This window comes from Lactuca saligna, chromosome 8 (assembly GCF_052625555.1).
Source record: "Lactuca saligna cultivar CGN05327 chromosome 8, ASM5262555v1, whole genome shotgun sequence".
NCBI lineage: Eukaryota > Viridiplantae > Streptophyta > Magnoliopsida > Asterales > Asteraceae > Lactuca > Lactuca saligna.
Window position 1 is genome coordinate 7,498,308 of NC_136424.1, and position 68,603 is coordinate 7,566,910.

Here is a 68,603-nt window from a genome sequence, read left to right on the forward strand (position 1 = left end):
TTAATGGTGTTATGTTGGAATTCGTTCTTCGTCAGGTCATGAATTTCTTGCTAAGAATGGTGTTAGCATAAGTGTCGGATGTTTTTCGACTTCTTAAGAGATTTTAGATTATAGGCGATTCAGATTTTTTGTAGTCTCTCTCGGATTAGCTTAGGAGCCTGGTTTTGGAACCATTTGCATCTATGATTGTAGATGTTGGCATTCAAATGATCTCAACTTGTATGAAAGGAGTCATGTTTGGAGAACCCAATAGGGGTTCGAAGGGTGTTACGAGAGAAAAATATGAGAACAGATTTCGAGGATAAAATCTAATTCAAATGGGGGAGAATTGTAACAGGCATTTTACAAAATAGATTGGTTGAGGTTTTAGAAGGACCAAAGTAAATTGTTAAGGAAAAACCTTGTGTCACGACATGATGAATGGAGCACCACGACATGACATGCCAATTGGATGAACGCGTATCCAGGATGGTTGTCACGACGTGACGTAATGAAGGTCACGACGTGACTGCATCTGCAACCCAAAACCATGATCTTTTAGGTTTTGTTCCATATTGAAGCCTCTAAAATAAATTTTAGGTCATCATCTTCAGCCTCCAACCCTTTTTAACGAAACGCTAGCATCCATTGTTGAGTTCTTGAGCTTTTGGTGGTGTTTTTGTGTCTTAAAGGAGAATGGAGCATCCTTGGTGGATAGATCTAGCTTGTAACTCTCATCATCATCTTCTAGCACTTACCTTGGAAATTTGTGAGTATTTAAGCTCCAAGCTTTATGATTCCTTGTTGCTAGATCTAGAATTTTATGTATCATTCTCCATGTTTAGACTAGTTGGAGTGTTGGGATTCCATAAAGTTGTCAACTTTATGGGTCATTAGAGTCCCTTTGTGGTTAGATGTGCTAGATCTGAAGTTTGGTGGAGTTTTGAAGTCATGCATGGGGTTTTGACCTCTTTTTTCATCATTTGTGATCCAATTTGAGCTCAAGACTTGCATAGGGCATGCATAAATATAAAGTAGCGATTTTTATTGCTATTGTGGTGTAAGGAAGCCTTCTGGAGGAGATGAATGTGTGGCTTAATGGATTAAGGGATTAAGCCATTAAGTTGTCCAGAACCAGTTCCCACAACGTGATGATATGCTTGTCACATCGTAGCGCTTGAGGTCCTCATGACTATTTTGTCCGGATGTTCCCACAATGTGACCAAGAGTCCTCCACGTCATGGTGAGGGTTGACCATTGACGTTTTGACCAGATTAACCTTGTGAAACTTAAAGGAATTTGGGTATTGATTAAGGTTCCACCTTGTCTTGGTGCTAGTTGATTTGCGAGAGTGATCAGTGTAGGGAGTGAGCGTGCTTCTGTGTTTCCTTGGTTATTTGATTCAGGTGAGTTTTCTCACTATATTACCTATGTAATAATAGGGTGCATGCTAGACTAGGTGGCTATTATGAGTATTTACCGAGTTGTTGATAACTCCAGGACTGCAGATAGTCCCCAGAGCTGCTGATAGCCCCAGGGTTGCTGATAACCCATGTATGTTTATATTGACAAAGGGGTAGTGGTACATTGGTTAGACTACCAGGATGTTAGTGACCGTCTAGTTGAATGCCTTAGGGTTTGTATGTAGTCATGTAGGATACTCTGAGAACTCTTGATCTAGGATTTCCTACTCAATCCTTGTTTGGTTGTGGCTCTAGATTGGGATCACCTGTTCGAATGTCTATCTCACCTCTGATTACATATAACTATGCATTCAATAGTGGTGTGCCGATGGTGATGTAGAGTATGGTGTGAGACCCGACATGTGGTAGGGAGCTGTTATTCCAGTAGACTAGTGCATTGTTGCATGTGTTTATGTTCTTATTTACTGATTGTTGTTATGTGTTATCGAGTTGCTAATAGCTCCAGGGTGTGTTGTTAGCTCATTGGGACTGGTGATAATCCTAAGGGTTACTGATAACCAACAGGGCGTGCTGTTAGCCTATTGGGACTGTTGATAGTCCTCAGGGTTGCTGATAACCCACATGACATATTGTTAGCCTATTGGGATTGCTGATGGTCCCCAGATTTATTGATAACCCACAGGGCATGCTGTTAGCCCATTGGGGCTGCTGATAGTCCCTAGGGTTGCTGATAACCCTTAATTGTTTATTATGTTATGATGTATGTGATATTTTGAGGGAACTCACTAAGATGTGGCTTATAATTGTGAATTAAATGTTTTTCATGTACCATTGGTGATCGTAGGAAGGCGAAGGGCGTGACTGTACACATACATCAGCATCATTAGAGACTTAATAATATTTATCTTTCTTTGATCTTCAAATAAGTGTATTTTGGAACAAACGGGTTTTATAACTTGAATTTTATGTAAATGATGATTTTACCTTATTTAAAAATTAAAATTTTGCTTGCGAAAATGGGACGTTACAAAGAAGAAAAAGAGAAAAATGATGCTCCTTAAAATTGATTTTGAAACAACATATGAATCGGTGAGTTGGTCCTGCCTTGATACTATGATGCATTTTATGAACTTTGGACATAAATGGTGTGTGTGGATAAGTGCGTATTTAATTTCAACTAAATCTTCTATTCTTGTTAATAGAATCCCTACTGATGAGTTTCAACTGTATAGAGGTCTTTGACAAAGAGATTTGTTATCTCCTTTTCTTTTCATTATTGTAATGGAAGGCCTTCATATAGCCATGGAAGATACTAAAGAGGTTGGTATTTTTTCTAGTGTGCAGGTTGGAGGTGATAATTTTTGCATATCACATATTTTCTATGCTGATGATGTTATCTTTCTTGGTGATTGGGCCAAAAGTAACATATACAATATTGTTAGAATTTTACATTTCTTTTATCTAAGCTTAGGGTTGAATATTATTATGCATAAATCAAATATTGATGGGGTCTCTGTTCCTTTTGAAGAAGTTAAACATTTTGATTTTATGGTTGGATGTAAAGTTGATAAAGTTCCTTTCACGTATTTTGAGGCTTCCTGTAGGGCAAAACATGTCTAGAGTTATTGGGTGGAAATTGTTAAATGAGAAGTTCTAGAAAAAACTCTTTAAGTGGAAAGTGTCTACCCTTTCCATTGGGGGTAGGTAGTTACTCTTGGAATCAATGTTGGGTTCTCTTGGTACTTGTTTAATGTCCTTGTTGTTTATTGCCAATGAAAGTTATGAAGGAATTGGAAGCGATTAGAAGTCAACTTTTTTGGGGTGGCACCAAGGACAATCGAAAATTACATTGGATCAATTGGGATCAAGTGTTAGCTGATAAGATTCATGGTGGCTGGATATTGGTAGCTTGATCTCGCTTAATTTTCTGTTCTTGAGAAATGGCGTTGACGTTTTCATATAGAAGCGAATGTGATTTGGGTTCAAGTGATCAAGAAAGTATATGGTGAGAATGGAGGTTTTGATCAAACTAGATATAATCGTTTTGGGGGTAGTCAGTGGGCTAGAATTGTTGCTTCTATTTCTCAGTTAAATGAAAAAGGAGTTGTGTTAAACTCGATTCTTCATAGGAGTGTTGGGAATGACATGAAAACTTTATTTTAGAAGCAAAATTGGGGGTGAAAGTAATCTACCTAATCATTTTCCTAGATTATTTTAGCTGGAAGTTGATAGAGGTTGTACCATTGCCAATCGCAGATGTGATGGTGCATAGATTTGGAACCGGAGGCGTCCCATTAGAAATGGTATTGAAATGACCTAATATTTGGAATTGATTAATTCTTATCGGAGGTTCATCTTAATGATCAAAGGGATAGACAGATATGAGGGATCGAAGAGGATGGTAGCTTCACAGTGAGTGCCACAAGACGATGGAATGACAAGATTATCCTTCTTAATTCAGGTATGGAAACTAGATGGAATGTTTTTGTCCTTAGGAAGGTTAATATTCTGATTTGGCGCGTATTGAGAGATAGAGTCTCGAATTCTTTTAATCCTTCGAGATTGGAGGTAAAAGTTACATCGATCGTGTGCCCTTCATGTGACTTGGAGGTCGAACAACTAGGGGGTGTATAGGAGTGCTTTTTGAACTCAAAAAGTACTTCTAGATAAAAGTGCTTATTGGCTTATAGTAGTGGTAAAATGAGTTTTTTAAAAAGTGTTTGGATTAACTTTTATGGTGAAAAGCCAATAAGTCAATAAGTTAAAATGTGTTTGACTTAAAAAGTGTTTTTTGAAGATATTTTGGTTAAAAAGCCAAAAGAGTTTCGCAAAGCGAAGTTTTATATGCTTTTTAAAAAGTGTTTTTTGAAGCTAATGGAAAAGATATTCTGAAAAGAGCTTTTGAGTTTGCCAAACACTTTTTTTTTTGACTTATTAGCTTTTCAAAAAGGCAATAAGTTGTTTTGAAAAGCAATCCCAAACACCGCTAGATAATTTATTTCTTACATGTGAAGTAGTTGCCAGAACATGGAATGCAATGTTTAAATGGTTGGATATTTCTCCCTTTCTAGTTGGTACGATCACCGAATTGTTTTTGGGTATTGATCAAATGTCTATCTCTACGAAGAAAAAAAGTTTGGTGGCAGTTTTTTGCACAGGCATCTGGTATATTTGGAGATTCAAGAATGATACTTTTTTTGGGTGGCACTTGGTATATATATATATTTGGAGATTCAAGAATGATAGTTTTTTTTGGGTGGCACTCTCAAACAAAGCAACATTGTTGATTGTATCCGTCAATTCTCTTTTATTTGGTATGCCAATAAAAATACAAAATGTAATATAAATATGCTTAATTGGTTTAAAAACCTTTTGAACCCTTTCTAATCTCCTTCTTGCTTCTTGCTAGTTCATTTTCTTTTTCTCTTTAATTTTATGGCCAATTGTTTCTAAAAAACATTTGTGGGAAAAATCTAATGTTTTCATTAGATTATAAGTAACCTAACAATTTGGTGTGATTCGATTGTTCGAATATTGGTTTTGCTTAATATATTATGTTTGTTTGATCAAAGTCTTTGTGTTAAAATTTTGATTTTTATTACTAATTAATGAGTTAGTAGAATTTAAACGATTAATCTAGGTTTTATTAGTTTGAACCATGATTATATTATGATCATTAAATAATTATGACAAGTATTTTGATCAAAACCTAATGTTAGATGATAAAATTGTAAACTTTAATGTGTAAGAAAGCGTTTGTGAACAACTTACACTAATAATTGACTTTCATGACCATTGAAATTAATTCCTAGATCAAATCTCTCATAATACGAACTTAATTATAATGTCAAGGATAATTAATTGCATGATCCTTGTGTTAATCATCTTTATAATTATACAATTTAGTTAATCGACCTAGATAACTAATACATTAGAAATTAGAAATCGGTAAATGTTAACTAATATTCATTGCACTTAATTTGAATTCACCATATTTGAAGCCCCTCCCCCCCCCCCCCCCCCCCCCTCTCTTACTTTTCTTGTTTATAGTTTAATTAGCATTTGAATATATCTAAATTGAATTTCCATTCTCCATGTGTTCAACACTTGGTCTTATCAATACCATATTGCAAGATGATTAACTCCATTGCTTGTAATGTGTGTTAGTTAGCTGTGATACATTATAATTTATAAATTTAAAACATGATTTTATATATATATATATATATATATATATATATATATATATATATATATATATATATATCTTATATGGTAGCAAAACCGACATCACATCCCCTCGTGGCTCAAAAGATCCATGTCTATCATCATCAAGCCTCCAACTATAAGGAGAAATATTAGTATATCCGACATCAGTTTGATATGATCCATTACATATATTGTAGTTTTTATTCTCTCCACGTATGTTCTTCCATAGAGTTATAGAGTTAATACGAGACTTCACGTTATATTTTACAAACCCCTATCCCACTGTTCGATTGATTTGGCAAGTTCGGTAGGTTTGAAAAGGCAAATATAAAGCATAAGAGAAGGTGAACTGAAGTACCTCATGAAATCACTTTATAGGAACCCATTTCATTTTCACCAAATGCAACCCATAAATGTAAAACTAAATCATACCTTCATTTGTTTAGTTTGTAACCTAAATGGTTTTAATATTTTACATAATCAAATAACCCGATTTACATGATTCCCTCTTCATTGAACACCCCTTTATCGCCACCAGCCTACCACCACCACATCATCGAAAAAAGCAAGCAACAATGTATCAAACCCATTTCATCTCAACCAAATCATATTATTCAAAACCAATGCCCAATAGTAGTACGAAAAATCTATTCAAAAATATCAGTCAATACTAAGATTTGATACAGAACCCAACTGATTAAAGATAAAATACTTAAGAAAAACGTATTTATTTTTATTATTATTTTTTTTTTCCGGATTAAGTCGAAGCTAATCATCACTTAATTGACTAAGAATGAAAAAAAAAAAAAAACAGAAATAATTCATGTACTACATATATTGTATTTAAATATACATGTTAAATTAAAAAATCAATTTTAGCTGAAGGCATTACGCATATTTACGCATATACGGTGATGAAGCCGCATCAACGAAAAAATCACGCCACGTGTCCAAGATGTGATACGTGTCGGCTCATTACTCATCTCGCGCTTAGCCGAGTTGGCTTAACAACGTATCCTTAATCCTTATCGTTTCTTTTTTCTTCTTAAATAAAAACCCCTCACTTTTCCCTCTACTCTCGTCACAAAAATATTATACAAAACACCCCCTCCAGCCTCTACAATCTACATTTTCGGCCATCATGGAATCACAGTTGCACCGCACTGACTATGGCCGTCACTACGGCGACCCCCTCCATCCCGCCGGTAACAATATCTATATCCACCTTCGTAAATACTTCATAGAAATACGAACGATGAATGTTTTTTCTTTTTAATTAATATGTTTGAAGTGCACGATTAAAGGTACTGATGTTCATGTTCATGATGAACACGAACATGACGGAGAGACGAAATCTGCGATGAAGAAGGTGAAGGAAAAGATGGATAGGTTGAAGGATACAATCAAGCATGGCCATGGCCATCATGAGGGGGAAGGCCACCACGATGAAGCAAAATCCGGTGAGGTTCTTTCTATTTGAATTGATATTCTTTAAAAGTCGAAAACCCATCGAACTAACTGGTTTCACGTATGATGAGTAGTAAATGATTCGCCGCCGGTTAGAAGTGGGTTGATGGAACCCACTGTTATGGGAACACCGGTGTTAGCAGAGGATCTGTATGCTACTCATTCCGATATTGTAGACCCTCCGGTGAGGTCGTTTGCGCAGTGGGAGGAGGAGGAGAGACATGGTGCACCACCGCCACTTTCCACCGGAATGTATGGAACTCATCTGACTGATTTCTCTCAGGTTGGCCATGATCATGTCTATGGTCCAGATGTGAATACAGAGCAAATTGAGCAATTAACGGGTGGTATTGGAGAATCAACCGGCATGGAGGAAGATCCAAGTTCCCTTAACCTAACAACCGCAGTTCCCCCGGCGAACTACCAGACCGAAGTGACTGATACGACGAATACCGGTAGGTATCCTATCCACAACGCACAAGGTACATACTGTTCAGTAAAATTGCCCAAGATTAATTTTTTTTATGGCGATCCGACAGGTGGAAGGGAAGCAGTAGGGATCACAGATGTCTTGAAATCGTTTAACAAAATGGGTGTCTACGACGAACCCTACTCCAAATCCTCAAAATCCGATCAAGATGAACCGGAAGTTTACACAGGATCCCATGATCAATTTGCTCCGGAAACGGTTGAAAATCCACCACTGGACACCATCGCCGCAGACGCGTCTAACCCGAGAAGCAGCTACGCTCAAAAAGTAACTTCAGCCACTGCGGCTATCGCCGATAAGGCGGCTGCAGCAAAAGAAACGATCGTTTCTAAACTGGGTTTCTCCGGTGAAGACAAAAGCGAGACGAGTACCACTGGATCAAATAAAACGAACAAGAATTCATCATTCTCAACGGATTTCGCTCATAAAGTTGCAGATACAATGACGGGGACGTTGGTTCCGGTTTATGACAAAGTGGTGAGCGTCAAAAGCACGGTAATGTCCAAAATTCAAGGGTCTGGAGAAGATGACGACAGCGGAATTCCGGCGACGAGTTCACCGGAGAGCAAGAAAGTCACGGTAAGGGAATACTTGGTTGATACATTTAGGCCTGGGGATGAAGATAAAGTCTTGTCGGAGGTGATAACAAATGCTTTCCACCGGGGACAAGGGAATGCACCCCAAGAGACCTCTTCTGATGGTAAATTAATATGGTTCATTTTTATATTTTTGTCGCTGCAAATGATGATAGTTTCTTTGGTATGAGTTGATGATATAGTGTTTCTTTAATTGTGTTGTGTGTTTCAGTGAGAGATGAAGGGGAAAGAAGACTTCAAGATTCAAGCAACTGAAATGGATATATATAGTTTCTGCGTTTAATTTCGTGTGTAATGGGTTTTTAAGATGGGGTAATGAAGTGGGGCGTGTTGATGTTTTTGGGTTTCGGTATATATGCAACCTTAGAAAAAAGAAAGTGTTGGTTGATTATACGAGGCTAGTGTTGGTATTAATGGTCAATGGTGTGTCTATGCATAATCGCAAGACTTTTCTGTATTTGTATGTGTGTTTAATAATATGCATAATATATGCCGTATAGATGTCTTATGTGTAAGAAGAGTGGCTGATTTGTAGTTATGAGGACCTATACGGGTATATACAGGTAGCGGTAACCGCACCGTAATTAAAATTAACCGTAAAATTCCCAACCGATAAACGTAACCGCAATAAAAATCGGTGAGATTTTCTGTTTTCAAAAACCGTAAATTTGCGGTGCGGTGTGGTTATTAGTTTTCAAAAGTCGTAAAAAAACCGCACCGTATATATTATATATAATTTTTTTTATTAATTATTAATATATTAAATATTAAAAATGAGATAAGAATGAAAGATCAATAAAATACTATAAGTATGGTTTTTTGTTATTTTTAATTTTAAAAAATGATAAAATTAAACAATTTTAAGAAATTTATTGTTAAATTATTATTGATGTTTTTAAGATATTAATTGTTTGTAATTTAAGTTAATTGTCTTATATATTATGGTTTTTTATCATTATTAGTAGGAATATCTTTGAACTCATAAAACCGTTTGAACTCTAAATTGTGGTTAAAAACCACATAAAATAAGCGCATAAAATCCATGCGGTTAATAACCGCAACACAGTAAAAACAAAACCGCATTGCAAAATAAACCGCCTAACCGCAAAAATAACCCCACAAAGCGGTTTTGAAAATGGATTAACCGTATTTGCGGTTAGTGGTGAGGTTTTGACTAATAACCGCATCACACTCATTCCTATATACGTAGTTCCCCTACTTAAAGAGAATTTGATATATTTTTCAACTTAACTTCTAATTTAATATATTTTTATTAAACATTAAGATATTATATTTATTTAACTTAATTTTTAAATATTAAATTTATTTTTTTATAAAATTTTAAAATATCATATATAAATATCATATATTATCTTTTTATATATCAAAATATATTCATATTTTTAAATATTAAAATATCATATATTATCTTTTTATATATCAAAATATATTCATATATAGTATATGTTTTTAAATATCAGAATAAAAATATCATATATATTTTTAAGAATCAAAATATTAATAGTAATATTTAAAATAATTTCTATCTATACATGAAAAATATTCAATAATAATAAAAACTAAGCAAGTATACATTTTATGATCTTTTTATATATCAAAATATATTCTTATATAGTATATGTTTTTAAATATCAGAATAAAAATGTCATATATATTTTTAAGAATCAAAATATTAATAGTAATATTTAAAATAACTTTTATCTGTAACATGAAAACTATTCAATAATAATAAAAAACTAAGCCAATATATATTTTATGGAGAGGTTGAAGATGAAATGTTTTGCTTGTTAAGTGAATATTATAACAATTTAGAAGTAAATATTTTATTATTATAAATATAGTGATAAATATGGTTAAATTTTTAATTATTATAATTTTTTAAGATATAAAAAAACATTATGAACTATTAAAAATATTGTAAAAAAGATTTGGATAAATATGATACTTGAAGTTTTATAAAAAGTAATATAATATTAAGAAATTAAGTTAGATAAATATGATATTTTTAAGTATAAGAAAGATATATATAAAATTCTCATTTAAATTTAACTATAAAAAACAAATGTGATTTATTCTTAAGAATATAATGAGGATGTTATAAATATGTTCATGAAATGAAGATGTTTATGGTGTAGTGTATATATATATATATATATATATATATATATATATATATATATATATATATATATATATATATATATATATATATATATATATATATATATATATATATATATATATATATATATAATAAAGAGGGTGACAATCTCCTTTAAAATTTTATTAATAGAATTAATAATTAAGTTGAGGATGTTCATTTGTGGAAAGAAAAAAAAAATACTTTTGACAAATGCTTCAAAATTCCTAACAACCTATAGAGGAACAAGCTCTAAACCCTAATATATAGACTTGGAAAAGAAAATAAAACAAACAAAACCAACCGTGGAGACAATGAAAGAAGCAAATCTATGGAACAAAAGTCGGTTAACGCAGTTTCTTTTAGTGATGATATCTTAGCTTTAAATGGATTTAGCCTTAGCAACATTTGGGGATAGGGCTTGAGAGTCTCGAACGAATGTCATCGATAATAAACACCTCTATTGCATCAAAAGAATTATAAAAAATGTCAAACAATTCGTGTCAAAAATTGTTTTCATTCCATAGAATAAAACATGTTTCCGAATAAAATTACGAAACAAATTGATACTTTGTTCAAATAAGAGTCTATCTGAAAAGTGAAAATATAGAGGGATATTAAAGAAGTAAAACTTCAACCTAAATGTTGTGCGGCTTAAAATTTGTCTTATGCTGTCAAATGGGCCAAATTACCTTTTGGTATCAACTGTTTGAACTAGTCGAATGGTCTTTAAAAATGGTTTTATGGTGTCAAATGGGCCAAATCCCCAATATTTCTTTTGGTTATAAAATAGGAGCAAAAAAAAAAGACAAAATTAATTGGATCGGTAATGTTGTCTTCAACAACCGGTTAATGTCATTTCTTCTATGTAATTACTTGGTAGCCTAGCACCTTGCTAGCATTTTTAATATAATGTATCATTCCCCTAAAAAATACAATTAACATTTAACAAGAAAATAAGACATGACCCCAAACTCCAAAAGAGTTCATTCTACAATAAAATTTCATAGATTGTGGATGATTCCAATTCTCCAACTCTCTAGAATAGTGAACAAGTCTGTAGCTTCCAAATGAATATAGTGCATCATCATAATCTTTGTAAGCCAATAAAACTCTTATCTTTTCTTGCTATAGGGAAAAACATGGAGTAGCGATCTAAAAGTATAATATCATACTTTATGGAATCCATGAGATATCAATTATTACATTGAAAAAAGTTTAGGAGAAAATTGATTACAGGAACATGTTTGTATGTAGAAATTAGTTATAGGACTTACATAGTCCAAATCGATTATAAGGAAGATTATACTCTCATACTGTATAAGAAGAGAGTATAGTAAAATTCAGTCAGGAAGACCTTTTGTAGGATTTGTAAAAGTCGATTAGGGTTTCAGTAGAAAATAGATCAAGTGGTCGGGATGTCAAGCCTACCAAGCAAATTACACCCTTTGTGTAACATCCGGATTTTTACCAGGTATAATGTAAGTTTAATTGTGTTGTTTTGTAAGAGGGACTCGGCGAGTCAGGGCTCAGACTCGCCGAGTAGGGACGCGGGTTTGAGCGAAGGTGCGCGCTTGGACTCGGCGAGTCCAGGGCATGGACTCGGCGAGTCTGCGCTGTGTTAAGAAACCCTAAATCCCCGGGTTTGTGGCCTATTTAAGGGGCCTTATGGCCGTCATTTGCGCTCATTCAACCCCCAGAGTGTGTCCCTAGAGTTCTTGAGCGTTTGGTGAAGGATTGAGAGCGAATCTTGACCTTGTGAGTGTTGTTTAGCAAGAAGAAGGAGGCTCTAGGCAAAAGGAGGCAAAGGAGGTTGCCATTTCGTGGATTTGGAGCTTGGATCATCACTTTAGAGGTAATATTTCGGACCATTTCCTGTTTGGTGAACTTGATGCAAGATAGGGTTAAATATGATCATTTATGGGGTGATTTGGTGCCCTTTTTGTTCCCTCTTTGAGTTGAGACCATGGATCTGGATCCATAGAGGTCCAGGGGGCCTCACTCATCAAGCTTTATGGGTAAAAAATGGAGTCCTTGGCCTTGTGTTGAAGTAATAGAGTCAAAATCATCATTTGTGATCATGTAGAGGTTATTCATGCATCAAGACTGGGACTTTACGTGCTAAGTAAGCATGGGGGGACTGGATCTATGGATTAGTGGACTGGATCTGGCCTTTAGAGCAAGATTGAGTTAGTGCATGGCATGGACTCGCCGAGTCCGAAGAACAGACTCGGCGAGTAGCTTGAATGTTACACGACCACTCAGCGAGTGGCCTCGCCGAGTTGGGATGAGTGAACCCAGTGGGTCAAGGGGGAGTCAGGAGGGACAGGTGGACCGAGTCAAACCGGACTCGCCGAGTCGTTCTGGAGACTCGGCGAGTTGAGTCGTGGTGGCCCCACAACTCGTGCCAGGTGGAGCTCGTCGAGTTGGGAAGGGATGCTCGACGTGTCAAGAAAGAGTTTCAGGGAAATTGGTGATTTCGCTCAGACTCGCCGAGTCGCTATAGTGCACTCGCCGAGTCCGGTCAAGTTGACCGTTGACCAGCGTTGACCTAGATTGTCCTGTTATGATATGGTTAACCCTAGTTGGGAAAGTGTTAATTAGAGATATATTGTGCTATAGGGGGGACTTCAGCTCGGCAGATCGAGTGTTTAGCAATTTCAGGGTTACGGTTTACCGAGACACACGAGGTGAGTCTTCTCACTATACTTTACCTTGAGTAGGTAACCAGAGTTATGTGATAGAATATTTGTATGCGATGTATGTTATGTGTTGTACTGCATTACTTTTATGTGTTTGATGCTGTGCATGTTTACAGAGCTAGAACCGGAAGGTTCACAGAGTTAGAACCTGAGGGTTCACAGAGTTGGGTGCACGGACCCACAGAGTTATAGCCTCGAGTGGCTAATATGTGTTACATGTAGTATTTTGGGAAACTCACTAAGCCTTGTGCTTACAGTGTTGATGTTATTGTTTCAGGTACTAGTGACGACCGTGGGAAGGCGCCGGCTTGATCCGTACACACACGTTTGGAGCTTGACATTTTGATCTTGGGATTTTGCAATGTATTGTTGAACAATTTAAAAGGGGTTGTTTTTTTATGAATATGGATGGAACTATGTTTTTATAAAATCAAAAATTTTGTTTGAAAAATTGAGTGTTACACTTTGATTGCTAAATAAACGTAATATAATGGTAAAAAGGGGTATCGATCCTCGGGGAAATGGTTGTATTCAATCACCAATGCAATTCAATAGAACTAGTGAAATTAAACTAACTAACTACAATTAAAATAAAGGGGGGGGGGTGTTTGATTACTTGATAACTAAAATACTTGAATAACTAAAAACCTTGCAATTAAGCAAGTTGATGAGATGCTCAAAGGTTGGGAATAATTGGTTAACTAAGGCAATTCAACACAATGAACATTTGTGTGTTTATCATTAGGATCTAATACAAAGCTTATCCTTCATCCCAAATTGGTTATAGCAATCATGAAGCATGATATGCCAAGATTCCTCATAGGTAGTATGGAGGTTGGGGAAGCCCACAACACACCTTCTTAATTAAGATCAAGGGTCAATTGAAGCAATTAATCCCAAGAAATCAATTAGCTTTAAGAATGAAGGAATCCCCAATTCCTAGAGGATGTCAAATGCTTACACATCCATAAAGGAGATATGATTCATAAGCTAGAGATGATTTCTACCATCATAAAGCCTTTGTTCTAGATAAATTTAATGATCCAATGCAAAATCAATGAAATAAATCAACTATTGCTCAATCAAATACTAAGCTCATGATCAAAGTATCAAATAAGCATAAGAATTGCAAACTAGAATCATAAACATGGAATAAATTGATAATCAACATAAATCCTTCAAAACCCACAAACATTCATTGGTTTTCAGCCAAAGTCAACCAAATAAGAGTATTAGCCACTCATGGCAACAAAGTAACAAGAACAATAATCTAATTGCATAAAGAAACTACCTAAGATTTGGAAAGATGAAAGGAAATGATTTCTAGCTCCCAAAATCACCTCTTGCAGGTCTCCAATGGTGGAAAAACGTGAATGAGCCTCCAGATCTGATCCCCTAGGGTTATGGCAAGCCAAATGACCAAAATGCCCAAATTGGGCAGTTGCGCGGGTACCCGCGCGACGGAAATTCCACCCGCGCAAATGTTGCTGTAATGCTATTGGTCCACCAAGCCACTCCACCCTTCCACTGCCAAAGATTCCTTTGGTCCCCCCCCTCCTTGTCCATGTAATTTGAAATGCACCAATCATCATTTAGCCACCAAATGGATGCTCCAAGCCCAAAATTTGAATTTTATGATCCATCTTCACAAGCCCAAATAATCCAAGTCAATAACTTTCAAAGCCCAATTCTTCCTCTTTGATTCCGCCAAGCCCAATAATGCTTCGGGAGCCCACTAAGTCCGTCTCCAATCAACCCGCAACCGCAACAAGCACCGAAAAACCTACAAAATATCTTATGCAACATAACAAGCACTTGGTACGATTCATACTAAAGAAAAATAAATAAAATACAATGCATTAATGATAAAAAGATCTAAAAATCTAAAATAAACTAATAAAAATAAGGAAATAAAATAAGAAAGAACTCTATTGTGGTTTGTGTAAAGGTCAATCGTAGTTTTCGAATTATACTCTCATACTATAAAAATATTATAAACAAAATCCATAAAGAACAACCATGAACACATTATAATTATAAAAATATTATAAACAAAATCCATAAAGAACAACCATGAACCCATTATAATTTGGTGGGAACCCTTGAGGGAAAAGCACAAGGCATAATAATTTGTTATTATAAAATCCACAGTGATAAAAAAAAAGATTACATGATATATAATTTATTATAATTTTGTAATACACAAATAAAACGCTTTATATAGGACTTGCAAAATTATATTTCATTTCCGACCATGTTTACATTTAACAAAAATGTGGACCACAAATAAGATGGTTAAATTACGAGTTACGAGTTTGCAATTTGTAACTCGTAATTGATCGGATTGCAAACATTGTAGTCATTTCATAGTTTCCCAAAAGAGGTGCCTAAATTATTAAACGTAAATAAGAATAGTGTTTTTTTGTGAATATCCTTTAAATATAGACATAGTTTTTACTTGTTAATCTATGACTATCTTTCCAAACATAACTGTCATTGATATCCACACATGTATAGTTTAACGTGAGTATACAGTTTGATGTGAGAGTAGATAAACCGAAAAGTTTAATTGATATCTAATAGATTAAAGGGTCAATTGGTGCATTTGGAATTCAAGTTTAGAATTACCCAAGTTTAAAGAGTTTAATAGAAAGCAAATAATAGAATGACAATCTAAGGTGTCAAGAGTTTAATGCAATACGGATCTACTTTACTACTTACACCAAACGGTAGACGATAAATACATAACATAAAGCTTTTCTACAGGGAGCGAGTCTGACACCATTATACCATCTTATGCAAGTTCTCTTTCAATAGGACCTGGGAGTATGAGTAGCTCGTTCATTTTCATTTACTCCAAGCATAAACATAAACCCTTTTGGTAAAGACGTACAACAACCAATCAATCAAAATGTATCAACTTAATTTATCTCAACTTAAGTTACAAAAATAATCAACTTCAAAACTAGATTAATTAACTAACATACAATCAAATGCGCCCTTTCACATGATGGTGCATGCGTGAGGATTGTCGTCACTAAAAAGTGAGGCAACAGCTTCATCGGAGGCAACAGCGACGGAATAAACCGAAGGGGTGTGAAAGAAGGTGTGCAGATTGTGTCCGGCAGCTTCATTCCTGTTGTAATAGTATTGATTTGCGATTTGGGTCGGGTACTTGTAAAAAGAAGCGAAATGGGAGGAGTAACCCGGATATGGCCATGGTTCGGCTGCTTTCCCTGTTCGTTTGATGGCTTTCAACACCTTTCTTTCTTCCAAGCCGTAGCCTTTCACCACGACCTTCTGCATCTCCATTTCTATTTCTATCTCTTCCACTCCTGAAAACACCACACCCACACCACCATTCTGTTATAGCTAATCGAACCAGCTTCATTCCATAACCATCGAAAAAAAGATTGTGTTGTGTACCTTTGAGCTTGAAGAGAGCCCTCTTCAGCTTGGAAGCACAGCCATGGCAGTCCAAGTTTGGAACTCTCACTTCCACCATCTGCAATTACCAATCATTTCAACCAGATAATTATACATACATGTACATCTAGAGAGAGAGGGGGTAGATAGACTTACAGACATTGCTACGAGCATGCAACAGAAGATGGAAAAGTGGGCATCTATAGACACTCAATAAATACTCATAATCTTGTAGACATCTAATGTGCTTCATTGTGTCTGTCTGTCTGAGAGAGAGAGAGCATGCGTAGCGTGTATAATGAAAGCAGGGGTGGGTGTGCGACCCGAGGCCCAGACCCGAAAAGAGAATCCACTTTTGTGTCGGAATTTTTTACTTTTCGTGTTATATGCTTCCACCATCCATCATTACTGAGTTACTACTCACTGATCATCACAACCACCATGTCCATTTCTTATTTAAAACACAATTTCCTTGAAAATTTTCTATGAAACAATCAAATTGTACTGTGTCGATTACTGTTGGAACCGAGGATACAAGAAGAGGATGGGTTGTGTGTTATTTATAGAGTTATTACAAATCAAAAGGCAAGATACTTGTCTCTATCCATATAAAAAGTTGTAGATATAATCACAAACAGTTCCGATGTATGATGTTGTAATATATGTGAAATATACTTGACACGCTGTGTAATGACTCGAAAATTTAACTATTTAACCATGTTTTAGACGGTGTTTAGATCTAGTCTTGATGTAGACGTTAATACAGATTGCTATTTTAAGAGAGGTTACCTACTTTAGGTGAATATGAGATGTAAGGGGAAACAGCCATGTTGGGTTTATGGGTTGAAAGAAATTTCGAAGATCATGAACTATTGGTAATGTTTCTAATAATAGAAAAATCATTTTAGATTACCCTCACGATCCATTTGAGCTAGGGATGAGAATTTGACCCGAAAACTCGAACGGAACTGAAACCCTAACCGAACCGAACCGAATTAGGCCATAAGCAATTCGATTTGGGTTTCAGGTATCTATATTATGCTTATTCGGTTCTGGGGTTATTCGGTTCGGGTTACCCAAATAAGAGCTACCCGACCCGAATAAACATTCCTCCTCCAATTTCTCTGATCGATAGAAATTAAAATCACGATTCATACCATTGTCCTCGTAGTTCATAAAAAAAAAAAAAAAAAAAAAAAAAAAAAAAAAAAAAAAAAACTATGGTCGTTCTCATCATTTCAAAATCGACCAATCTTCTTATTTATTTCCAAATTCAAAATCACTTTTGTCGATCCTCCCTCTTGTTTCAAACTTTCAAAAATCGACCCTTCCTATTGTCTTTAAGTATTCACGAATTCTTACTTAGTCTAATCATGGAAAATTGGGCTCCAACTTAAAAAAACTCAAGTAAGAAATAATTAATTATCATTATATTAATCTACTATGTAAACGGTATTTTTTCAATTGTTATTGTGTGTTAGTCTTTGAATGTTTTATGTTGATGTATAAAAGTACATTGTTATTCTATTATTCAGTTTATTCGGTTATATTAGGTCTTTAATCATCTTGTACATGTTATTCGGGTAGTAACCGAACCGAACCCATATTGGTTAATCATTTCAGTTTTCGGTTCATGCAATTACCCTTATTCGGTTTTCGGGTTATTCGAGTTCAGTTTTGTTCGGTCCGGTTCCAGCCCAAATAACATCCCTAGTGCCAATCTAGTATAAATCTATACATATCTTTCCGCTCGCTTATGATTTACCAATTATAGGTTAGGGCTGGCTAACGATTATTTAGCTTGGTGATGAATCGTGTCTCATCTAACACTTGTTTGTGGGAGCCTCCCCTAGTTGATCACGTTGTTTTTCCATGTTGTCTTTGTACGAGTTATTTATTGAAAACATATATATATATATATATATATATATATATATATATATATATATATATATATATATATATATATATAAGTTGTAGTATTTAGTTTAGCCGAGTATTTGGGCCACTAGGTACAAAGTTATCCAAAGGGTGGCTATAGGTTGGCTAACATAACAACTAGGTATAGTGTTGTCGTTCCTAGTTGGGTTTATACGAGATGCTTATTATATATAAATATATATAATATTTTACGTATATACAATGAAGTTAGAGTATTTTGTGTAATTGGGTATTTGGGCAGAGTAACCACCAGGTAATAAGCTTTATCCAAAAGGATGGCTACGGTAACAACTAGGCAAGAGCGTTTCCTGGCAGTTTGCCAACGTAACAACTAGGTAAAATGTTTCCCTGAAGATTTTACTAGCATAACTACCGAGTATACATGGTTTTTGAGTGTTCGCGACAACGTAACATCTAGGCATAATATTATCCAAAAAAGTTGGGCAAGGTATCTACCAGGTATAATATTATCCTAATGTGCTAAGCATAATTATATCATTAACGTTATACAGTTAGTAATAATTATGAAAATAGTTGTAATGTAACATGTATTCCCCTCCATAAAAGATATGAAACAATAAAGTAGGGTTGTGAACTTACTCTTGATATGTGAAACCGCTAATGTAGGGTACAATTTGTGGGTTCTGAACTCGGGAGGTGCTTGAGAATCAGTGGCACGACAATCGAGAGAGAGAGAGAGAGAGAGAGAGAGAGAGAGAGAGAGAGAGAGAGAGTTAGGTGTGCTTTGAGGTGTGAGGAATTAAAATGTTGGAACCTACTATTTATAGTCGATTTTGGAGTGCACATTGCACATTGTACGTCACGCTAGTGCACGTAAGACACAAGGAGCTTCCATGTGTCCTCATCTCCTTATGTCACATCATTCGTATCCTGACAAATCACGTCGTCAGGTGTGTGTTGCGCACTGCATGCGTGTGCACATGAGTGTAAAAATCAAACCTTAAAAATTAAAAATGCATAACTCTCCCATACGAGCTCCGTTTTCAACGACTCTTAATATTCATGTAGGTCTTGACGTACACTACAACTTTCCTTTTTGTCATTTTCGCTAATTCTAACTTTCATTTTTAGCCTAAATATTATAACCGTTTTGGTTTTATAAAATCATAACTCTCTCATACGGGTTCCGTTTTAGGCGTTCTTTGTCACAAAATTCTTGCTTTGAATGGTACTACATTTCTCATTTTGGTGACTTGTGCCAAAAGTCAACCGTTCTCCTCATAGTTTTTGACGTTGCAACTTTTAGTGTGCGATAGATTTTTATTTACCATAAAGTTCATATCTCTACCATACTAATTCGGATTTTAGCGAAGTATATATTTTTAGAATCACGAAAATGCGTACATTGTAAAAATGTTATCATGTTACGGTGACACGGTTTTTGTGCACTTATTTCTGAGGTTGTTTGTTGACGTAATTAAGGACACAAATCGGATATATTTCTATATATGTTGAACGATCACATAGTTTTCCTATTAGATATGATTGACATTGTTAAACACTAACGACGGTTGGTTACATATTTTACGGGTTGCCACACATGGTAGTCCTTCCGCGTACTTTTCGACTTTTGTTAGCTCGTCGGGTACAAGGCGCAAAGCGGAATCCATCTCGTCAGTGAAGGCATTTGTATACTCATCAATGGACATGTTCCCGTTCTTCAGTGGCAAAAACTTGCATTTAAAGTGAACCAAGAACTCTGCCCAAGTCAGTTGTAATGGCTCACTATGGCTTATGATCTTTCCTAACATGTTCCACCAACAGACAACCCCACCCATAAATCGATGCACAACACAAGTAGTTTGCAACGTGCCCTTGCAACCACACGCTATGAAGGCTAACTCCATCTCATAAATTCAATCCATAACTTCAATTAGATCTTCGGATGGTTTTCAAGTTGTAAAGCCCTTGTACTTGCATTCACTCATATCGAATCCTCTCTCTGGGTGATTCCTCTTAACCACTAGTTGTTTAGCTTTGTCGACAATCATACTATAGCTTCCCTATTCGGATTGAACTTCATTCAAAACTAGTTCAACAATCGGTGTTGTAATTCTCTCTTATTCTCTTGGATTAGTTTTCCGGTCTCCTCCATTTGCCTAGCTAGTATCGCCTGCAATATAGCTTGAACTCCTGCCATCGTGATCGGTTCAGCTGTTGGCACAACTCTTGGTGCACGCTCGATCACATGTCGAGGTTCAGATGTTGATCTTTGTTACCATTTCCTAGTCTACGTCGTGTTCTCACCATGATGTTCTGTATACCAAAACAATCGTTCAGGGTACCAGGGTTGCGAGTATATTATGATAGGGAAGATTTTAGTTATCTTTTAGATGCATGTTCCTCCTTATTACTCCAAAAAGTTATATGTCAATTCTAATACATTAATTTATACGTTTAAAATCATGAACACATAAAATTTCCAAATCAAGGTCGCCAATAGAGCTTAGATCTAGTCAACTAATAACAATTTAGGTAGGTAACGTAAGGCGCACTATATTACAAAATCATTTAGCACATAACAACAATATATGCATATTTTCCTAAAGTAAGCTAGTGTTTGTGTGAATTCAGGTATACTACCTAAAATAAAATAAGCACACACCTCACGATCATCACTTAGTATTCTAAGTTTAAGTATATGAATCCTTATAATTCATAGTTCATAAAAACTAATGCTCTGATACCAATTGCGACATCCTCATTTTCTCTGCCCAAAAAGACCTTTTCTTTACGCTTATTTTAAAACATAGTATTTATTATAAATACGAAATTTGTCCCATAAAAAGTATTTTCGAAGAAACATTTTTCATTGATTATTAAAAACTTGGGATGTCATAACTAATATAAGAAACATGTGATGTCCCATTAAAAACTTGGGATGTCCCATAAAAAGTATTTTCAAAGAAACATTTTTCATTGATTATTATGGTAAATATGATAATTAAGCTCCTAGTAAATTGGTACAAGTTATGTAGAACTTGGTATTTTGTATGAATAGGTTTTGGACAATGTGAAAGTTTGAGAGGCAGCACAAGCCTAAAGACCAAAGCTAAATATAGTTGTCACTAACCAGATAGGTGAGTACATATGGATTTTCCCTCTAGGATACATGGCATATTAGTAAAGTTATGTTTGAAATGATTTGATATGAATTGTTTATTTTAGTCATGAATTGTCGAATTACTCAGGGGACCAATATTACTTGGGGACCATATGGGGACTAAGGAGGTTCCGTCAGGAAGGTATGTCCCGTCGTGAAATAGAAATCCCAACCCTTGGGGTTTTGTCTGGATAATTAATTCTTTGTTAGTTGTCAATATATGTTAGCAATCACCTGTTAGAAGGGTCACTTCTAATAGTGGTCAATCATTTTACCTTTATGGAATCTCATTAGAATAAATCACATTATGACAATGGTAAGCATATCGGTTGAGAGAGTTGATTCCAACAATAGACATTGTTTTGCCAAGAGGGTTACTTCTAATATTAGCAATCTCTATATTGGAAGGGATAACTACTAACAGTATTCAACAATATTAGATTTGGCGGGTAACTGAGTATAGTTATAGGTCTTGGCAGGTATTTGATTATAGTTATTTAACTTGGTGGGTAGCTGAGTACACTTGTTGAACTTGGCGGATAGTTGAGTCTGGTCATAAGACTCAGGAAGGTGCTGGAGGATTACATTGGATGAGGAAATATATAAAGCATTCAATACTTGTTTTATGAATGCATATCAGATTTCAGATGTATGAGTTGTAATACTTGAATTGAAGTTTTACAAATGTATCTGTAAATGAATTGAAAATTTTTGGACCATAATTTTATAAATGGGCCCATCAACTGAAAATGTTTTTAAATTACATAATTGTTAGCATAAAAAGTATGGGTGTTACACCTTGCTTGTATCGTTACAAAAAATTGAAAATATTGGCGCACTCAGAGTCGAATATCCGGTATTGTTCCGATTTGATCCAAAATCAGGATCCGATCAAAACCGTATATTAACCAAACCAAATCGGATAATCTGATCCATCAGATCCTAACCGGATCATGAATATAGACCCAAAAATTATATTGATGCCCATATCGTAAACCCGTTTATCGAGAATCCATATCCAAAATCGTACCCAAAACTAGATTCAAACCGGATCAAATTCTTAGCCTATAATGCCTCGTGTCCACAGTCCAACGCACTTAATGGTTGCTTTCAAAGCAATTCTAATAGAGAAAGTAGACCATCTCCAACCCAACTCCATCTTTTTACACCAAAATGGTGTAAAAAATGATGCAAATAATGTTTCAAATCTAACCCTACTTCATTTTTTCACCATTTCATACATTGAAAGTATATTTCATAATATATTCTATGTTTATAACTTATGTACAATACTATCTCCATTGGTCTTCTTCTTTCAACTCTTTCACTAGATTCTATTACTCGACGAGTATAGGATAACAAATCACGGGGATTTATTTACTTCATCAGTTTACAAACCTTAAACTTGAAAGCTTTCCCAATGTCTCTGCATACCATACATAGCTAAAAACCATTGTACACCAACTTGCAAACATTGCAACCACTGTATATTACCATCATTTTTCACCACCACCACCACCATATATCACCACATGCAACTTAAACTTAGTGTGATATCCCGATTTTCATAACAAATTTTTTTCATTTTTATAAAACAACATTCCCTTGATTTGTCACAAATACCAATGTTTTATATTCAAAATCTATTTATCTTATTGCCAATGTGTGTGTAAAGTCGAGCTTCGCCCTTCTTATTACTTGATGGAGTACCTGAAAACATTTAATATCAATTGGGTAAACGTTGGGCTTAATGAGTTCCCTAAGACACCATATACTACAATACATATGCATACATACAAGCAATGACTTACGATCTGTCAATAAGATGTGTATCTTGGAATAGGTTCTCGACCTCTTTAACGGTTCCACCACCATCCCCTAAATAAATCTACATGGGCCTATAGGCTCCCGACCTCGTTACTGTTCCACCATTAACCCCTACCTAAGTATAATGTTATAATAATTACGCATACAGAGACTGTACTTTAGATCAGACAAGCACATTTATACTTTCTACTCTATTAGCTCTATATCCTAACATACATGAATATATATATATATATATATATATATATATATATATATATATATATATATATATATATATAGTATTATGTGGTATAGTGAGATAACTCAGTCGGACAGTTTCTCAGTTTTCTGGGCGATCCCACTGGTGATCAACACGCCTAATGAGTATTAACCTATAATAGTTTAACCTATTAATTTCTATGATGATCTGGTAACGAAACTAGATCGTTCACTAATCCCAATGAATACCGAGAGTTCTATCAAATAAGGATCAGTCGGGCTGGAGAGTTGGGAGACAGGACCATTTCGGCGTATAGCCTTTCAAAAATTCAATAATCAAGCCAATATGACAATTCTAGACACTCTCACGTAAGTAGATCAATAAATATTATAACTAGAATTACTGAAAAATCTTATTTATTTATTCTTAACAACGACTATGAATATAAATATAAGTTACACTTCAAAAAATATGAGGGTAGCTTAACTTATAGATAAAACCGGGAGATTGCACTAACAGAACTCTGACCTAAGAGCTTCTAATTCCCGAGCCCTCTAACGTTCTAGAGCTTCGCTAAACTAAAATACTCACAAATCTCAAAGACAAAACCTCTTTTCGTGCCTAAGAACTAGAGAGAGAGTTTGGGAATTGTGTAGGAATGAATGGGGCTTCGAATCAAGATTTATAGGCAAATTTTGGAGAGTCGTGACGCACATACCTACCAAGCACACCGAGCTGTTGGTAGTACCGGAGGGTGCAACGTGGTGTTGCCTGGGTGGTGACACATGTTGGCAAGTTGGTGGTGTGTCAAAGCGTGTCGCTCTTCTTGTCGAGGTGTGACGCACATGCACGTATTTTTAGTTTTTCAAAAAAACATATATTCTTCATATGAGCTCTATCTTCGACGTTCTTTATATCCACATGTATCTATCGACGATATCTACAACTTTCATTTAGACTTTATCGTCTAATTCTCACTTTATTTTTAAAACTATATTTTTAACAAGCTTAAATTGTTAAAGTCCGTTTAAAAATTATAACTTATCCATACGAATTCCATTCTTGACTATCTTTATATCTATGAGATATTCGACTCTCTTTTAGATTGTTTTTCCTAACAATCAATCAATTTAAATTTCGTTTTCTGTATCAAATACTGTTGCGCTAAAACATTTAAAAATCATAACTTGCACATGCGAAATAAGATTTAGACGCTCTCTATATGCATGCTCTCAGTTTTATGATTACTACGACTTCCGTTCAGATTTTTTATGCTAATAAGTATTATATTTATGATTCGTATTTTACGACGCGTGTAGCCGTGTCTGTTTAATCGCAAAACTTCAAAGAAACATAATTTCTTCATACGAAGTCGGATTCGGGCACTCTTTATATCTACCGAAATCGTATTAACGTATCCTACATGTTTATGATGATTAATTTGGCTAAAAAGTAATATATTTCTACTTTGAATTTTGTAAACGACGGTTTATATTGAATTCTATTGGAATTCAGAAACAAAGTATTACACTTAGATTAAGCTAGAATCCAAAAACTGGAAACCAAGACCCTAAAATTTGATCAAAATCTGAAATGTACCAAAACTAGGTCGACACGATTTTGTGCATGTGTGTGAGATAGAGGGAGGGAGACAGAAAAGACTATCAACGATTATGTATCATCGGATTTACCACTGTCGCCGACGTTTTTTATGGTGGATGAGAGTACGAGAGATAGAAATATATCTTGATTGTAGGCGAGTGAGAAGAGGGAGTGTCGTCCAGTGTTGGCACAGAGTGAGTGGTATTGGAACGTAGAAACAGAAGAGACAGAAAACTAAGGTCAATAGGAGAAGCCGCTGGCTTTCGCCTTTTTGACAAAACAATTTATTAGCTATATTAATATCAGAAAAACCAAAATAATTATATAATTGTCATTTTACATACGTTTAACGAAATTTTAATGGACGATAACGAGCTATACGACTAAGGGGTGTTTGACAAAACAATTTATTAGTTATTCCACATCATTATATGCTAAAAATGTGTTTTGATAAAAATAATTGATAACTGTAGCAAACCGCTAATAAATCATTTTTCATAAGATAACTCTTTCTGATTTATTAGCTTATAAGTCAATAAGCTAATCAATAATAAGTTTTTTCGCCAAACACCCTGAACCCATCCATTTGCCTTCATGATGTCAAATTTACAAAATTACGACCAAAGTTGTATATTGATGTAACCCTATTGACCAAAACTATAATTTCCTCTAACAAAAATCTATCATATTTTACTGTTTTACCTTCATTTAGATGATACTTGCCATTATCAAATAGGCGAATATCACAAAATTGAAAAGGTTGTTCTACAAAATGTTTGACAAGATAGGTTAACTACTTAGCTTTAAAAAATAAAGTAAATAAATAAGACAGAATTTGGATCCTAAATGATAGGAGTACCTCCCAGTCCAGCGATTGCTGTAGAACAGATGCACAGTACGACCAGGAGAAGTTATGGCGCACAACCCTGCATACACCGAACCTCATGCTGCCTCCTCTCTTGGGATCCCTTTTCTTCATTTTTCATATCTTCTTTTTTCCCCTAATTATTGCAAGTTTGCAACTGAAAATCAAAACAATTACTCCCATATGGATCAATCAATCGCTCTTTATAATCATCATCCCCAGGAAAAAAGGAAAAAGAAACCGTCGTTTTTCCTCAAAAACTCCAGCTTTTCACCCCATCTTGACCTTTCGTCTTCAAATTTACCAACATTTTTACGATTCTCATACCCAGAAGGAAATTTAGAAGACAGGGACAGATGTTGATGAAATCAAGAGAAAAAAACAAATCTTTTTACCTCAACGACCATTAATTTGACCATTTCTATTCGATACTCTTCAACATCTTAATAATTCTACCTCAAGAACACCAATTCGTCGGCTATATTTTTGACCTTTTCTCTTGAAAAGTTAACAGATTTACCAACAGTTGAAGAAGAGAGGCAATGTGGAGGGCGTTTGCTCGGAAGAATTTGGTGGCAAGAACTTCCCAATCACTCTTCTCTATCTTCACACTCGTTTGCGTATTTTATATTCTATACATATTCCTTGACGATTCGAATTCTACCCTCACTGTAAGTCTAATCTCTTCCATTTCGCACACTTATTAATGCATAGCATGTGTTACAGGTTATAATAACATCAAAATCTTTTTGACACTTTAGATCACCAAATCGATACCTAATCATTTAAAAGAATTCGGGCTAAACTGTTTCAATGGCCCCATGACGACAACATGCCCAACAAATTACTACCCAAAACAATTCAAGTCTACATATCAACCTCCCCGCCTATCGCCGGCGCCGAAAACGTGCCCTGATTACTTTCGGTGGATTTACGAAGATCTCCGGCCATGGATATCCACCGGAATCACGCTAGAGATGGTGGAAAGAGCCAACAGAACAGCCAACTTCAGATTAGTGATTATAAACGGAAGGGCTTACGTTGAGGTTTACGAAAAGGGTTTTCAAAGTCGAGATACTTTCACTCTATGGGGGATCCTACAGTTGTTACGAAGGTTCCCGGGCAAAATTCCTGATCTAGACCTCATGTTTGACTGTGTTGACTGGCCGGTCATCCGGTCTACCGATTACACTCCCGGACCCAATTCAATCAGCCCACCACCTCTCTTTCGATTCTGTGGCGATAACAACACTTTCGACATTGTCTTTCCCGATTGGTCGTTCTGGGGATGGTAATAATCTGATTCATGCGTACAAATTCTTATATGAATATGTATCATGCATGTATCTTAAAGGTTTTTCTTCCTTTTTTAGGCCTGAAACGAATGTAAGGCCATGGGAACGCTTATCGAGAGACATAGTTTCAGCAAACCAGAGAACTCCATGGAAAGATCGCGATCGTTTTGCGTATTGGAAAGGTAATCCTTTCGTTGCCGGAAAACGGATGGAACTTCTTAAATGTAACGTTTCCGCTGAACACGAATGGAATGCTCGCATCTACATCCAGGTATATGATATATCATATTCATACTGTTTGACTTATCAAAAGTCAAAGTTAAAATATCCAAATTTTAAGAATTGATTACTTGATAGTTGATACGACGACGTCATGTGGTATGGTCAAATAAATAGTCAAAATCAAGTTTAATCGTTAGTTTGTTTTACAGGACTGGCCTTCAGAAGTAAAGCAAGGGTTCAAAAATTCAAGCCTCACTAAGCAATGCAATCATAGGTACAGAAATACTTGTTTATGACACACAATATGATATGCGTTAATAATAGAAGCTTATCTTATTTATTTATTATTGAAATATATAGGTACAAGATTTATATCGAGGGGTCAGCTTGGTCAGTTAGTGAAAAATACATTATGGCTTGTGATTCTGTAACCCTATATGTGAAGCCGCAATACTACGACTTTTTCTCAAGGGGGTTAATGCCTATGCGCCATTATTGGCCGATACGCAATGACAACAAATGCATGTCGATAAAGTTTGCAGTTGCTTGGGGAAACAGTAACGAGCATAAGGTATGCATGTAGACTCCAAGATATATATATGTAGATGGGACCTGTGACCAATCTAGCTAATGTCAAACACTAACAAATCTAATATCATGTGAGTTTTACTTTTATATATTCAGGTTGAGTTGATAAGGAAAGCGGGAAGTAAATTTATACAAGAAGATTTGACAATGGACAATGTTTACGATTACATGTTTCATCTGTTGAATGAGTATGCAAAGCTTTTGAAGTATAAGCCAAAGGTTCCACCTCGGGCAGTCGAGCTATGTTCTGAGAGCATAGCTTGTAGTGCCCAAGGGCTTAGTATAGACTTCATGATGGAATCGTTGGTGAAGAACGGTACAAGTGATGTAGCACCATGTACAATGCCCCAGCCTTATGACCGTTCTACGCTTGATGCTATTCTTAAAAGAAAAGAAAAGATATTAAGAGGAGTTGAGAAAGTGGAAAAGTTCTATTGGAATTGGCATTCTTGATTGTCCATGATATCCATTTGTAAATTTTTTTTTTTTTTTTTGTTTGGTAATTAGATTTTTGTACTTTAGTTTATGTGTATTTTGTTTTTAGAACGACAAACTTAAACACCGATATATAATCATATTCTTAAATCAATATATCTTGTCCAACATGAGAGTTGAACCCTCTACCATGACATCATTTCAACACCTAATACTACTAAGCCAAAAAGCTACTAATATGTTTGCTTTTATAAATTTTACTACTTGAGTTGATTGGGACTTTGATAGTTGATGCTATTGCTCGAGAAATTTGAACCATACGAGTTCCATGTTACAAACATATTCAACTTTGTAATCTTTAAATTCAAATTTTAATTAAATTGTTTAGTTAACTGGTACCTAATTCGAATACATAAAAGGATTGTTTTTTTCTTTTTTGTTTTTGAATAACTCCTAATCTGGACCTAAATGACACTAATGTTTCCAACGAAAAATGAAAAGGTTAGATATGCCTACAAATTTATGACCCGAATCTGTTTACACCAACCCAATACCCGTTTATAATGTATATATTTGCGTCATAAGATTCCATCAATAGTTATATTGAATATCATTAAGTGAGCTTGCAAAGAGGGGTTTACACACTATCCTTCTACTTGTACCTACTTAGTATCGGAGATCGAAGCTATATGTCACATTCTCATCAGATGCTTATTTGTTGCCTTGGTTTGGGATTGGATTTTTCATAGGTGCAACATACCAACACCTCAATTCATGACAGTTCTTGAGATAATTGAGTATGCTAGAGACTGGGAAAACTGTCAAAGGAAGAGAAAGAATCTAATAAAGTATCGTTTACGGAACATTATGGTGGATATGGAAGGCAAGATGTGATCGAGTATTCAAAAACCTTCGTACTACCCCGACTAAACTGGCAGATATCATAAAGTCTCATGTCTTCACATGGATAAAATACCGTAGGGTGATTTGTAATTACAAATGGGTTGAGTGGTATGTGTGCCCTTTTGCTTGTATGTAATTGTTCGAAATCCTTTTTCTTGATTATGTACTTTGCTTTGTTTCTTCCCGACGGTGCTTGTTTTAATATATTTATCGGTTTCAAAAAATTATATGGAATATTGACATCGAGTTTTGGTATCATTAAATTTTATTGTTGTATATTAGTACCGGTAAATGATTTTCTTTATTAATTATTATTTTCAGGGTTAACGATATTTAAAACTAATGTTTATTAATTTAAAATCTTTAACATTAATGTCACCGACTAAATGTGACACGATGATGACCAGCCGAACTAAAGATAGTACAACTTATATTAAAGGAATAAAGGTCATAGGATTTAACTTGACTTTTTAACCTTTATTTTTATTTTCATTTTCATTTTTTTTTTTTGTGTACGCAGGGGTGGGGAAGAGGGAAGGGGAAAGGGGGGAAATGATATAGTTTTCAGGTATATTTATCTTTTTTTTTTTTTTTTTTTTTTTTTTAACAAAATAAATCATTGAATTTGTTGTTTATTATTCAATTTCAATTATTATAACCGATTATTTTAGGTTAAGTCAGGAAAACACTTAGTACGTTAATATAGTGCTTAGTTTGTATTTAGTTTTTAATGTTTCTATATACATTCAATCCTTATGATTGGTTTCTTGAGATTTTGCTAACGTGTCATCCTATGTGAAAAAATCATTAATGATGTGTTTTCATATGTGGTTCGTCCCTCACTTATATCACTAACCTAATTCACAAAACAGTTAAATTACGATGATGTCCTAGTTTTCTCCAAGAAGAAGATGTATTCCTTATACTTTCAAGCATGACCTATGACCTCTAGAAGTTTTATAAGAACCTTGAAACGTATGAAATGATGAACAAGATGAAGAACATGTTTTTCAATAACAAGTTAATCAACCTGATTTACATTATTGAACCGAAAAGGGACTACTCGTGAAAGGGAAGAATGTATTTGAGACCTTTTATTTCTAACATGAAGGACCAAATTAATCGACTAAAAAGAATCAGATCTCCGATTGTCAATGAGATTGTAAATAGCTAAAATTACATAAATGGTCATTGTGGTTATCAAACGTCACAACTTCAGTCCTTTCTGGTTTTTTTACGAACAAGGTCCATATGGTTTCTAAACCTTGCATGTTTGATCCTCATGGTTTCATTTTGTTGCAATTTTGATCCGAACTACTATTATACCCTTTTCTAATTCATTTTCCCTTTTCTTTTATGTAAATTTACTTTGAATACAAAAAAGAAACTAAATACACCCCAATCGAAACCCTTCCTTTTCGATGGGTTCCCATCTTCATATTTCCCTTCCCTATTCCACTTCATCCATGAAAAGCAACTACCCTTAGTTAGTTTTGAATTGATTTTGATGCAATCGTGTGAAATCCAAAAGTAAAAAGAACTCTCAGCCCCCTTCACACAAGTATGAACGGGGGTAAATAAGGTCGTCAGAGAACATACCACGTAGTCAAGGATCGCCCCTTCAATCAAGATTCAACCCTAAGAAGTCAAGAATGAAGTTGAGTATCTTCCCCTCAATCTCTTCTGAATCGATTCCCCAAGCGGTTCAATCTCTTATGAAAATGATTTTGTTTGCAACACCCTCCCCTTAGAGCACATAGAATATAGGAGAGCAGCAAGGATGAAAATGAAATTAGTCTCAACGTCGACTTCTCAGGCAATTTTGTACATTTTTAGTAGCCCTAAGAAATCGATAACAACCTCAAGGATTGTCCTTCCTTCCTTTCCACCGATGTTGACCTTATTCTTCCACGTAGTCACTAACAACATTATGAATCTATGTTCAAATTTCGACTTCAGAAAACCATTGGCACCAATGTCGTCCTTTCTTCCCCGCTACCAACACCACCCTCCTTCTTCTATGCAGCCACCGACACCATTATTGATCGAAGTTCAAGTTTTGACTTATTGAACCATTTTTTCCTACCATTAGACTTATCAAAGCTTCCAACAAAGATGGACCCATTTCTTATTCTTCTAATTCTTCGGAGATTTTGAAGAGAAAAAGACCCACTAGGTTATCTATTTCAGTTCCGCCACCATTCAGTTCACCCATTCTTCCTTTATTATTGCCCAATAGATCAAGACGATCTTCCGAGTTTATAATAAAAAAGTTTGATCTATTTCCCTTGACCATCTCCAACCCTTAACACTATTTTTTACATTATACCTATAATTATAGTGTAAAAGATAGTGTAAATACTAAATTCCTCCAACCGGCCATCACACTATATTTAACACCAAAAAAAATATTTTAGGTATATTGTTCTTTATTCATCACTATATTTAGTGTTACACTAAAATCAAACACTATCTGTAGTGTTAGGTATAATGTAGGTTGGAGCATTATAGTGTAACTTATAGTGTAAAAGTGACATTTTTAGTGTAGGGTTGGAGATGCCCTTAGGAATCTTGATTTTAGGTATGTTTGTTTTGTTTAGTGATTTCGTTCATCAAATATCAATGGTTTGTTGTCAGTTTTGGGGTTTTCTTTTTGTTGGATGCTATTGTAGTTAAACTGATTGGAGATAAAGAATATTTTTTGATTTCAAAATGTTTAATCTATTTTTACAAGAACTTGGAATTTGGATGTCTTTTAATTGTCTGTTTAGTAATTTTGTTCATCAAATTTCAATGGCTTGTTGTTAGTTTTGGGGTTTTTACTTTTGTTCGGCGTTATTGGAGTCAAACTTTTGATAGATTTCAACACATCCAAAATTATGTATGTCTTTGTAAATTTTATTTGATATGTTAAGGAACAAAATTGAACTTTGGTTATGGGAATAAAGGTGATCAATGGTGGTAGACGGTGGAAGAAGAGAGAGAAAAAGGATGGGTAAGTGGTAATATTTGTTTTCTTTTTTAATTATTATAATTGAAATAAGTAGAAAAAAAAAAGATGAAATAAATTGAAAAGGGCAAAAGAGTCATTTCATGTTGTTCTGGGACCAACCATGCATGTTTTAGAAATAATAAAGACCATGTGCATACAAAAAATAATAGAGACTAAAGTTGTGACATTTGATAAACAACAAAAACCATTTATGTAATTTTGTCTTATAAATATGTTGAAATTGACAATGAGTTTTTATGGTAAGTGATGTGACTCAAATCTCCAGGTTGACTTTAATTAGATTCCTGCGGTAGAGATCTGCAAGACCACAATAGAAAAGAGGCTATTAGTTGTTCTTCAGGGGATGATCCCAGGAAAAACGCTCTAAGGGTTAAGTAAGGGACTTGAGAGAGATTGTATAGTGAGAGAGAGAGAGAGAGAGAGAGAGATCTTTGCTTTTCTGGTGGACAGGGGAGACCATTTATAGTTGGGTCTTACAGCTAGTTTGTATGGTAGACAAATGCGTCAGATACGAAAAGGATCAAATGCATTGATTAGATGATCATACTCTTATATGTGTCAGAGCTTGGGATTGGCTCAGGTGGTAATGATCTAAGCATTACCTTTTTCCCATGGGGAGGTTGCCTTTTTGAAAGGCGGTTGTCCATTAGACAGTAGTGAATCACATGGTCTTGATAGTGAACTTCTATGGGCGTGGAGCATGGCCGCTCTCCAACTATTACTGAGAGAGATCTAGGCAACCTGACAGCTGCCACAAATTCTTGTTTGAAATATTATCTGGTGTTCCTTGGTGTGCACCGAGGGGTATGCTATCAAGTCCCCTAGTACAATATGTGTATTGTTTGTCATAGATTATCTATGATGTTCTAGAATAACTGCTTTACACATGTTGACTTAGGGTTTTGTAGATACTTCGATCTTTATGGTGACGTGACCAGTTTTCACAATGTTAGTTATGACATTATGGCGTTGTTTTGAACTTCTTGCCTCTACGATTTTCACCTTATATAACATCCTATTGTCATCCTTATTTCTTGCGTGTTTGAACTTATCTTGGTGTTTATTCAATCTTTTATCCTTTCTCGTTGTTGATAGTAAACCATGGTTGCAGTTCCCGGAATTGTTCCTTCCACCATCAATTTTGAAGCCTTGCATCAGATTTATGGTTTCTTGTCAGAGGAAGGTGTAGATTTTCCAGCTCCTGTTTCTATGATTCCGCCCTCTTATGTGGGTAAAATCGGGGTTTATCTATAAACAATTCACTCCAGGATTCGTCTCCTAATCACTGACTTTCGGTACGAAGTACTGTGGATGAATGATTGCAGTATCCATATGTTGATTCCGAACGCCTTCAATAAGATGGTGATGTTAAAGATGATATGTTGGGTTTACAATCTTCTTCCTAGCATTTATATCACCCTCTGAGTTTAGGAAATTAAAACCCATATAGTAGAAATGGCCAATGGCCAAATATGTAGCACCCATGAAGTACTAGAGAATTTCATTATAGAGTTAAGTAATCACACATTTCTCATCGATATCATGCCAATGGTTATTGGAAGCTTCAACCTCATAATGGGCATGGATTGGTTATACCTTCATCACGCTGAAATCTTATGCTTCAAGAAAGCAATGTGTCTTTCCTTTCAAAGCAGAGAATCCTTAATTGTCTACGGAGACAAGCCTAGTAAGAACCTTAGGATCATTTCTTGTCTGAAGGACAAGAAATACCTACAGAAGAAGTATTACACCTTTCTAGCCCATGTTGTCGATAAGAGAGACAAGACGAAAGAGATCAATGAAGTAACTCGGGTGTGCGACTACCTTGATGTATTCTCTGAGGATATATCGTGATTACCACCTACAAGTCAAGTAAAATTTAGGATTGATCTAATTTCAGGAGCAACCCCTGTATCAAACTCTCCTTATAGATTGGCACCATTGGAGATGCAAGAGCTCTTTAGCCAACTACATGAACTTCTTGATAAAGGCTTCATCAAGCTTTTTGCATTGGGGAGCACTAGTACCAAGATTTTTTCCTTGGGCTTTTATGGAAATTGGATTTTTGTTTGGAAAATTTTAAGGCAAGTATGAGTTGATAAAAGCGTGGAGCTTCTCATTACCTTTTCATGGATATAAGGATCTTCGAAATCGGATTTATACTAAAGAAGTTATAACATTCAGAGGGTTATAGGGTTTAAGGATAACCCTAGTACGTGGGGCATACATAGGAGGTACGCAGGGCATACTGGTGCAAAATTCAGTATGTGGGGCGTGCACTGGTGTACACTTAGCGTACTAAGAGGGATTGATCGTGGGATCGAGGCCTCATACGTTGGGCGTACGAGGATTACGTTGGGCGTAAGAGGGTTTAATGAAACCCTAGTTTTGAGATGTTGCACCCTATATAAGCCATATGTTAGCCTTTTTTGATCATTTCTTAGCCACCTTCAACATCTTAAAAACCCTAATTCGTTCCTTGGCCATTGGGTGGTGCTTTTGAGCTCTTGTGAGGACTTGTGGGGGATTTTGTGCACCTTGAGGGGAAAGAAGAAGCTTGAAGATTCATTCATTGGAAGGAAGCTTGGAGATCCAGAATTAGCTCCACCTTTTGGTGACTTTTGAGGTATAAAGTCCCAACCTTGATCATTGTTTGATTAGATCTCTTCATGTCTTGGTTTTTATGCTTTTGGTACCTTTTTGGGTGGTTTGATAAGTTAAGTCATTTGTGGGGTTTATCCTTTTAGATCTAGGCATATTATGAGTTTCTTTAGCTTAAAGGTGAAAGCTTTATGGTGCTTTTGGTCTCATGCATGCATTAAGTCATCTATTAAGTTCTTTTGAGCTTTAAGAGCTTTATTAAGCCATGCATGCACCTAAAGTTGGCAACTTTATGTGATTAACCACCTTAAGAAATTCAAATATGAGCTTGGGTCGTGGTCATAATCAATTAAGAGCTAAAATGGGAAAATTGGCTATTGGTGAGTACGCAGGGGCATACAAGCATGTATGTTGCACGTACAAGCCCTTTAAGCAGTACGCTGATTATTTTGGGCCTAATTTGGAAATTTGGGCCATATTTTGGGCTTCAGATGGTTATTTTGGATTTTGGGCTTTTGGACAATTAGATTGGGCCTTGGCTTTGGATAAGTTAGAGGAAGGGTAAAAATATCTTTTACCCTAATTTAGACTCTTAATACGAGTCGGGACCGAATTATTAATTTGATGTTATTTGTCATTGATAGCACGAAGATTTTTAGTGGTTTTGCAGTTAGAGATTTATCCATGGGTTTTAGCTATATGGGGTGAGTCTCCTCACTGTATTATGGGTCGAAGGCACCAATGTTGGCCCATTTGCTTATGTTATTGGAAGACCAGGGGTGGCCCTTGGCATCTGTATTAAAGACCTGAAGGTGGATCCTGGCAAATCCAAATGTGAGACCATGGTTTGGACCATGGCAGTTAATTAGATAGATAGTTGTAGAGTGTATGCTAGTTGTCTTTGTGATGCTTGTATGGAAGACCAGGAGGTGGCTCCTAGCACTTGTTTGTGAGACCTAGGGTGTTTGGCCCCTAACTTGACAAGGAAAGACTATGGTACGGCTCGTGGCATAATAGTATGAGTATGGTTGGCACATATCACCTTCATTGCATGTATGATGTGTATGATATGTTTGATATGTATGGTATGTGGTATTTTGGGAAACTTACTAAACTTTGTGATTATAGTTGTTGTTTGTGGTCTCAGGTACTTCCGGTTCGAAAGGGAAAGGCCTGACTTGATCGCATCACATACACCCAAGTTTTCCGCAACTTAGTGATTTGGGGATTGTACTCTGATAACTACTTTATTATGATATACTTTTAAATTTTTAAGTAAAAGATAATTGGTGCTTTGATTGTATTAAAAATGAAATTTTATACCTTGATATTGGTGGGACGTTACATATGCAGTGATTGGATGATCGTGCTCTTCTCTGTGTGAGAGCTTAGGATCGGCTCATGTATTAATGCTCCGAGCATTACCGTTGTCGCTTAGGACAATTGTCTTCTGTCGCAAGGGGATTGTCTGTTGGACAATAGTGACTCACGCAATCTTGCTAGTACGAAGCGAATGACCGTCGGCGCCGAGCTTAGCCGTTTGTCAGCTGTTACTAAGAGAGATCCGGACAACCCGATGGTCCGGTGTTCCTTGGTGCGCACCAAAGGTGTCTTATCTAGAGTATTATCCGGTGTTCCTTGGTGTGTGCCAAGAGATACGTTATCAGTAAGCATTTCAAAATGAGTTTTGATAGTAAGCATCGAGCATATGTCATCATAATTGGTATATGATCCAAAGACCATACATCTTTCACATTGATAGAATATCCAACCCCTCAGTCATACCAAAATATCAAAATGTGTTGTTTTGAGAGTTATTAAGGAGTAACGATATTAACTTGTTATTGCATGGTGAGAAGTTTTACGGAAAATCAAAAAGATTATACTCGTGAAATAGTGTTGCACGGGGAATAAACATATTTAAAACAAGATTTAATTTTTATCACAAACCTTTTTATTATATTACCATGATGACATACTTTTATAACCATTGTACATGTCGTAAATGTTTCACACCCAAGACAAATGTATTAGTTAGTTACGTTGCTTTATATCAAAATCTATTATATATCACTCTTTTAATGAGTTTTTTTTAAAGATTACTATTTTTTTAAGTGTTATTTTCTCCCGATTACTTTATTCTTGACTCAAAATTCAGAGTTCGTCTTTTTTTTTTTCAACTTTTTTCTTCAGGAAGTCTCTTTATTTATACCTAAAATGTATGGTGTGAAGTATTTATTATTACCGTTTAATTTCAAGCTCTCATGTCTTATAAATTTTTTTATTTACTATATTTGTTTAAGTTTTTGTAAAAAGATAAACTTTTATCTCAAACATCCACAATTATTCATTAGAATTCATAACTTTTTTTTACATAAAATAAAACACATTGAAATACTTTGATGATAAAAAATATCAATACATATGAAGACAAACGACTAATAAGTTACGTTGCTAATACTTTCTAAATGATAAAATTAATTCTTTGAAACTTGTTTTTGAAAATTCTGAAGTTAATTTTTTTTTTTTCTGATCTTCAAATTTCAGTTCGAGATCCAAAATATAAACTTGAAATACATTTTTTTCTTATATATATGACAAAATTGCAAAAATGGTCCATGTGGTATGCAAAATTTTGGGGTTTTAGTCCAAACCACGAGTTTTTTGGAACCATAGTCCTTTTGGAGTGGTTTCTATGTGGTTTTGGTCCCTGACTTAACTCCCGTTAAGTTGGAACTGTTAAGCCCCCTCACGTGCCTCACACGTGAGGGTAATTTCGTCATTTCATATGTCAGAGACCATTTTTGCATAAACGTTTTTTTGGATTAATTGACATTTACCCCTCATTTACTTTCCCCAACACTCGTCAACTCCCCAACTCCCTCCTTCTTGCTTCTGCTCCATTGAACCTGCAAAAAACCCTCGTTGCTTATCCAAACAAGATAATCGACACTACACATATAAGGGCATACGTTTAATACGAAATGGTGTTCGTAATGTGACATATCAGACCAAAACACGAAGTTGTTGATGTATCAACTGTATATGGTAAGCTGCTCTGTTTTCTTTAACTTTTATACTTTGCATTTTCTTATTGATTTAGAACAAAAAAATGCAAAATTTTAACTTTGTTAATATGTATAATTTTGATTTTTAGCTGGTGCACCCACATGGTTTAGTATTAAGCTTCATCACGGTGGGAAATTTACTAAATTACCTGATATAAAGTACATTGGAGGTGAAGTGCGTTATGTTGATTATCTGGACATTGATGAGTTTTCTGTGCATGAACTTGATGCCATAATGCTTGACCTAGGTTACCCAGACCCACGGAATTTTGAATTCGCTGATGAATCCCCAGTTATATACTACCATTTTAGGATACCCAATGGTGACTTTCAATTTGGTCTTAGAGCTTTAGGGAATGATCAGGATGTGATCAACCTTTCTAAATACATTGCACATAACAAGCTGATTGAGGTGTACACAGAGCATGGAAAGACAAATTTATTGACTTACTTCATGTCACCAAATGTAAAGGGTAAAGTTGTCATTGAGGAATTACCAGAAAATGATGATCAAGGGGCTGAAGTTGAGGGTCAAGTTCATGCAGATTCTCCAATGAAAAATGTGAACCATGGTAATGGTGAGCCTATTGGTGAGTTCATGTCTCTGATTCTTTTTGGGAGTAAGAATGATAGTTTCTCACCAGAGTATAGAAGGGGTAGGGTTGGGAATTCCAAAATAGGTGAAAGTTCTTGTAGCAAGAGGCTTAATTTAGATTATATTGATGAGGTTGTTCACATTTCAAAGGAAAAGAATGATGATCTGGATGGTTCAACTAATGTTCAGGAGGCAGCAACTTGTGTTCATATTGATGAGATGGATGGTGTTAGGGAGGCTGCAAATTTTGTTCAAGAGGCATCAACTTTTGATGAAGAAGGCTACAACACCCCCCCTGTTAATAATGCTGATAAACAATTGAATGAGTTATTTGATAACCTTATGGAAAATTTGATTGGGAGTGATGATGATAATGCAGAGTATGAAGGGGATGGAGAATCTGAAGAGGGTAATCAAGAGTATGAAGAGGATGATGAATCTCAAGAAAGTGATCCAAATTTTGAAGAGTATGATGAATCTGAAAATAGTGATCCAGAGTATGAAGAAGATGAGAGAGAAATATAAGATGAAGATCATATGGATGACATAATGGATGTTGACAACAATATACAGGATGTGGATGTGGACATCGGAGACTTCACTCTCAATGTTGAAAGTGATGTGGAAGGTTATTGTATAAATGTTGTTCATGGGCATGAACCTGAAGATATGGAAGTGATTAACAATGAGGAATTTGAATCTTTGGATGAAGGATCCGACCAAGACAGAGAGAGAAGAGCTCTTATCAAGAATTTGAGAAAAGAAAAAAGGTGCAGTCTTGGGGTAGTACATAAACAATCTTTTCAGTTGGAGATAAATTTAATAGTAAAAAAGAATTAAAGGAGGCAATTGATCTGCATGCACTAGAATCAAGAAGGAATCTTTTCTTTAAAAAAAATGACAATGTAAGGCTTAGGGCACAGTGTAGAGGTGTTGTACCTGTCACCAATAAAGGCCAAGTGGGTAGTCAAGCTACCACTTCAAAAAGAAAGGGTAAAGAATGAAAGACAAAAAGTAACATGTGGTTGGTACATTCATGCATCTAGGTCAAATCCTGAATCCGACTGGTTTATAAGGACCTTAAACCAAACTCACACATGTTTGCAAACAAGGAAACTCAGGGCTTGTACTGCTTCTTTAATCAGCAAGAAAATCTTTGATCAAGTTGAGGCGAATCCATATATACCTTTGAGAGCTATACAAGATCACTTTCAAAAGACCTACCAAGTGGGTGTTAGTATGGACAAGGTGTTCAGGGCAAAGGATAAGGCAAGAAAGCATATAACTAGTGACTACACAAAGCAGTATGAACTGTTGAGGGACTATGTTCTCGAACTTCAAGCCACCAACCCAGACACCACAGTGAAAATAGATGTATGTTTTGAGCCTAACCCTGATTCCCCAACTAGGCAGTTTAGAAGAATTTATGTGTGCTTGGGTCCACTGAAAAAAGGGTTCAAGGCATGCCTTAGGGACTTATTAGGTTTTGATGGTGCCTTCATGAAAGGACCATTCCCTGGGCAAGTCCTTTCAGCAGTTGGTCTTGATTCCAATAATGGAATTTACCCATTAGCATATGGGATTGTTGAGTCTGAAAACACAGAAAGCTGGAAATGGTTTTTAGATAACCTGGGGGATGACTTGGACCTTGGAAGAAACTCAAATTTTACTTTCATAAGTGACATCCAAAAGGTAAAGTTGGAAGTAGTTTTTATACATTTGGTCATTTAAAGTGTGGTTGTAAGTTAATTCTAATGATTGAAAATTAATTTTTGTAGGGTTTACATACTGCAGTTGAGCAAATTTTTCCCAATGCTGAGCATAGATATTGTATCAGACATATTCATGACAATATGAGGAAAAGATGGAGGCAAACAGAGTACAGGGACCACTTATGGAGGTGTGCATCAGCTACCACCATTCCTGAGTTTGAACATTTGATGAAGGAGTTTAGTCAGTCTGATAAGGAGGCATGTGAATAGTTGAAGCAAATTCCTCCTAAACATTAGGCAAGGAGTCATTTTTCAGGTAAATCTATATATTCCAATTTGGTCCTTATGTCTTTCACTTAGTGAACTGTTTTACTTGTATGTGAATTGTATTAAATGTTTTTTAATTGTAATTTACACACAGGAAGAGCAGTTTCTGATGTGTTGATATCAAACATGTGTGAAGTGTTTAATGGGAAGATAGAGAAAGGAAGGGATAAACCTGTCATTGGATGTTTAGAATTCATAAGGGAGTATCTAATGAAGAGGATATGCAATGTCATGAAGGAAATGAAAAAGGCTAAAGGTCCACTAACACCCACAGCAACAGACATCCTAGCTGCAAGAAAAACAATTGCTTCACAATACATTGCTAGGTGGAATGGGGGAGACAAGTATCAAGTCACAGGAGCTTTGCAGGATCAACATGTGGTTGATGTTAGGAACAAAACATGCACTTGCAGAAAATGGGAATTAGTTGGAATTCCATGCAGACATGCAATTGCAACTCTGAATGAGATGAGTAAAGACCCATAGGCTGAGCTTGACATTTACAAATGGGTTCACAAGGTGTATTTTCTAGAGACATGGAAAAGGCTTATTCTTTTAAGGTGGAGCCAATTAAGGGTAGATCCATGTGGCCCAAAAGTGAATGTCCCACAAAGCTAATCCCTCCTCCACATCGCACTCAGGTGGGAAGGCCTAAGAAAAAGAGAAGACAAAGTGAGGGTGAAAGGTTAAGCAAAAAGCAGAAGGCAAGTCAAGGTGATGGAGTGAATGCTGCACAAGAAGGAGGTTCCCAAAAACCAACAAATGATGGAGTGTAGAAGCTATCAAGGAAGCATATCAGTGTTACTTGTAGCAAATGCAAGAACAAGGGACACAACTCTAGGACCTGTAAAGGGCAAGGTGGGAATCAATCCAAGAAGTAATGTGTCATGTATGCATGGAGTTTTCTGTGATTTTGGTTGGTTATGAAAACTTGGTTGTTATGTTTACAATATTTTGTTGAAAATTTTTGGTTGGTTGTTATGAAAACTTGGTTGTTATCTTAGGTATGGTAATGTGTCCCTTTTGGTAATGTTTAGAATCTTTGGTTGTTATGTTTAGAAACTTTGGTTGTTATATTACAAATCTTAATGAAATGTGCATTTTGGTTATGTACAATTGATTCTAATATATACATTTTGGTAACACATTCATACCATTTCTATTCATATGTTAATTCTTATACATTCATACCATTTTGGTAAAACATTCATTACACTTGCATCATAAAATTGTACATATATCATTATCATCATAAGTCACTACAAACTTGATCACATAAAATTACAACAAAATGACCAAAACACCCTTCAGAGTATACCCCTACACAAACCAAATATAAAAGAATACAATCACAAAGAAAAACCAACTTCCAAACATGTACATTTTCAGCTTCAAATTATCATCCTTCAATGCTCTGACATTTACCACCAAAATGTTGTTCTTGCATATCAGTCCATTGCATTGATCCTGTAGCATGTTCATACCTCTAACCAACTCATTGCACCGTTCCTGCACTGAATTCAAATTTCTTAGCAGACCAGGTATGATGGCTTTAGACCTAGCACACATTGGGGGATCAAGCCACCCAATAAACCCACAAACGGAATCATTCATAGGGCATGCAAAAAATCTCCTTCCTGGATTCAATGGGGTCCAAGACGTTTTCACCACAGCAACTTTTCCACAAAAACATAGCACCATTTTTCTTGTAGCAGAGCTCAAGAAGAAGAAGGGTAGAAGAAAAGAGACGTTGGGGAAGAAGATCGCAGGAAATGGGGGTATTTAAAAGGAATTAATCCAAAAAAACGTTTATGCAAAAATGGTCCCGGACATATGAAATGACGAAATTACCCTCACGTGTGAGGCACGTGAGGGGGCTTAACAGTTCCAACTTAACAGGAGTTAAGTCCAGGGACCAAAACCACATAGAAACCACTCCAAAAGGACTATGGTTCCAAAAAAACTCGTGGTTTGGACTAAAACCCTAAAATTTTGCATACCACAGGGACCATTTTTGCAATTTACTCTCTCTCTCTCTCTCTCTCTATATATATATATATATATATATATATATATATATATATATATTTGGTCTCGATCGCCACTTCCAAACTTGTTAGTTTTTTTGACAAATTTTTTCTTTTGGGAATTTTTTAAAATACAAATCACAATGGTTACTTTAGCTAATTTCCCCTTTTTCATGTCAAATTATTTTTTGTGTATAAGCAGTTAATCATAATGGCATATGATATCGTATAATTTTAATTATCTATATTTATTAAAAAAGTATTTCCCACATTTAGAGAAACAAAAATATTTTGAATTTTGGTTGAAGAGAGAGAATGGTACAACACTACAAAAACCCCGGAAGAAAAGTCTCAACCCGGCGACTCGGGACCTCGGGTTTTGTTTCCTTCTCTGTGTCTTATTTTTTCCAAAACCCTGGTCGACAAAAGTTAAAACGCCTTCCTCCCTCCTCTACTCTGTAAAAGTAGTCTAACAACACACTGTCATCCATTTTGATTCAATCCTACTAAAATCACCACCGAATCTCGGACCTCACTAGAATCCAACAACAACAGTTTTAGCTCAGAGTCGACGAGACACATTTAGATTTGGTTGAAGATGCAGCGTGATTGGTATGACGAAGGGAGTAGCAATTCCGTTTGGGGATCGAGATCTAAACGATTCTACAGATATTTCTCAGACACGATCTGGCATCCGCTACTATCCGCCATCATGACAGCAACTTCTAGATCCTCTGTTCGACTACTCTTCTTCCTCATCTTCATTTTCGTCGGACTCTTGCTTTCCACTCGCTTGCTAGACGCTTCCGGCTCCGTAAGTCTCCCTCTCTGACTCCGATTCCGACCGACTTATGCTTTTGAATTTCTTTCCTTTTTTTTTTTTTTTTTAAAATCTATAGTGGAAACACCAAAGTTGTGATGGATAAAACGACGTAGTAATACAAGATTCCTCTTGGGAAGTTAAATGAACACGTTGCGTTCGCCGTGAATTCAGTTCCACGCAAAACTCGTCGGTTTTTATACGCGTCCTTTCTCCGGTCCCACATATGGAGGTGTCGGCACCTACAGTTCTACTTTAGTATAAAGTGAATTGATAGTACATAACTGATAATTCTGCGTTTCTGCCGCTTTGTCTTGTACAAAATATACTAATCGTATTATGTAATTCTATCAAGCCAACTAAGCTTTCTTATTAGTTCATTATAAATATGGTTGTTGGAAATCTAGGTCCTATTTTTGAATTTTTGAATCAAGAATGTCAATAATGTGTTCTTGAGAGAAAACACTACTACTTTGCTAATAGAAGGGACAGGATGCTACATTTCCTCATTAGAATTCCATATTCAAATGACTAATGGATTGAAATTTTGAAACACATATTTGAATCTAATATTGTTCCGTGTTTGATCTTCCATGTTACAGTCAATAGCTGAAAATCCCTCTGGGAATTCAGTCCAAACCACCAAAACAGTGCACATTGAACCTACCATAACTCAAGTAATTCCATCAAAACCACCCAAGATAATAGAGATTCCACTGAAATGCTCTTCAGGCAATCTTACAAGAACATGCCCAGCTGACTACTACCCAAAAACATTCAAAATACAAGATCAAGAATCCGTATCCGACCCACCACACGAGTGTCCAGAATACTTCCGTTGGATTCATGAGGATCTAAAGCCATGGAAAGAGACTGGAATCACAGAAGATATGGTGGAAAGGGCAAAAAAGACTGCAAATTTTCGTCTAGTGATATCAAACGGAAGAGCATACGTTGAAACATATCAGAAGTCATTTCAATCTAGAGATGTTTTCACTCTTTGGGGGATCCTGCAACTGTTACGAAAATACCCTGGAAAGGTCCCGGATTTGGACCTCATGTTTGACTGCGTTGACTGGCCAGTCATCTTGAAGAAGTACTATCGTGGCCCTAATGCAGTTGCTCCACCACCTTTGTTTCGTTACTGCAGTGATGATTCCACTCTGGACATTGTTTTCCCAGATTGGTCCTTTTGGGGGTGGTAAGTATAAACTATAAAGTATATATAATCCCCCTTTTTTTTTTTTTTATCATATTTTATAATAATCTTGAATGAATGAATTCATAAATCAAACTTTTTTCAGGCCGGAGATTAATATAAAGCCATGGGGATCTTTGTTGAAAGAACTAAATGAAGGAAACACAAGGAGTAAATGGGTTGATAGGGAACCTTATGCTTACTGGAAAGGTAATCCAGTTGTTGCCGACACCCGAATGGATCTTCTCAAATGCAATGTCTCTGAAAAACAGGACTGGAATGCACGAGTCTATGCCCAGGTTTAATTTCCTTGACACACCTATTAAATTAGTTCTTAGAGTAAATTACAGTTTTGGTCCCTGAGTATAACTTGTTTTTGCAACTTTGGTCCTTGTAACATTTTTTGTCCAATTTCTAAGAAAAATGACTACTTTTGGTCCCCCCCCCCCCCCCCCCCCTCCCCATATGGCTGAAAAACTCTCGGGGACCAAAAATGTAATTTACTCAATTGCAATTGAAAACTCATTAGGACCAAAATCGCAAAAAAATCAACTATACTCATGGACCAAAACTGTAATATACTCAAATTCTTATTATAATCAGTAATCATACACACAACAATTTGAATTAAACAATTGTTGATGATTCTTTTCAGGATTGGTTTAAAGAATCACAGCAAGGTTTCAAGCAATCAGATTTGGCCAGCCAGTGTGTTCACAGGCAAGAGAAATAATAATTCTTACTTTATTTTGTTTTCAAGATCATTGTTATGATATGTATTGATGAATTTTATCCTTTTTTATTAACAGATACAAGATTTATATCGAGGGGTCCGCATGGTCCGTGAGTGATAAATACATTCTTGCTTGTGACTCAGTGACTTTCATAGTGAAGCCACGTTACTATGACTTTTTTACAAGAGGATTAATGCCTGTTCACCATTATTGGCCTATTAAAGAAAATGACAAATGTAGATCCATTAAGTTTGCAGTTGATTGGGGCAACACACATAAAAAAAAGGTAATATAATAATATACCCGATACAGTTACATCAAACACGGTACAATACTGTCATGTCATGTCCTGTCCTGTGTCCTGACGACTGACGACTGTGATCTTTTTCTTTATGATGGCAGGCACAAGAGATAGGAAAAACAGCGAGTAGTTTTATACAAGAGGAGTTGAAAATGGAAAAGGTGTATGACTACATGTTCCATCTTTTAACCGAATACTCAAAGCTATTAAAATACAAACCAACAATACCTGAAAAAGCAGTTGAGCTTTGTTCAGAAGCAATGGCTTGTGGTTCAAAGGGGTTTGAGAGGGAATTCATGATGGAATCCATGGTCAAAGGCCCTTCTTCACAGGCCACTCCATGCACTATGCCACCACCATATGAACCTCAAGCGTTAAAATCTATTCTTAGAAGAAAAACCAACTCCATATTACAAGTTGAGAAATGGGAAAAAGGCTATTTTGAAAATCAACATAACAAAACCTAATCCGCAAACTCTCATCCTTTATTTTATTTTATTCTGTATGTATAATTGTATTTTCCTCGAGTTATAGTGGTAGAAAAGAGTGGATTGTAGAGCATGTTTTAGGGTTTTTGGTTTCCACGATCTATACGAGTGTATCTTTAGTCATAGGGTACAAATTGAAAAGTTTAAACTCCAATTCATAGTATCAAATCAATAAAATGTGTCTTTTAAATCTTACAAATTACAATAGGCAAATCGCTTGTTAGATGAGTGGCTTCTGTTTTGGGTTTAAATACAAGAAATCAAATCCATTTCTAATCTCGTTGATGAAGATTGAATGTCGTTTTTCTGTTACTTCTGTTGTGTATGTGTGCATGTATGCACGAGCGGCCACACACTTTGTTGTTGTTGCATTTGTCCCCATCTTTTGTTTTGATGATGATTAAAACAAAATCCGAATCGCTTTATTGCATTGTCTAAGAAATTATTTATAATAATAAATTGACAATAAAATTGAAGATATATTTGTGTATGAGAAAAGTGTTACAAAAATAATAAAAAAGGTTCTGTGAGATCTGTATATTACATGAGTTTATTGAAAAAATATTAATATTTATAAATTTAGAAAGTTTGAATTTATAAAGAAAAAAAGAAAAAATTGAATTAGTTAAATGTAATGTTTGATTTGTTATTTTTAATTTTTTTTATTTTTCTTTTAAATTTAAACAAATAATATAAATAAATAAACAAACAAAATAATTAGATTAAATTTAGAATCTTAGAAATTAAAAGGAAACTTGCATTAATTAAATAAACATTTATTATTATTATTATTATTATTATTATTATATTTATTACGATTATTACATTAGTTATTATTATGTAAAATTTAATAATTAAAAAAACCATAAGCGGAAGAAACAACAAATCAAAAAATCAAAATGATATATATCAAATGTAATAAGAATATTACAGTTGTCAAAAATAATTTTCATTTATTATTATGATAGAAATAAGAAAAGAAATGTAATTGTTTGTTAACAAAGTTGACTGGTTCATTTGTTTATGTTATTAATTATTTAAATTTAATAGGAGTTTGTGTGGATTTTGTTTTTAAATGCCAATATTGAATCGCTACATATTATGTTATTTTTTTCAAAGAACAATTTTTATATATTCATTAGATTTTTGGGAAATTGTCAAAAAAGTCACAATATTTTCGAAAAAATTAAACTTTAGTTTCAAGATTTTTTTGAACATAAAAGTCCTGATTTTTTTCATTTTTGTTCAAATTTAAATAAAAGTTATTTTTTTCTTTTAACATGAAATGACATATTATCATTGTTTTTACAAATAATCAGGATTTTTATGTTAAAAAAAAATCTTAGGATTAAAATGTAACTTTTCTGAAAATATTAGGACTAATGAAGATGACGAAAAGCGAATCGAACCTCAAACATAAAAGTTAGGACAAAGTAACTTGTGAGGGTCTTGAAAGTACACGACCGATATGAATTTGGCTTTGGGGTTCATAAAGGCATAATACCCACAAAGAGCAATTTAAATTTAAACTCTGACATCGTAGCTATTAAAACTTGAACCAATAAAAATTTTCTGTTAGTTTACCACTGTGGATCCAACTATGTCTATCATTGCATCTCCCTCACCAACGTCTGACCGTTTGGTAGTTTCTGTTAGGGAAAGTGTTGTCTGGGAAAACGCTGTATAGGAAAGTTTTCTGATTGGGAAGAAACCATTTGTTTGATTGTATATTTGATTGACTGTGCTGAATGATAAAAAAAAATATGACAATATTACACTGCTGTTCTATACTGTGATGGATGAAGTTGTTGAATAATTATAAAAACATACAAATTATCATACAAAATCAAAACAATTTTAAATTTTTTATAACTCAACAACTGATTTTTGATATGGTTTATATATGATAGTGGTGGAATAGATGAATTTATTTAAAATATATAAGGATGATCGCAATGTTATCTAACAAAAAAAAAATCCAATAAAAATGAATTAAAAAATTAATTAAAAGAAATTAATAATACAATAAAGTAATATTTATTAATATATATGTATTATATATTTATAAATAATATTTATTAGTATATAATAATAATCCAATAAAAAAGAATTAATGCATAAAAAGAAAATAAAAAATGAATTATTTAAAAAAAGTTATAATCCAATAAAATAATATTAATTAATACATAAATATTATATATTAAAAATAATTTTTGTTAATATATAATAATCAAATAAAAAAGAAATTAAAAAATTATTTAAAAGGAATTAATAATCCAAGAAACAACGAGACGAGGTTTAGGGTACAATTGTCTTTCCATCCTATTAAGTCAGAAAGATATGATTTTAAAGCTTTTTGGGAAAAACATATATTATCGTGAAAGACCCATTTTTTTGTACATATCAAACAGTCTCTCCGATCCATTTAGTCAAAAAGATTTGTTTGGATCTAGAAAGATGTATATCATACAGGGCCTAACACTATTATTGTTTTCTAAAAATGAAAATCAATAGGAAAATACACATCTAAACACGTTTTTTTATTTTTTCTAAAATAGAAAATGAAAAATAAATAAGTTTTAACTAAATACATTTTCTAATGAAAACTGAAAATGAAAGCATATTTTATTTTTCTGAAAAGAAAAAAAAAACTGTTTTTCCGTAACTAAAAACAATCTTATAAAATTTGACGTTTATAATGTTAAATGAACACTTATTCCTACTTGTTTTTTTCAAACTTTGGAAAAATTATTGAAGTTTGTAACTTATTTAAGTAGGTATAAACTTTTTTTAATTAGATTTTAAATTTTAAATTGGCTGACCAAAGAACTTCTGTTTAATAAAGATATTAAGCTTGAAAAAATATCTCAACCCATTTAATTAAACAAATCCAGTTAGATTTAGATTTTCAACGAGTTTAATAAACATGATGAATCTAAAACCAAACCAACATGACCCATTATCACCGCTTTCCAATAATTGATTTGTTATGTTTTAATTTTTTAATTTTTAGGATAATTATTTGGCTGATGTGGAGATCCTAGTGTTGGATTAGTGTCTAAGTCCATAACTATTTTGGTATGTACTTGACCCGATGGTGCATGGTCCTTTTGGGTTGCCTTCACCAAAGCAACTTGATAGGATGATTTATGGAGAGTAAGGATTAAATATGATTTATTAATGTATTATGAGAATAATATATTAAAGGAGAAATCATATTGTTTAATTAATATTAGTCAATAATTAATTGGTAATTAGTTTTGTGACTAAAAGAGATTAATTAAACTTAAGGGACTGGAATTGTAATTATAGGATAATTGCAATTTGGGCCATGGATTGCCTTGTATTAAGGGATGGACGAATTCTAATGGGAAACCCATAAGGGAATCGTCCATGGGCTTAATTAAAGGAGTCTATGGGTTGCTTAGGGCTTAAGCATCCAAATTAGGGTTTCCTTGTTAGATAACCCTAATAGCCCAACTATATAAAGACTCCTTAAGGCTCAAAAACGTGGCTAATGTTCTTGTAAGGGTTTACACACGGTTTTGGTAGCCTCCATCCTCTCTTCTCTTCATCCTCTTTCTTATGGTGTTTGTGAACCATTAGAGGAGTGACACTTGTGACTCTAAGCCTTCCAAAAGTCATTACAAGGAGATTTGGGATTGTTATTGCTACATAACAATCAAGGTATGATCTTAAACCTAATTACATGTTAATATGATTACTTGCATACTAGAATTAGGGTTTATAGTCTTGGATTAAAAGCATGTACAATAGAGAAACCTAGATCCAAGCATTAGGGTTTGTATGAGCACATAGGATGTCTTATGACCAAAACCCAACAGTGGTATCAGAGACTTGATTGGTTTCTATTGTATTGATGCATATTTGATCGTAATAAGCACTGAAAATCGATTTTTTGAGTTTTGAAGGTTTGACTCGCCGAGTCACTTGGTGAACTCGCCGAGTCAGCTGATCTCGACGAGTCCAAGCCCGACTCGACGAGTCAAAGTGTCTGACAGCTCGTTTTCGCGATTTTCTTCCTGTTTTGGTTTTGGATAATTACCATAAACTCGTTTTTGTGATAAAATCCGAATTTTTTCATTATTATGTGATTATCCTTACCTAAATAGAAGATAATTGTCAAAATTTAGATAATCACTTGTTTTATTAGATAAAGTTTGATTATTTGTAATTTAGATTTGAATTATCTTGTGAAATAGTTTCAATTTTCCCCTTTAGGTTTTATAGTTTAAATTTGAACCCAAAAGTTTTGAAGTTTTGAAATTTAAATAGTTAAAACCCTAATGTTTTGAAAAAGGTTTCAAAACTTGCCCTCAAGTTTTGGAATTTAAAAGTTGATTAAAAGTTTAATTAGAAATGTTAAATTCTAAAACTCTAGTAATGTTTTGAAAAGTTCAAATCACACCCTTATGGTTTTATTAATTAATTAAGGAGTATAATTAAAAGAGGTTTAATAAATCCATAAAAGTTTAGGTTAACCATTTAATTGAATTAAAAGTGTAAATTGTTAAAGTTAACCATATAGTATTTTAAAGGTATAAAATACACCCTATACTATATATAACATTAAAAGTCTAATATTATATATATGTATGAGTAAAAGTCAGTCTTACCGTTAGTAGGCCTCATTCACGAAGCTGGTCTATAAGGGGTGTTTAAGGAAATTGCCTATAAAATGGCAATTGAATGGGTATCCACTCTTACCCACCGCACTCTTGACTAGTGGAGGGTCGTTAGCCGAACGGGTAGGATAGGACGAAACCTTCCATTATAAGTATAATGAAATACAAAGTAACTAAATGTTTTTCTAATTCCCAATCTTAGTTACTTAGGCAAAAGTGAATTGATGCAATTCCATGAAATTACACTTTGTGCCCTTGCGAAGACGTTAGTGGAGCGTGTGTGGTTTACCGACACACTAAATGGTTCTAAGCAAAGGTAGCAAAGGGTGACTCAATGTTTGTCATAGTTCGGTGGAGCGTGTGTGGTTTACCGACACATCGAATAGGTGATTGTAACATGTGAGGGCACCATGTAGTTTGCATGGTTATTCACACCCGCTTTGTGATCCTCGGCATCCCAGTCACAAACTAGAGGGGCATATCGAGATTTAAACATGCCATTGAAATGTTCAATGAATCTCAAAGGATCTAGGAGTTTTCATAGATTTAAAACTTAAATTTCTTTTTCGTTTTTCATGGTGGAAACTAGTGAATCGTCATTCACTTACCTTCAAATGTTCTGCAATTTGGGTTACGGCATCCCTCTCCCGAGTTGTAGGATATTGTGTTGGGTCCTAGCCTTGGAATTTCATTTGGGTGATTTACCAAGGACTCAATCAATCAACTAACTTGAATTCGTTTTTCTCCCGATGTCAAAGTTCGACAACTATGGTCTTCCCAAATCCCGTGGAACAAGCATTCCACATGAAGATGATATTCCACGATTCGATCGAGGAATAAGAAATCATGCTTCACTTCCTCCTCCTCCTCCAATTATTCTCCCTAACCCACAAGTTCAAAGGTTTGAAAAGTTCAAGATCACTCAAGCCCTTTTGGCAAGTGAACATAAAGAAGGAAAGTCGGTGTGTGCACACATCCTAGGGATGAAGTCACACTGTTGGGATCCATTGTTTGTGAGGAAATGGCTGTTGATTGGGTTCTTCAGTCACTTCCTAACTCATGTAGTGAGTTCGCAAGAGAGTACTATATGATAGACCACGACGTGACCCTTATAGATCTCACCTACATGCTTATTGCTGCTGAACCAACAATGGTTTGGCGCAATAGAAAAGCAAAGTTGATTGGTGAATCTGCCTTCAAGACCTCTATGGATATAGACAATGGCAATGAAAGACATGCAATGATCGAAAAGTTTGATCATAAGAGAAAGGCGATGTCTGAAGTAGTTCCATGTGTTGTTCCAAAAGAGTCAATTTGTTTTTATTGCCAAGAGAAGGGGCATTGGAGATGAAGTTGCCCTATTTACCTAAGAGATCTAAGAGATGGGAGAGTCAAAAGTATGACTACGCTTTAGGTAAGAATCCACTATCTAACTCCATTAAGTTCCTATTCATTGATTCTTAATACATGATGTGATAAGATTGCATTTAAATGTTTTGAAGGATCGGTGAAAAGAAAGGAAGCTTGATAAGAGAGCAAGATGAATCTAATCACAAGAGATGGATCTCGATCTCATGGACTTGAAGATTGGATTTTGAGCTTAGATAGTTATGATAGAGTTGTTAGAAATTTTCTTTTACATAGTTTTCAATAGATTTTGCATTGTAAGGACAAATGTTTTTCCGCTGCTTTTATAAATAAAATAAATTTTGTTTGACTTATTTATTTGTTTACTTCCTTGCAATGAAATTGTTATGAAAATTGATGTTTGCATATTTCTACAACGAATGGATATGATTCTTAGTTATGTTATTTATGGAAGTGTCAAGAATTTACCAAATAGGGAGAGTTTCTCATCGCCCAAGTTTCAATTGGACCGAAACTTGGAATCATGCAACGTGGATGCACGATGAATGAGAAATTTCGTATTTGGAAATTGGACTAATTCATTGACAAAGTGTCAAGTGAAGGACTAGGAGATCGAATACACAAAGTTGTGTGTTGATCAAGTTCACCATAAGAGTAACAAAGATATTCGTCATGATTTACTAAAGGTTTAGTAAATATGATTATACTTACAAGATTAAGTGTAATTCTGAATTGATTAAAGGGTTTAGATCAATAGTAGAACGAATAAGAAGAATCAAGTAGGCAGAAAGACAAAAGTTTCCCCATTCTAAGAAGAAGGGAGAGTAGCTTTTATGCTTTATGATAGATCTTAATGATTAAGAACCATATCTTAATTGATCCTCTAAGTGAGTCTTGATACAATTGTATGTCCAAGAAGAGGAATCAAAGATTGAAGAAATGGTCAAATCAAGAAGTCAATCATACTTCGTTCCAAAACAAGTCTTAAAGTCAAGATTGTGACATTGAGTGAATAGTATTAAGAAGGTTTATAACATTCATCAATTGTGGAAAGTTGTGATGTCTTGGATAAGACAAAGACCAACTAAGACCAAAATTATGAAGTGTTTTGTTTTGATATAAGCTACACTAACTCTTGAATATTTGTTTGTCAATAAATGTTTTTGATAAGAGAATCTTATATGTCAAGGAGTCAGTGGGAGTCTTAATGGTCTCGAAAAGTTTCAAGAACAAATCAAATAAACCTTATCGATCATCACTAGCACACGAGTTGAGGTTTACAACCTATCGTGAAGACATTATTTTGTTTTTGTGCCAATCCAATCGAGTTAATTATGCATGTGAGTCCTATGAGTTCTCATTTGAATGCGTAAAAGGCAAGGACCTTGATCAATGAAAGGTGCATTGATAGGAAAAAGGTAAGATGCTTAACTACTTGGAAGACGTGGTGGGCAGCTATGCTACCATAAGGCAAGAAATCAAGATTAAGAAAGTTCGATCCATATGAGTTTGAATTTGTCGTAAACTTTGGTTTTAACAAATTCACATGGATAGGAACACATACACCGTTTAAATCTAAGTGTCATAAGATTTCCTCCTTCATGAAAATGATTGTGAGGAAATGCTTTCACTAAGAAAGATTTTAAAAGATAGTGATTGTAAAAAAATTGCATTCTCGAATTCGATCATGGTTGCGGCATCCCTTTCCATAATTTGAATTGTGAGGTTTGGCAATTAGTCTTAATTGTTAAGACACATATATGAACTATCTAAGGCAAAAGTGTATAAGTTCAAGAAGTCTTGATAAAAGATTATCAAAGCACTAAGTATTAGAAACATGAACTTAAGAAATTCAATAAGTATTGTTTTTCTGAAAGTTAAGATGTTGATGAATACATGTCGAAGCTAGTGGGAGCATAAGTGTTATGTTTTATAATAATCATCATGATAGTGGGAGCATAAATGTATGGGATTGTTATTGCTACATAACAATCAAGGTAACATTAATTATAGAAAACAAGAGTCATACTTTGCAAAGTTGTAAGAGTTGAAAGGTTGTTTTGCTATAATTAAGGGAGAGAATATTATGCTTCATTTCAAATCTAAAGGATTAGGTTGTGAAATGTTAATAAATTTAGTCAAAGGTACATAGTGTATTCTTAAAATTTCGATTATGATTACGGCATTCCTCTTCACAATTCGAATTTTGAGAACATAGCAAATAAAACATTGTGCATCATGTTCCATACGCTTCGGGTATAGGATCGATTGCAAATGCTTTAATGTTTGACCATTCTAAAATTTTCCAAATGTCTAGCGCATTTAGAGGGAAAAGGGACTAGAATCGGTTTTGACTAAAATAATTAAACAACTGTCAAAGAACAATCCAAAGTTCGACGAGGATTGGTTGCTTGTGAGTAGTTGGAAGCATGGTATTAATGGACCATGTTGACATTATGATGAATAGAAAAGATTCTATTAAGAAATGAGTTGTCATATGGAAAGTATGGAAATGTATCTATATTGGGAAGTAAATATTGAAAATCTAGATTAGAAACTTTTATGCAAAAGGATGTTCAAAGGAATGTACTTTGAGTGAGAGACATCACATCTAAGGAATTGTCTTGTAACAATCTCCGTTAGAGGACTTTGTAATATCATTGGCAATAGTCTTGGAGACTTTGGTGCAGTGACATTACAAAAGGATCGTTGCATAAAGTGTTAGAATCTAGTATATTCTATAAGTAACAAGAATTTGATATTCTCACACTTAAGAAAATGGATTTGGAGTTGTAAAATGAGAATGATTGGAAATGTGTTCAATTTGTCTATTTCACAAAAGTAAGAACCATAGGTAAACATTGTGTGCATGCTAGGAGCATGGGACAAGTGTTGGAATTCAAGTAAGAAGTTGATTACCCGAAACGACAAATAATGAGTAATCGGTATGGTGATAAATAAAACGTGTTTTGTTTATACTCAAAGGTTTGAGGCCATATGGGATTAGTATTATTCTTGTGTTTCACCTTGCATGTTTTGACTTCCAGAATAATTGAGTTTATTAAGAATAATCGAATTATTCAAACGGGCCACAGTCGTTCATATGTTGGAAGTAGGTATGAATGAAGATTGTCGTGAATTGGTGTGTGGATTGTCTAAAAGAGTATTAGACATAAGCAAATGTTTGCTGCAACGTTCATGAGTGCTTATGAATATGATTTGAGCATTGGATTAAACCCACGCTCACTTGTATCACTATCTCGAGTGATTAGTGAGACGATAACATCTTATATTCTTCAAACCGAGATGTGTGAGTTGTATCTTGCGAATCGGTTGCACATTGATAATATGTAAACGCACTAGTAACTTGGTGTTATAAAACATATTGTTGTGTGTGATTCGGTGAGTGAGTGCAAGCAAGCATTGTATCAAAGTTTATCCGTTCTTTTTATTCAAAGAATAAAAGCGATATCTTTGGGCCCCTCGATGGTTTAGTGATGACATACGTAAATGCTCGGCCGGGCTAGGGCTAATTTGATTTGTTCAGTAAGTCTGTCGTCATAAATCGGAAATCGAGATATAGTACAAAGAGAATGATTTGAAATCATATCTCATACGATATCTAGAATGGAGGAATATATGATCCCTTATCTAAGGACACGCGTATCTGATATGATCAGAGTTGACAGCGGCTTTGGAAAGCTACGATTGCAGATCAGGATCTGAAGTCATACGCATAATAGTTGTTAGACTTATCCTAGTGGGAGACTGTTGGATTAGTGTCTAAGTCCATAACTATTTTGGTATGTACTTGACCCGATGGTGCATGGTCCTTTTGGGTTGCCTTCACCAAAGCAACTTGATAGGATGATTTATGGAGAGTAAGGATTAAATATGATTTATTAATGTATTATGAGAATAATATATTAAAGGAGAAATCATATTGTTTAATTAATATTAGTCAATAATTAATTGGTAATTAGTTTTGTGACTAAAAGAGATTAATTAAACTTAAGGGACTGGAATTGTAATTATAGGATAATTGCAATTTGGGCCATGGATTGCCTTGTATTAAGGGATGGACGAATTCTAATGGGAAACCCATAAGGGAATCGTCCATGGGCTTAATTAAAGGAGTCTATGGGTTGCTTAGGGCTTAAGCATCCAAATTAGGGTTTCCTTGTTAGATAACCCTAATAGCCCAACTATATAAAGACCCCTTAAGGCTCAAAAACGTGGCTAATGTTCTTGTAAGGGTTTACACACGGTTTTGGTAGCCTCCATCCTCTCTTCTCTTCATCCTCTTGCTTATGGTGTTTGTGAACCATTAGAGGAGTGACACTTGTGACTCTAAGCCTTCCAAAAGTCATTACAAGGAGATTTGGGATTGTTATTGCTACATAACAATCAAGGTATGATCTTAAACCTAATTACATGTTAATATGATTACTTGCATGCTAGAATTAGGGTTTATAATCTTGGATTAAAAGCATGTACAATAGAGAAACCTAGATCCAAGCATTAGGGTTTGTATGAGCACATAGGATGTCTTATGACCAAAACCCAACACCTAGAATCTATTATTTTCAAAAAGATAAATTGTAATCCTTTGAAAACGGTGGATGATATACAACTTACAATGTACATGGATTAAGTACATGACTAATTTGAGTTCCTTAAATTGGAACGATCGTGGTCTTCTCCTATTTTGGTCTTGTAATTTATAATGTTTGTTTCCTATTTCCTCTTGTAATTTATAATGTTTGGTGCTTGTTCTTTGTATTATCTTGGTAGCCTTTAATAATATATTACGCCTTAAAAAAACCTTTTGTTTAATGAACTGGATATGAGTTGAAGGGTTTGTTTTTTTTCCTATCGTTTAAAGTTCAATTTATATGTTTCTTTGGCTAATTAGGGTTCATTTCAACATCAATTCTTTTGTCTCAAAATCACTGAGGGTCCGAGTTTGGCTTCTGATCATATTTGGGGATTTTATGTTTTAATAAGGGAGTGGGTGTTATATGGTGTTGTATCTCTTGCACAGATGATGTTGCAGTTGAAGCTAAATTAATGGGTGTTGCCTTTGTTTCGTATTGTAGCACCTGGTTCCTGGTACGTAAGATATGTTTGAGTATTTTGTATTTTTGGCCATGGACTCGGCGAGTTGGAGGCCCGACTCGCCGAGTAGAGACGAGACTTGGGGCGCAGTTAAGTTGGCGACTCGACGAGTCCATATTATGGACTCGGCGAGTCCGCGCTGTCTGATGAAACCCTAATTTCCAAGGGTTTGCACCCTATTTAAACGACCATTTACGCCCCAACTCCGCCCCCATTCACCCTCAGAAGCTCTCCATACGTTCTAGCTCTTGTTCTTGTGAGTTTGAGGCTTTTTAGTGTGTTTTCTTGAAGAATTTGAGAAGGAAGTGGAGTAGATCAAGAGGAAGGGAAGGAAGCCAAGCATCTTCATGTTCTCTTAGTAGTCTCTTGGAGGTATAACTTGTTTTCCCTCTGTTTCTATGCGCATTCCTCCATTAAATACCTCCTTGAACCATGTCCAAAGCTTGGTTGTGCATTGTTGGTTGATTCAAGTTGCTAGCCCTTAGATCTAGACCCTATTCAGTCCCTGGAGCTTGGATCTACTGCCTTTATGGAGTCATATTGCACACAAGCCCTAGAACTACCCCTTTTGTTGCACTTTAAGCCTTAGAACCTTTATTGGTGGTGATCTACACGTAAAGTTGGAAACTTTACGTGTAAACCAGGCCCTAGGAGTCCAGATCTATGGATAGTATAAGCTAGATTCAAGCAAAATCGACCATTTAGAGACTGCATGGTAGCGACTTGGCGAGTCGTTCATCTGACTCAGCGAGTCTGCTCGCGAGTCTCCGAGGTTGTCCCCTTTTAGTTGTGTCGAGTAGAGTAGTGAGTCACGGGGTGTGACTCAATGAGTTGGAGGCCGAACTCATCCATGAAGGAACTCGGTGAGTCATTGCCCTGACTCGGCGAGTTCAAGGCAATCTCCTTAGATCAAGATCAAATTTGGCGAGTTGTTCATGTAACTCGGCGAGTCGCAGCATAAGTGCTCATCGGATGAAGATGAACTCGCCGAGTTGTTCATACAACTCGGCGAGTAGGATGAAGGACTTGAACATCAGTTTGGAAGGAGAACTCGTTGAGTCAACGCCTAACTCTATGAGTAGAAACGGAATCGAGGTCAGTTGATTGGACAGGGACTCAGCGAGTTGGCGAGCCAACTCGGCGAGTCGGGTCAACTGAAAGTTGACTCTGACTTTGACTTAGGGCATGATCAGGGGTAAAATGGTTATTTTACCCAAAGGACAGTTAGCAGTGTTTGATTGAGTATGTTGCGGGAATTACAGCCGGAGGATTTCCGGAGCAGCAGCAACAGCAATAGATAGTCAGTTCCCGATCAGATCAGCAGCTACTCCGAGGTGAGTTACCTTCCAGTAGCGGTGGGTCTACGGCCACAATGCCGACCCACCAATAGGAGTCGTATGATTAGATGAGTGTCTTTGTGATATCATCTAGGTTGCTACTACCTGATATGTTATATGCTAGCATGATATGTTATATAAATAGAGATCGATTGTCAGGACCGAAGGGTAGTGCAGACACCCCAGAAATGTCTGAGAGTACGTGATGATATGTTTGTATGCTGGCTTGTTATGTCATATGCGATAGAGGTAGTGGGAGGGGACCAGTCCCCGAGTTCGGTTGTTAGGACCGAAGGGTAGCCCAGATACCCCAGATATGTCTGATAATATGTTATGTATGATATATGTGTAAGTAGCAGTAGGGGTGAAATAGTCCCCGAGTATCGGTTGTTAGGACCGATGGATAGTCAGCACCCCAAAATAGCTTGACACGGGTAGTCAGCACCCCAGAATGGCTTGACACGGGTAGGACGTCATCCCAGAATGGCCGCACGGGTAGTCGGCACCCCAGAATGGCCATACCGGGTAGTTAGGCACCCCAGAATAGCCTGGCAGTATGTATGTTATGTGTTTGTATGGTATGTGGTACGATGGGGGAACTCACTAAACTTTGTGCTTACAGTTTACAGTTTTGGTTTCAGGTACCTCTTCATCAAAGGGGAAGGAGCTGGCGCGGTAGCGGCACATCATGCACACACACTGGTTTCCGCATTTATTAGATTTCTCTGGGATTTATACTCTGATATTTCGATTGGATGTATGATTTGGCTTTTAGACATGGTTTACGTTGTGATTGTTGGAATAGTGTCTAAGGCTGCAACTATATTAGGCAAGTATTTGATCCGGTTGTGCATGGTCGTTTTGGGTTGCCTTCACCATAGCAACTTGATGGATGATTTGTTAAAAGAGAGTAAATATTATAAGGAATAATATATGGTTATTTGATTAATATAAGTCATAGATTAATTGGAATTAATTTGGTGACTTAAAGAGATTAATTAAATAAGAGGGTATAAACTGTCAATTGTTTGATAGTTAAACTTTAGACTATAAATCCTTATCCTAGATAGGATGGACGATTTCTAGGGCTTGGATAAGCTAAAATTGTCCAAAGGTTTATCTATGGAATGGATTTGGATAGCCTTAAGAGAAGATTATCCAATTAGGGTTTAGGTTGTAACCCTTAAGGAGTCTACACGTATAAATAGACCCTAGGGGTGAGGGAATTTGACACACCATCAAAAGTAGAGATACTCTGGCCGAATTCCTCCCCTCTCCTCTCTCCTAAATCATCTTGCTTGTTATTGGTGTTTGTAAGCCATTAGAGGAGTGACATTTGTGACTCTAGAAGCTCCAAGACAACAAGATCAACAAGGAACTCAAAGGTATGATTCTAGATCTGTTTCAATGTTGTTATTTAACCTAATTAGCCATTAGAAGTCTTGGATTCAAAGCATGTTTAATTAGAAAGCCTAGATCCAAGCATTAGGGTTTTGCATGCGCACATAGGAAAGTTCTTATGGCTAAAACCCATCAGTGGTATCAGAGCCTAGCTTGGTTTTCTTTAAATTGTTGCTTGATTAACTGAAACAAACCTACAAAATTCGATTTTGGGTTTATGAGTCATGTACTCGGCGAGTTCCAAAGTGGACTCGGCGAGTAGGCCTGTACTCGGCGAGTCCGAGCGTCTGGATTAGGCAAAACCGGGATTTTTTCATGTTTATCTTATGGAAACTTACCTTAATCATATTAGATCAACCCTAATTCGATTTTTTGATATATATGACTATTATCTTGATCTAATTAAATATATTTATCATCTAATAAAATATTTAATTTCCTTATGTGATAAATGATTAATTATTTTGATAATTATCTTAAAAGAAATCTTGGATAAATCAAATAAAGATAATTAGGATATTAATTGTTAATTGGAATTATTTGTTATTTGATCCTTCATGTTTTAAATGTTTAAAACCTACCCTAAAGTTTTTGAAATTTATATTTGTGATTAAAAGTTTTAATTTAGACAACTTAAATTTCAAACCCTAGATTTTGAAAAAGGTTTTAAAATACAACCCTATACTAATATGATATTACTAGAATAATATATATATGTATAACTAAATGCTAGTCTTACCGTTAGTAGGCCTCATTCACGAAGCCGATCTATAAGGTGGGTATAAGGTTGCGGCCTATAAAATGGCGCTTAATGGGTGTACACTCACACCCACCGCTTGCTTGATTGGTGGAGGGTCGTTAGCCGAACGGGTAGGATAGGGCAACCTCATCTTCTCATTAAAAGTATAATAAGAAATACAAAGTAACTACACGTTTTAAAAATTTCCCAATCTTAGTTACTTTAGGAAAAGTGAATTGATGCAATCCAATGAAATTACACTTTGCACCTTGCTAAGAAGTTAGTGGAGCGTGTGTGGTTTACCGGCACACTAATTGGTTCTAAGCGAAGGTGGCAAAGGGTGATTCATTGTTTATCATAGTTCGATGGAGCGTGTGTGGTTTACCGGCACATCGAATAGGTGATTGTTACAATGAAGGCACCATGTGAATTTGCATGGTAATTCACACCCGCTTTGTGATCCTCGGCATCCCAGTCATAAACGAGAGGGGCATATCGAGATTTAAACATGCCATTGAATAGTTTCAATGAATCTCATCCGAACCTAGGAATTCTCAAAAACACTTAGGACTAATAGTTTAAGTTTTGTGATGGAGAATTAGTGAATCGTCATTCACTTACCTTCAATTTATTTGCATGTTAGATTACGGCATCCCTTTTCTAGTATGTAAATGTTATTGTTGGATCCTAGCCCTAATTTTCTTATTGGGTGATAATTAGGGATTCTTATTCTAATTTATCTTTGTCCTTTCTATAGATGTCGAACGCAAACAACGATGTTGCTAGTTCTTTCACGTTGATGAGCCTTTGCCAAAAGGTCACCTTTGATGGAACGAACTTTAGCGAATGGATAAGATACATTCGCACCATTGCTCGCTATGAGGATAAAGAGTATGTCCTCGATGAGAAGCTCGAGAAAATCAACCCCGAAGTTGCTACTCCCGAAGAAATCACCGCCTTTGAAACTCATGAGCGAGATGCAACGAAGGTACATTGCATCATGATCGCCACCATGAACTCCGAATTCCAAAAGTCCTACGAGGACATGTATCCATACGAGATGCATCAAGACTTGTTGGAGAGATACCACCAAAACGCGAGACAAGAGCGTTACGAAATTTTCACTAACATGATCTCCGCTAAGATGGGTCATGGAGAATCTCTTACCGTGCACCTGCAAAAGATGCAAAGGTATGTCGACCGCCTTCGCAAGTTAAATGTTGACTTTGGTGAAGACTTGGCGATCGACATGGTGCTTCACTCTTTGCCTCCAATGTACAACCAATTTAGGATGACCTACCACATGAACAAAGAAGAGGTCACCCTAAGCAAACTCCAAGGTCTCTTGAGGGTCGCTGAGAGCAACTTCAAGGACAAGTCTGTTGCACCTACTCCCAATCCGTCCGCTGCTCCTGTCTTGGCTATTGGTCAAGGGAAGGGAAAGAAGAGGAAAGCTTCATCGAATAACTATCGCAAGGTGAAAGCCCGAGATGGTGCCTCTTCTAGTGGGACCAAAGTTGATCCCGCTAAGCCCTGCTCCAACCCAAAGGAGGCAGAGTGCCACCACTGCCACAAGATAGGACATTGGAAGAGAAGCTGCCCGGATTACCTGCAAGCGATCAAAGAAGGAAAGATCAAGCCATCTTTCGCAGGTATATACACAATCAAATCTAACGATTCTAATCATGCTATTTCTTGGGTTCTTGATACCGGTTGTGGTTATCACATTTGTTCTAATGTGCAGGGACTAAGAAGAAGTAGGGATGTAGAGCAAGGAAGGATCAATCTAATCATGGGGAACTTAAGATCGTCGCCTGTGACCAAGATTGGAGTGTATTCTTTAGTGCTTAGGAATAGTTTGGTTTTAGATTTGAACAATTGTTGCTATGCGCCAGAAATGGCTAGAAACATCATTTCATTTCATGGTTTATATAGACAAGGATTTAGATTTTCTTTTAATAATGAGAATGGTTCTATTTTGGCTTATCTAAATGGTGTCTTTTACTTTGAAGCTATACCATGTAATGGAATATATGAAACTGTTATGATTGTTGATAACTTAGGAAATGATGTTTTGAATATTGATTCTTCCACTAGTATGGATAAAGCATCCTTGTGGCATTGTCGTCTTGGACATGTCAACAAGAAACGCATAGCACAACTCCAAAAGGATGGAGTGTTGGAATCATTCGACCTTAGGGAAGATGACACATGCGAGTCTTGTTTACTTGGAAAGATGACTAAGTCACCCTTCACGAGTACTTGTGAAAGGGGTGAGGGGCTATTGGACCTAATACATACCGATGTATGTGGAACCTTTAGATCAACCACGAAGGATGGGAACCGCTTCTATGTGACTTTTACCGATGACTATAGTAGATATGGGTATATCTACTTAATCAAGCAAAAGTCAGACACCTTTGAAAAGTTCAAAGAGTTCAAGAATGAAGTGGAGAATCAATTGGGCAGGAAAATCAAGATGCTTCGATCCGATCGAGGAGGAGAGTACCTAAGTCTTGAATTCCACGATTATCTCAAGGAGTGTGGAATAGTTTCGCAATTGACGCCTCCTAGGACACCGCAGTTGAATGGTGTGGCAGAAAGGTGTAATCGAACCTTATTGGATATGGTTCACTCTATGATGAGTCGTGCTTCACTACCTATCTTCTTTTGGGGGTATGCCTTAGAGACTGCCACCCATATCCTTAACCGAGTCCCTACTAAGAAGGTTGCCAAAACACCTCACGAGATGTGGACAGGGAAAGCTCCCTCGTTGGCACATATCAAGGTTTTGGGTTGCGAGGCTTTCGTAAGACGAGATACTCACGACAAGCTTGAACCTTGAAGTGAGCGATGTATTTTCATCGGCTACCCGCAAACATCCTTTGGATATCTCTTCTATAGACCGAAAGACAATGTTGTCTTTGTTGCGAGGAGAGGAGTTTTTCGAGAGCGAGAACTCATAAGCCAAGGAGACAGTTGGAGGCAAATCGAACTTGAAGAGATTCAAGAGTCGATAGATGAAGGAACCTCTACCGCTGGCATTCAAACCGAGGAGGAAACTCCGGTTGAACCGATTGACGAATCCTTACCTCTCAGACGTTCCGATAGAGTTAGAGTTCAACCCCAGTTTTATGGTTTTCATATTACTACCGAAGGGGACACGTATATTAGTGATGGTACACTAGTAAATCTTGATGAACCTAATAGCTATAAGGAAGCCATGGCAGGCCCGGAGTCTGCGAAATGGAAAGAGGCAATGGATAGCGAGATCCAATCCATGTACGATAACCAAGTTTGGAATTTGGTTGATTATGTGCCCGAACGTAAGACCGTTGGGTGCAAATGGATCTTCAAAAAGAAGACCGACGTGGATGGGAACGTAAACACATATAAGGCGCGATTGGTCGCGAAGGGCTTTACTCAAACTCCCAGAGTTGAATATGATGAGACCTTCTCACCAGTTGCGAAGATTAAATCTATTAGAGTGATGCTAGCAATTACCGCATTTCATGATTATGAGATTTGGCAAATGGATGTCAAGACCGCTTTCCTTAACGGAAAGTTGGCTGAGGATGTTTACATGGCTCAGCCAGAGGGGTTTGTGGATCCGAAGCATCCAAATAGAGTGTGTAAGCTTGAGAAGTCCATTTATGGACTTAAGCAAGCGTCTCGCAGATGGAATCTTTGCTTCGATGAGAAAGTCAAAGAGTTTGGATTTGTACGAAGCGAAGACGAATCTTGTGTATATGTCAAAGCCAGTGGGAGTATAGTAAGCTTTCTCGTTCTATATGTCGATGACATATTACTCATCGGGAACGACATCCCGACTCTGCAGGAGGTCAAGTCCTGGCTCGGGAAGTACTTCGCTATGAAGGACCTCGGAGAGGCTTCTTACATTTTGGGAATAAGGATAGTAAGAGAAAGAAGTAAGAGACTAATTGGACTTAGTCAGAATACTTACTTAGAGAAGGTACTAAAACGTTTTAGTATGGAAAACTCAAAGAAGGGAGAACTACCGATACAAGGAAATGCCAAGTTGAGTAAGACTCAAAGTCCGAGTACCGAAGCTGAGATAGCATAAATGAGCCGAGTACCATACGCTTCCGTAGTTGGCTCAATCATGTACGCTATGACTTGTACTCGCCCTGATGTAGCCTTCGCTTTGAGCATGGTTAGCAGGTATCAAGGGAACCCTGGCAAAGCACATTGGATTACGGTGAAGAACATCCTTAAGTACCTTCGGAGGACGAAAGAATGGTTCTTAGTCCTTGGAGGGAGTGATGACTTGAAGGTGCGAGGGTATAGTGACGCCAGCTTTCAGACCGACAGGGACAACTATCGTTCGCAGTCGGGCTGGGTCTTTACCCTAAATGGATGAGCAGTGACATGGAAAAGTTCCAAGCAGGAAACCGTAGTTGATTCAACGTGCGAATCAGAGTACATCGCAGCGAGCGAAGCGTCGAAGGAGGCAATATGGCTAAAGAACTTCATTGGTGATCTTGGAGTTGTGCCGGCCATAAAGGAGCCCATGGAGGTTTTCTGTGATAACGAAGGTGCGGTTGCCTTGACCAAGGAACCGAGGGATCATGGTAGATCTCGACATATCGACAGAAAATATCACTTCATTAGACATCGTGTAGAAGAAGGACAACTCGTAGTGAAGAGGATATCATCAGAAGATAACCCAGCAGATCCGCTTACGAAGGGACTGAGTAGGGTTAAGCACTTGCAGCATGCTAGGAGTATTGGGCTGAAGGATGATATTAGTATAGATTAGATAGTGTTAGAAACGTATAATAGATAAATGTAATTAACATTTGATGATTAAATAAAGGAGTTTTATTTATGAGTAAAGTTACTGTCACATGTTAATTGTTTAACTATTGTTTCACTTTGCATGTTTTGACTTCCAGAATAATTGAGTTTATTAGGAATAATCAAATTATTCAAATGGTCCACAATCGTTCATATGTTGGGAGTAGATATGAATGAAGATTGTCATGAATTGGTGTGTAGAATGTCTAAATGGTGTTAGACATAGCAATGGTTGCTGCAACGTTCATGAGTGCTTATGAACTGGTTTTGAGCATTGGAATAAACCCGCGCTTGCTGGAATCACCTTATGGAATACGATATAAAAGGTGATCGCAAGACGATAATATCATATAGTCTTAAAACCTAGATATATGGTTTATTATTAGTTAATTGATTGTACATTGATAATGCGAAAACGCATCAGTAACTCGGTGTTATAAAACGCATTGTTGTGTATAGTTGGTTAATGAATAAGTAAATGCATATAAGTCGAAGTTTATCTTTAACTTTTATCTAAGAAGGTAAAAGCGATATCTCGGCCGCTCGATGATTTGATTTGACTTATGTGCCGGGCCCGGTCAGAACTGAATTGATGTGTTTGATTAAGTTCTATGTCAAATAAATCAGAGATCGAGAAATCTAAATGCTTGACTAACCATTCCATAGGATTGTCGGCATGATATCTAACAGAGGAGTGTACGATCCCTTATCTAAAGGACAAGATTGATTAGATCAGAGTTGACAGCGTCTTTGAGAGCTATGATTGCAAACTGAATTGTACTTGTATAGTTACTAGACTTATCCAAGTGGGAGACTGTTGGAATAGTGTCTAAGGCTGCAACTATATTAGGCAAGTATTTGATCCGGTTGTGCATGGTCCTTTTGGGTTGCCTTCACCATAGCAACTTGATGGATGATTTGTTAAAAGAGAGTAAATATTATAAGGAATAATATATGGTTATTTGATTAATATAAGTCATAGATTAATTGGAATTAATTTGGTGACTTAAAGAGATTAATTAAATAAGAGGGTATAAACTGTCAATTGTTTGATAGTTAAACTTTAGACTATAAATCCTTATCCTAGATAGGATGGACGATTTCTAGGGCTTGGATAAGCTAAAATCGTCCAAAGGTTTATCTATGGAATGGATTTGGATAGCCTTAAGAGAAGATTATCCAATTAGGGTATATGTTGTAACCCTTAAGGAGTCTACAAGTATAAATAGACCCTAGGGGTGAGGGAATTTGACACACCATCAAAAGTAGAGATACTCTGGCCGAATTCCTCCCCTCTCCTCTCTCCTAAATCATCTTGCTTGCTATTGGTGTTTGTAAGCCATTAGAGGAGTGACATTTGTGACTCTAGAAGCTCCAAGACAACAAGATCAACAAGGAACTCAAAGGTATGATTCTAGATCTGTTTCAATGTTGTTATTTAACCTAATTAGCCATTAGAAGTCTTGGATTCAAAGTATGTTTAATTAGAAAGCCTAGATCCAAGCATTAGGGTTTTGCATGCGCACATAGGAAAGTTCTTATGGATAAAACCCATCAGTGATGTGGTTTGATCAAACAATGTTTTTAATTATTAACGTTTTCTAAAGTAATGTTTTAAAAATGAAATTTTTGGACGTGAAAATTGGGTCGTTACAAGTTGGTATCAGAGTCCTGGTTTGAGGGATTCGGACACACCTTCGGGGGTGTCTGAACTCAAATCGAGGGATTAAAAGATTTTCTAAAAGAAAATGTTTTCAAAAATTGAGAAAAGAGTTTTAAGGAAGAACGATGTGTGTGATGTGCGCGACCGGCCGAGCTCAAGTAAGTATTCCCCAAAGTACCCATATAAGTTTATGTTATGTTTATCAGCTTTTGTAGAACAGCATGATAGACTAGGACTAAGGATCTAGGAGTGATGCCTTATGTGCCTGCTTTATGTGTATCAGTTGTATGAGAATTGCATGCTAGTATTAAGTAGACAACGAGTAGGATAGCCTGATTAGGTTATGCCTGGTAATATGAGCTTAGCATTGTATGCTAGTACAACTCCTGTAAGCAGATAACGTTGATTGAGATTGTTACCCTTGTCTGAATGCTGCTTGCTTCGTGCTTTGTGGGACTCTGAATAATGAGGAGTTAGCCATTAGGCGAATATGTCACGTCACATGTGATCAGGGTTGAATAATCTTAGAGTGTCGGATTTGATCCTACTGCGTAGCTCTTGTTTGAGTCTAACCGTTCTAGGGACGAGTCGGGTACTAGAAGGATTATCCAACCGTTCTAGGGACGAGTCGGGTACTAAAAGCTACAAAGGGTCAAGACCTCCCGCATAAAAGTTCGCAAAAGGGTGGAATGAAGAACTCGACATAGCAAGGTCCTACTTGAATCAGGCAGCCAAACGAATGAAGAAATGGGCGGATGAAAAAAGACAACCCAGAGAATTCATTGTGGGAGACGAAGTAATGGTAAAGCTTCCCCAAAGAATGTTCAAATCTACACAACAAGTACATAAGGGCTTGAATCGAAGATATGAGGGGCCTTACAAGATTGTTGAAAAGATCGGGACGCAGTCATACAAACTCGAGTTACCATCAAACTTGAAGATACACCCCGTATTCCACGTAAGTCTCCTCAAACAATACAATTGGGACAAGGAAGACCCATCTAAAAGTGAATCACACCGCGCCCCAGTCGCCAATGTCGTCTCATATGATAAGGAGGTGGACAAAATCTTAGCCGACAGAGTAATTCGCAAAAGAGGATCGCCCAACTAGAAAGAGTATTACGTGCGATGGAAAGGATTCCCCGAGAGAGAATCTAGTTGGGAGCGAGAA

General features: G+C 35.9%; 5 protein-coding genes across 6 annotated transcripts; 4 read left to right on the forward strand and 1 right to left on the reverse strand.

Annotated features, from left to right (window-relative positions):
* Positions 1–6,688: 6,688 nt before the first annotated feature.
* On the forward strand, positions 6,689–8,683 carry LOC145012041 (low-temperature-induced 65 kDa protein-like). The gene is made up of 5 exons (XM_078970809.1): positions 6,689–6,817; positions 6,917–7,072; positions 7,154–7,534; positions 7,619–8,269; positions 8,377–8,683. The coding sequence occupies exons 1-5, from the start codon at positions 6,754–6,756 to the stop codon at positions 8,418–8,420; spliced, it is 1,296 nt and encodes a 431-aa protein (XP_078826935.1). The 5' UTR covers positions 6,689–6,753; the 3' UTR covers positions 8,421–8,683.
* A 7,247-nt stretch (positions 8,684–15,930) lies between these two features.
* On the reverse strand, positions 15,931–16,726 carry LOC145011585 (heavy metal-associated isoprenylated plant protein 31-like). 2 transcript variants are annotated; one of them, XM_078970322.1, is made up of 3 exons: positions 16,615–16,726; positions 16,455–16,533; positions 15,931–16,363 (listed from the first exon to the last, which is right to left on the reverse strand). In XM_078970322.1, exons 1-3 carry the CDS (start codon positions 16,705–16,707, stop codon positions 16,032–16,034), a joined length of 504 nt encoding a protein of 167 aa, XP_078826448.1. In that variant the 5' UTR covers positions 16,708–16,726; the 3' UTR covers positions 15,931–16,031. The 2 variants fall into 2 exon arrangements, with proteins under 2 accessions (XP_078826448.1, XP_078826449.1); XM_078970323.1 differs by having other exon boundaries at positions 16,611–16,713.
* Positions 16,727–26,047: 9,321 nt separating this feature from the next.
* On the forward strand, positions 26,048–28,678 carry LOC145011258 (uncharacterized). The gene is made up of 6 exons (XM_078969942.1): positions 26,048–26,686; positions 26,777–27,306; positions 27,389–27,581; positions 27,742–27,806; positions 27,893–28,103; positions 28,217–28,678. The coding sequence occupies exons 1-6, from the start codon at positions 26,558–26,560 to the stop codon at positions 28,571–28,573; spliced, it is 1,485 nt and encodes a 494-aa protein (XP_078826068.1). The 5' UTR covers positions 26,048–26,557; the 3' UTR covers positions 28,574–28,678.
* A 10,606-nt stretch (positions 28,679–39,284) lies between these two features.
* Positions 39,285–41,260, forward strand: LOC145009368 (uncharacterized). The gene is made up of 4 exons (XM_078968077.1): positions 39,285–39,505; positions 39,782–40,427; positions 40,514–40,688; positions 40,869–41,260. Exons 1-4 carry the CDS (start codon positions 39,285–39,287, stop codon positions 41,258–41,260), a joined length of 1,434 nt encoding a protein of 477 aa, XP_078824203.1.
* Positions 41,261–43,132: 1,872 nt separating this feature from the next.
* On the forward strand, positions 43,133–46,541 carry LOC145010930 (uncharacterized). The gene is made up of 6 exons (XM_078969509.1): positions 43,133–43,615; positions 44,224–44,822; positions 44,926–45,118; positions 45,475–45,539; positions 45,629–45,839; positions 45,956–46,541. The coding sequence occupies exons 1-6, from the start codon at positions 43,400–43,402 to the stop codon at positions 46,319–46,321; spliced, it is 1,650 nt and encodes a 549-aa protein (XP_078825635.1). The 5' UTR covers positions 43,133–43,399; the 3' UTR covers positions 46,322–46,541.
* The last annotated feature ends 22,062 nt before the right edge of the window (positions 46,542–68,603 follow it).

Bases quoted from the DNA above. Each gene is read 5' to 3' on its own strand.
- LOC145010930 (XM_078969509.1), top strand. From the start codon at position 43,400: ATGCAGCGTGATTGGTATGACGAAGGGAGTAGCAATTCCGTTTGGGGA. The intron at 45,119-45,474 runs GTTTAATTTCCT...GATTCTTTTCAG, and splicing joins ATGCACGAGTCTATGCCCAG to GATTGGTTTAAAGAATCACA. The intron at 45,540-45,628 runs GCAAGAGAAATA...TTTTATTAACAG, and splicing joins GCCAGCCAGTGTGTTCACAG to ATACAAGATTTATATCGAGG.
- LOC145011258 (XM_078969942.1), top strand. From the start codon at position 26,558: ATGTGGAGGGCGTTTGCTCGGAAGAATTTGGTGGCAAGAACTTCCCAA. The intron at 26,687-26,776 runs GTAAGTCTAATC...TTGACACTTTAG, and splicing joins ATTCGAATTCTACCCTCACT to ATCACCAAATCGATACCTAA. The intron at 27,307-27,388 runs GTAATAATCTGA...TTCCTTTTTTAG, and splicing joins GATTGGTCGTTCTGGGGATG to GCCTGAAACGAATGTAAGGC.
- LOC145012041 (XM_078970809.1), top strand. From the start codon at position 6,754: ATGGAATCACAGTTGCACCGCACTGACTATGGCCGTCACTACGGCGAC. The intron at 6,818-6,916 runs GTAACAATATCT...GCACGATTAAAG, and splicing joins CGACCCCCTCCATCCCGCCG to GTACTGATGTTCATGTTCAT. The intron at 7,535-7,618 runs GTAGGTATCCTA...GCGATCCGACAG, and splicing joins GACTGATACGACGAATACCG to GTGGAAGGGAAGCAGTAGGG.
- LOC145011585 (XM_078970322.1), bottom strand. From the start codon at position 16,707: ATGAAGCACATTAGATGTCTACAAGATTATGAGTATTTATTGAGTGTC. The intron at 16,534-16,614 runs GTCTGTAAGTCT...TGGTAATTGCAG, and splicing joins TGTTGCATGCTCGTAGCAAT to ATGGTGGAAGTGAGAGTTCC. The intron at 16,364-16,454 runs GTACACAACACA...TGGTGTTTTCAG, and splicing joins GGCTCTCTTCAAGCTCAAAG to GAGTGGAAGAGATAGAAATA.
- LOC145009368 (XM_078968077.1), top strand. From the start codon at position 39,285: ATGGATGTTGACAACAATATACAGGATGTGGATGTGGACATCGGAGAC. The intron at 40,428-40,513 runs GTAAAGTTGGAA...TAATTTTTGTAG, and splicing joins TCATAAGTGACATCCAAAAG to GGTTTACATACTGCAGTTGA. The intron at 40,689-40,868 runs GTCAGTCTGATA...ATTTACACACAG, and splicing joins ACATTTGATGAAGGAGTTTA to GAAGAGCAGTTTCTGATGTG.